This window comes from Phascolarctos cinereus, unplaced genomic scaffold (assembly GCF_003287225.1).
Source record: "Phascolarctos cinereus isolate Bilbo 61053 unplaced genomic scaffold, phaCin_HiC Scaffold_5;HRSCAF=322, whole genome shotgun sequence".
Classification (NCBI taxonomy): Eukaryota; Metazoa; Chordata; class Mammalia; order Diprotodontia; family Phascolarctidae; genus Phascolarctos; species Phascolarctos cinereus.
In genome coordinates, this window is record NW_027555958.1 from 448,898,481 (window position 1) to 448,958,890 (window position 60,410).

At 45.9% G+C, this 60,410-nt stretch overlaps 1 protein-coding gene across 8 annotated transcripts; it reads right to left on the reverse strand.

Moving 5' to 3' along the window:
* Window positions 1-920: 920 nt before the first annotated feature.
* Window positions 921-48,273, reverse strand: STIL (STIL centriolar assembly protein). 8 transcript variants are annotated; one of them, XM_020987682.2, is made up of 17 exons: window positions 48,021-48,273; window positions 45,667-45,724; window positions 41,609-41,686; window positions 39,919-40,031; window positions 37,249-37,436; window positions 35,260-35,507; window positions 32,267-32,350; window positions 29,871-29,957; window positions 27,542-27,692; window positions 23,753-23,862; window positions 22,755-22,872; window positions 21,068-22,072; window positions 17,936-18,098; window positions 15,832-16,063; window positions 7,905-8,127; window positions 6,876-7,129; window positions 921-2,458 (listed from the first exon to the last, which is right to left on the reverse strand). In XM_020987682.2, exons 2-17 carry the CDS (start codon window positions 45,708-45,710, stop codon window positions 1,654-1,656), a joined length of 3,903 nt encoding a protein of 1,300 aa, XP_020843341.1. In that variant the 5' UTR covers window positions 45,711-45,724; window positions 48,021-48,273; the 3' UTR covers window positions 921-1,653. The 8 variants fall into 8 exon arrangements, with proteins under 8 accessions (XP_020843341.1, XP_020843340.1, XP_020843339.1 ...); XM_020987681.2 differs by having other exon boundaries at window positions 22,767-22,872; window positions 41,609-41,716; XM_020987680.2 differs by having other exon boundaries at window positions 41,609-41,716.
* Between the last annotated feature and the right edge of the window lie 12,137 nt (window positions 48,274-60,410).

Genomic DNA, 60,410 nt, shown 5'->3' on the forward strand with positions numbered 1-60,410 from the left:
CAGCAGAAACATTCTTTGATCCAAAACTTAGCCCACTTATTTGCATGATCACCAGTCAATGTAGGGTTTGGGGGGACATGCTGGTTTTTAGTGCAATGTTTTGGGGGGCTCCTAAACCCCCAAATCTCTTGGATCTGACAGCCACAGGCCAGTGGGAGTTAGCCTTGGAAGGTCGGAGGTTCTGTTTTCAGTGGTCAAGCTCAGCACAAAAGGCTGAAAGGGCTTTTGTTCCATTAGATAGGACTGCCAGGTCGTTTGTTTTTTCACCAAACTCTTCCACGGCATTTCCGAATCCCGCACAGCACACATGGAGCCCACACTCGTGAAACAGGACACAGGTTTGTTTCAGGACTGAGACTAAGCAGAAGAGACTCCAAGAAGCGTGGCCAGCTCCATTCCTTTAGAGACAGAGATTCCCAGCAGGCCCTTCTCATGAAGATTGCTAAGAAGTGAACTCAAACAAAACCCTCTCCCACTGAACTATAGTGTAAGAAGGTGGAGGAGGTGGAGAGCACTGGTACCGCCATCGTCTCAAGCATGGGGAAGGATGCTCAGCTTTAATGGGCCCTCGTCTGCCACCTGGACCAACAAAAGCCATGTTCCTTGGAAAGGAGTCTTCATCATGGACTTCATCAACTGTTCATTGCCAAAACACAGCCCTCAAATTGGAAGCTAATAGGGACCTGCGGGTTATGTCGCTTTTATTTGTTTGTTCATTTATTCATTTTAGGGGGAGGAGGGGAAAACTATTCCCTCCAGGGCACGCTGAATACCAAACTTCATGAAGACACAGGGACGTTTTCTTTTTAACTCAAGAGCAGAAAACATCTCAAGAGAAATCAGGCTTTTTCATGAACCAATTCAAAAATGCCAAATGTTCCTTAAACCAATTTGAAGGATGTTATTTCCCAACAAAGAGATTTATAAGGCCGTTCTAGCAGACGATCTAGGCAGACAGCCTGCACATTTTTATTAAATTCAAACACTTGAAAAATTCACTCGCAAGTTTACAAAGCACACGCGGCACAAATGAGTTGCTCTGGAGTAGTCAGAGCAACACCCTGAAGAGACGTAGTCACACAGGCCTCAGCCGAGCAGGATCCCCTCCTTGTTTAACAAACACATCTTAATTAAGAGGACAGACAGAAAGAAGGGCCTTAAATCAAGTGTATTTTCAGAAGAAAAAAGAGAAGCCGAATTCCCCAGCTCTAGAAGAGTTAATCCTGCTCCTCCTTCCAAGGCCGAGATACCTTCATTTCATGATGCTTTCAAAGTAACTCAGGGCATCCGCAGAGATGGGAGCTAGCTGAGACCGAATCAACTTTAATGCAAGTTGATAGTAAACAACCTTTACTAAGACGGTGGATAAAATGACTTTCCTTCCCCAGACCTCCAGCTGCAGCATCATCATTCTGCTGACTGCAGAGGGGTCCTCCTTGAGAGCCCATGCTCTGTCCCCAACAGAGCCATTTCCTGGACATTCAGGTCACCACCCTAGCCCTCTTCCCTTGGCCACTGCAGAGATGGCTTTGAGAAGGTTCTGGAATAACCTCAACTACCCGATTCAGTGGCCCACCTCACTCTCTCCAAGGACCAAGCCTTCAGCCCAGCCCCCTGCCCTCATCCAAAAAAGCTTAGCAGCTACTTAAATACCTAAAATAATTTGGGCAGCTGCCTGAGACGCCTGACATCTAAGAACGTACCCACAGAATTCATGCTATTCATGTCTCTGAGAGTATCAGAAGGCTGCAAACTTTCAGGAAATACCTGAACGTCCCTTTGATTTTCCTTCTCAGGATGCTGAGTAAACTCAGCCCTGCCAGTCAGTAACTTGACTGAGGGGTTTTTCTTCAGGTCTTTCAGGAGGAAGGCCGAGGACTCGTCCTTGGCTGACGATGTAACCCTTGGTGGGGCCCCTTCATTTGTGATGTCTCTTAACACAGGCACCCCAGGCTTTGGCAGCCAGTGTCCGCCCACCAGCTCTGGGTTGTAGCATTTCAAATCCAGAATTTCACAGCCTCGTCCAGGGCCATCGTTCTGACAGCTAAACTGCTCGGGGCCGGAAGCTAAGGTCGGTGAATGTTCACTCTCTGTGACTTCTGTCGCATTCGGAACCTCTTCCTCATCCTCACTACTGTCACTGCTTTGCATCAGCCCATACCTCTTCATATATTTTCTGGTTGCCAATGACATGTTTGGTGAGATCAAACTAAGCCCCACCATGTTGTTGTCTGTGTTGATATGAAGAAGGCTGAAGGACGAGTCAGGAAGATTTTGGTTTGCACGACTGAAGGAAAGCTGTGACAGCTGATTTTCATTTAAATACTTGAGAGCAATGGCGTTGGCCTCCATGCTCAGATCCACACCGCTGGGGCTTAAGCCACTCATGCCGACGTTAGTAAAGGACATATAGTTTAATCCGGAGATGACCGCTTCAGGACTGATGCATGCCAATACACTGAAAGACAGAAGAACAAGACGTTATTCAGTTTGTGGCTCGTGCCTAACAGTAACGAGAACATGTGGGATGCACATCTCGCCCAAACAGTTATTGAAACCTCACTTCGTGTGTGCACTGTGCAGTGGGCAGGCTGTCCCTGAAATGTCCAGGTCTTTAACACTGCCTGGACAGACAGGGTAGAGACTCAGCTCACTTTCTCAGACATTCAAGTCAGGTCAATTCTCCATTCTGAAATACAGTCCGGAGACCACAGGGGTAAGTGGACCCACCAGTGGCTCCAGGTGAACCCTCCCCACCTGCTCAGGGAGTTCCCCTCCCCCCGCTAACACAGGTCAGCCCAAAGGTAGCAGGGCAGTGGCCTGCCAACAGTAGCCATCTTCTCTCCTCCTTCAGTCCCTAGGGTAAAGCTGCTTCCACCAGAGGGAGCTGGTGACATGCTCTCAAGGCAGCCACCAAAGATGCCACCTGAGCTCCTCCTCCTCTATTGACAGTCACTAAGATTATTTAGTGAGGGTAGGAATTAAACTTTATATTAACTGTGTGTGAATTAGACAATTCAGTAATCCATGATTTCCATAGGACAGGGACCGCCTCTACCTGACGGATCCTACCAGACTAGATTTGTGGGCTGGGGGAGCTCAGGGTTAAGGATGACAGCCAGGCTGCAAACCTGAGTGACTGGATGGTGATGCCCTCAGCAGATCAGAGTGCTGAGAAAGAGGGGAGGCCTTAGGAGTGAGAAAGGGAGGAGAGCTAGAAGATGGTGATGTAATGGCACGATCAGACAGCACCTTGGGCCTGCATGTGAATTCAATTCACCTGGCCCAGAGCCTTCTCTCTGGTGCAGGGGTGATTTGTAAAAACGCTTTTTTAAATAAAATAACTGTATTTGAAAAATTAAGTTTTTATGACTAAGCAATTTTTCTATAGGGCAGCTAGGTGGCGCAATGGATAGAGTGCTGGCCTTAGAATCAGGAAGACACATCTTCCTGAGTTCAAACCTGGCCTGAGATACTTACTAGCTGTGTGACCCTGTTCGCCTCAGTGTCCTCATCTGTCAAATGAGCTGGGGAAGGAAAGAGCCAACCACTCCAGTATCTTTGCCAAAGACAACCAGCCTGTCGCCCGTGTCACAGGGATCTTTACCTTTAAATACACCTTCTGTCTATTTCCCGGTTGACAGTCACACATATAATCAAAACTTTTAACTCAAAACATTGCATGAAGAGAACTGAGATCTGAATATTCTAAGTGCTTCCTATTTTGTGGAATCAATAAGGGGATCCTACATTAAATTCTGGATCTATGTAAATCTGTGAAGGAGTCAATATCACTTTCAAATACCCTGCAAGTTCCATTGTAAACACAGATAGAGCTGTTTTCTGTCCAGGGGGTGGGGTGGGCGTCATTACTCAGAAAGCCAAACAGATCAGTCCCACTCTATATCAAAGCATGAGAACACCAGGACAATTCCAATGGAAAACAATGCAGGTGACCCTCCTTACCTCTCCCTGAAAGCCGTGAGAACAGATGAATGTGCCAGAACCCCAGCCACAACCACTAGCTCTGAATCCCTCTCTAGACCGTGGAAGCCCAAGGTGGGCTTCAGAATAAGATGCCTACAGAGAAGATGCTCCAGGACAGCTGCCCCTGAAGGCAATGACGCAGATGGGCCTTCCTCACTGGCCACGTCTGAACCCCAGGCTTCCTTGCTGCTCATCTTAACTGGCCACTTTGTCCTCTTTTTACCAAGTGGGAAGCCTCATAGTAACTAAAGCAAGGGAGAAGCTAAATGTGCATGTTTATTTAAAAAATTATATTTTCCCATTTATTAAACAAAAAATGAGAAAGACAAATTACCACCACATAAAGTAGGAACTCACTCAGCAAAGAGTTGTTAGTTAAAAGGACCTTGCTTAGGCTTTAGGCCTGCCCTCTGTCCACAGGGAGCCATTAATGCCATCACTTCCCTGGGACCACAGGGACCGAAGCCCAAACAAGGTCCCACCTGCTAACAGCTCTTTGCTGAGTGAGATCCTCCTCTCTGTGGTGGTGAGAGGCCAGGAAGGGAAGGAGACAAAACCACGTGAAGCCATGGTCCTCAGCCTTGAGGGGTCACAGATCTGCTTGGGGGGATGGGAGGGGAGAGAAGATCCACAGGAGCCTGGGACTTAGAAGTGTCTTCAATGGCTCCACAAGCCAAGAACCTGTTTCTTCCCATGAGCCATCAGAACCCCATGTCTCTATTTCCTCCTGCCACTGCTGGGATATCTGTGCCCCTCTCCTCTTTCTCACTGCCAAAATCTCAGGAATCCGAATTCCTAAATGGCCCAAGTTGGATGGGACTCATGAGGCCTCTAGTCCAACCAGTACTGGACACCAAGAACCTTCCTGCAGCATCTCTGACAAGCGGTCATCCAGCCTCCAGGGAAGGAAAATCTGCTACTTGCTTCTGGGGCAGCCTGCTCCATTACTGGATGACTGTTCTACCTAGGAAGCTTTTCAGCAGGGTGCGTCATGGAGGAGTGCATCCCTGTATGTCCCCCATACAGAATTTGGAACAAGCTTCCCCCCAAAATGCCACCCATGGTTAGTCTCTCAGGTAGTGTCAGTACTAGAGTTCATGGGCATGTTCTTCACCTCCCTCCTTCCTTCTGCCACCTAGAACTCCTCTCTTCCTTTTTAAGATGCAGCCGAGGCACCACTTTGTGCATGAAGCCTCTCCCAAGCCCCCCAAAATGCCCTCTGTGACTAGTTTGTATAGGTCGGTACTTATTCACTTTAGGTTTATGATACATATTTTATCTCTATAAAATATATATAAGAAAGAGATTATTTCATTCTTTTTTTTTTTTTTTTGGTGAGGCAATTGGGGTTAAGCGACTTGCCCAGAGTCACACAGCTAGTGAGCATTACGTGTCTGAGGCCGGATTTGAACTCAGGTCCTCCTGACTCCAGGGCCAGTGCTCTATCCACTGCACCACCGAGCTGCTCCCATTTCATTCTTTATATTCGTATCTCCAATGTCTGGCACAGAGTGGGAGCTTAATAAATGCTTACTGATGGATCAACCAGTCAATTGAATTACAAAAAATGTGTTAAGCACTTGCTATGTACCATAGTGATCCTAGAGACACAAGACACAGAGACTAGTTAAGCTGGAGGAAGGGAGAGATTCTGGGAATCCATCAAATCTGTATTGTTTTGATAGGGAAATGTGTTCTGAGTTACAGGATGAAAACCGGCATCAGAACGGACAGGACCCTCAGCAATCACCGAGGCCAAAGAGAAACAACAGATCAACGCGTGGAACACAACTTCGTTGTACATCAGGGCCAATTCAAAGTCAATCAAAGTCAGTTGGTCATTATTACTACGTGCCAGAAACAGTCTTAAGTCCTAGGGATACGAGGAAAGGCAAAAAAACACCCCAACCAAACCCCCAAAACCAGTCCCTGCCCTCAAGGGTCTCCTGCTCTGATGGGAGAAGACGACACAAGTTATACACAGACTGGAGAGGGGTGGGCCCCAACAGCTGGGGAAGGCCTCAGGAGGAGAAGGTGGTGAGGACAGCATTCCAGGCCCTGAGGGCTAAAGAAAGCCCAGGGAGGAAGGGCAGACTGTGGTCTCGAGGCAGCTGGGAAGTCGTCTGGGGGGGTGAGGGACCCGAGTGGAGCCCTGAAGGCAGAGGATCACGTGCTTCGAGTAAAGACAATTGTAGCCAAACGGAAATGAAAAGTAAGCTTCTCACACACATAAAATCCACTGAATTCAAACCACTCTGACACCCGGCTCGCCGCCTTTCAGATGTGCTGTGAACCGCCTGCCAGCCTCTATCCCATCACAGGGTAATTTACTGTCACAAGGTGGAAAATCTCACTTCAAAATACAGGAAACCACACCCTGAATGTATTCAAACCTCCATTTTCACTTCCTTGAGAAAGTAATGAAAGCCATTTTTGATAGTACTGAAAGGTTCTCTAGGAATTTCCATCTCCATTTCCTGCTCTGCATTTCGGTCAGAATAAAATGGAAGCTGTGAAGAAATGGGATCCTCCCAACAGGGCATCTGCGAGGTCTTGTTATGATTTGTTTTCTCCTCCCCAAGAGGCAAGACTGCCCCTCCAGCAAGTAGAAGGGTTTTGGAAACGATGGCTAGGTGATTACCGAAATGAAGGCCACGTTCCACCCCTGTAACTCATCACAGGCCAGTCTACAAAATGCTGCTGCTCCATCTTCTCAGTGAGAAGCCCATAAAGAAGCCGCTCCACTTCAGCCTCAGCTAGGGCTCTTGGCTATAAAGTCCGATCACTGTATCACGATACCCCCAATAAAAGACAAACTGGTTATTCCGCCACGAGACTGCCATGCCATGGACATGTACCTATTTATCTGGGAGATACAGAAAGATTACCTGGCTTGGTCCACTTTATGTGAATTTTTCTTCATTTTACTTGGGGAGTCAATTTTTACGCCAAGGTTTCTCAGCTGTTTAACGGTGGCATGAAGGACGCTGTCCTTATCCGTCTGGCTGGGATCAGGCCTTTTGGTTTTTCCATTACCCCCATTCTGGGTCCCAGGGCCACCATGGTTGGGAATTGCTGCTACTTTTGTGGACGTGGGCTCGGTGTCTTTGGAACAAGTATTTAACAGGTGGTTTACCTGACCCTAATGTGAAAACAGAAGATTCAAATCTCAAAAAAACTGATCTCAAAAGTGTTGTCAGAAAAAAAGCAAAGAAAAAACCAACTCACTCACTCACTCACCGGCCCACTCACTTGTCGGCCAGGCTGAGAGAACAAGGCAGGGGCCCAAAGTGCTGTAGAGCAGAAGCCCTGGGCAGCCCCCAGCCATGAGCTGAAGCCTGTGCCCTCTCCGCCCATGTCCGCCAGACCCGTAGAACACCCAAACAGCATTTGGTGACATAGTAACTGACCCAGCATTTATCTTCCTCCAATCTTAAAGTAAAGGCAAAAAGTGCGCCCTTAGCTCCCAGGGAAGCCAGCATTGTCCATCCCATCTCAGCACTGAGATGGCTAGAGAAGTAGAGTCAAGAAGACCCAGCAAGCAAGTTATAGATGAGCGAGTTCTCCCTGGATCTGAATTTTGTTTAACTGGGTTCAGACTTATTAAAAGCCGAACTAACATTTTAGAAACAAGCCTGTGTTTCCAAGTGACATGGTCCTGATAACTAATATGCTTACTCACTGAGGAACTCACTGAGCCTGGCTGCCCGGTGCATATTATAGGCAAAGTGTAAATGGCATCTGTGACCCTCATCACCCCTGGATTGCCAGAGAAAGGCAGGATGCTGGTGCCAGACAAGCCTCCAAACTGCTGCTGCAGCCAATGTGCGGCCAGAACCTAGGGAAGCCTGTTCTCTATTCCATGACAAACAAGCGTCTACCGTCCCAAACAGGATGGAATTCAAGACTGTGCTCACCAGTAAATCCTGGTAAAACTTCTGATCGTCCAATAGAGAAGGCGGCAAGGGCTCCCTCACTTGGGTTGACTCGGCTTGGGGTTCACCCACTGCCACTGCTGAGGATTGGCTGTCAGCCTCCTCTGTGGGTGCTGGAGGTAAGGTTCCGCTAACACCTTCTCCCAACGTGGGATTTGGAAGAAACACTGGTACCTCTGGCTCCTTCCTTACTGCTGGGGAAACACTGAAAAGAAAGCCCCAAGCCCAGGGTCAGCGAGTCAGTGGTCTCCAGCCCCTTAAACACAGCCCCACATCACAACCCGAGGCAGCTGTTCTGGAGCTGAGGACACCCTGAGATGCTCAGGGAGGGCTCTGAGGGGCTACCTGTCCTGCTCCCTAGTTTTGTAGGGCTCTGCTAGGAGTCTTTATCTGCCGTGGGCATATGTGCCCCTAGTAAATACTAGACAAAGTCATTCATTGGGGAACACAATTGGAAAAAACACCCAGGCCATCTACCTGAAGGGATAAAAGATCTTATGACCCTGGACTTAATTCTGCCACTGCCTGTCTTGATGAAGATATCCAACAGGCACCAAGCTATTTTCCCCACCCCCTACCTCGGAGTCAAAGTCTGCCCAAGTGCTTAGCTAATAGCTCCATCCCTCACAATCACATCAGCTGCTTTTCACATCCCAGCCCCAAAAAGCAGAACAAGCAGAACACAGCCCTACCCCAAGTTCTTTCTTCCAAAAGGAAAGGAGATGGAGCCTGCCCATTGCTAAGACCTCCAAGATAAACGAATGACGCAGCGGACAAAAGGCAACGAGCACCATCCCAGCTTTTGGGGGGATCTGAGTAGGAGAGGGAGGAATCATCCGATGGCAACAGCGTTTGAAGAAAGTGCACTGGACTGGAGGGGAGACCACAAGTTCTGTGAGAAACCCTGGGCAGCTCGGTGGTGCAGGAGATAGAGGCTGGCCTTGAATCAGGAAGACCTGAGTTCAAATCCTGTCTCAGACACACTGGCTAAGTGACCCTGGGCAAGTTACTTTACCTTTACTTCTGTCTCAGTTTCCTCATCCTAAATTCATTCTGAATTTAGAGCTGGGAAGGATCCTAGAGATTGCCCAGTTTATCATTTTTCAGATGAAGAAATTAGAGCTATCTATAGTCATATAAAAGAATGCTCTAAGCCACTATTGATTAGAGAAATGCAAATTAAAACAACCCTGAGGTACCACATCACACCTATCAGATTGGTTAACATGACAAAACAGGAAAAGTGATAACTGTTGGAGATATGAGAAAATTGGAACCCTAATGCATTGTTGGTGGAGTTGTGAAATGATCCAATAATTCTGGAGAGCAATTTAGAACTATGCCCAAAGGGCTATAAAACTGTACACACTTTGACCCAGCAATACCACTTCTAGGTCTGTAGAGGAAAAGGACCCACATGCACAAAAATATTTATAGCAGCTCTTTTTGTGGTGGCCAAGAACTGGAAAAGTGAGAGGATGCCCATCAACTGGGGAATGGCTGAACAAGTTGTGATATAGGAATGTAACGGAATACTATTATGCTGTAAGAAATGATGAGCAGGCAGACTTCGGAAAAACCTGGAAAGACTTGTATGGTCTGATGCTGAGTGAAGTGAGCAGAACCAGGAGAACGTTGTGTGACAAATAACTTTGACAGACTTAAGTCTTCTCAGATAATTCCAAAAGGTCCCTAATGGAAAATACTATCCACATCCAGAAAAAAAACTAAAGAACCCGAATGCAGATCGAAGCATACTATTTTTTTTCTTTCTTCTTTTTTTGGTTTCTTCTTTCTCATGATTTTTCCCTTTGATTCTAATTCTTCTTTATAACATGATTAATGTGGAAATATGTTTTTTTAAAGAAAGGATTGCCTCGTTTACCTGCCCTGCCCCACACTACCCCAAGTTAAGCTGGGTCTCAGTTTCCCCATCTGGTCCTGGGCCTCTAAGATCATGTTCTTTTCAGACTTCTGAAAGCCCAAGTTTGAAAGTCTCATTCCCCTGTTCCAAAGCCTTCACTGGCTTCCTATTATCTACAGGAGAAAAGTCCTTAGCTTGGCACTTCAGGTCCTCCTTAATCTGGCTCAGTCTCTCTTTCACTCCATCTCCTTCCTTTCTATCTCCTTCCTTTCCCACAGCCCTCCCAGGTCTTCTGCCCCTCCCCAACCCTATCAGGACTTTCCTGCCACCAACCCTTCCCAGCCTCATGGGAGGGAGCCTAGAGCTGCAGCTCCATTCCAACCCTCAAGCCCATCCCAAGATTTGTGGGCCGGGTGCCGCCATCCCCCACTACCACGTAGACGAGCTATTCACTCCATTCTGGTGAACTATAATCCCTCCATTAAGATGGAGGACTTCTAGGCCTTATTAGCTGCCCTGTTATGGTAGCTTTACAATCTGGAAATGCACTGCAACCTCCAGGCCTGAGCACTGTGCCTTCTGTTCAGGACTCCTGGCCTCTGCCTCCTTCCCTGCCCTTTGCCTTTAGGACACAGGTCTTTCTATCCACCTTATAACTGAACCCTCCTCTACATAACATAGCCAAGTGCCACCAATAGGCAGATGGGCAGAGGAGCCTGGGAGAGGCAGCACCCCCTGATTCCACCCCAGGCCTCACAGCCAGCCTGTAGAGAAGGAGCCACTCATTCCATGAACCATCAACAACCTGCCACCCACAAGGCAGCCAAGGTAACCCAGCTGATGCAACAAGGGGTCTGAGGGGAAGACAGGAGGCAGCATGTGTCTGGCAAGTCAAACTACCAGCACCATGACCACCATCTCCCCTCAGAGCTTGACAGAGGAAGACCACGGGCCTTGGGAACAGCAGTACACAGATTCAGGGGCCTCGAGTCAGAAAGACTTGAGCTCCGATCCAGCCTCAGCAACTCACTAGCTGGGTGACCCTGGGCCAGCCATGTAAATGATATCCACCTCAGTTTCCTCAACTGTAAAATGGGGATAATAATAGCATCTACCTCCCAGGGTTGTTGTGAGGATCATATGAGATATTTGTAAAGCACATAGTAGGCACTTAAAACATGTTTGTTTCTTTCCCCTTCCCCTCGGCATATAGAAAACATTTAATGATAAATGTTTCATTCATTCATTCACCCTTTCATCATCTCAGCCTCTTCTGCCTCTGGCCATTCAATCAAGCTATCCCTCAACTCCTGGAAGAAAATCTCCAGACATTCCCACTACTAAAATCTCAGCTCAGCTGCCATGTGTACAATGTAGCCTTCCCAGACCTCCCCCTTCCCCTCCCCCAGGTGACCCCTGCCTCCTTAGACTACCCTAGGGCACTCTGGATTTTGCCTGAGCCCCCATCACATCCTACTTGGTATGTCCCAGCCTCCCATTAAACCGTCAGCTCTCAGAAGTGGCTGTGGTTTTTCATCTCTGTGTCTCTAGTACTGAGCCCAGTGCCCTGGCCTAGGAATTTGTACACTGAATTGGCCCAAAGGACCTGAAAGACAGTGACCCACTAAGAAATACTTATATACAGGACTAGCTCAAAAAGATTCTAAAGGCCGAAAATGAAAACAAGGCTCCAGAAGGGTTTTGCTAAAGTTTAGGATTCACACTATCACTTATTTTTCCCTTCTGTTGAGTTTTGTTTCCTCTTTCTGATGGTTCCTCCTATTGGTTTTAATTTTTACTTACAACTTCACTAATGTGAAAATATGTTTAATGGGTATGTAAATGTAAAGCCTATATCAGATTGTGCACCGTCTTGGGGAGGGTGGGGGAGAGGAAGGGGGAGAAAAATGTTCAACTCAAAAGCATATGGAAGTGATTGTTGATAAATCAAAATAAATTAATAAAATTTTAAAAAAATAAAATAATAAAGTTAAGGATTCACAGATTCATAATGGGGCAGAGAAAAGGGAAATTGGCTTATTCCAATAACTCTGGCATTTGTCTGGCAAACTTCCCCTAGTACCACTGTCAGGCCAAAGAGCAGGCTGGCTGGACCACTGGTCTGACCAAAAGTAGAAGCTTTTATTTTCTGAAATCTATCACATACCCTGAAATCTTATTATCAAAGAGATGTAGGCTCAGCATATTTAAAACTCAGTGGCCAAAATACCACTTTCCCCACAAGGTGGCAGTGTAGCATAGTGGAAACACTAGTGGATTTGGAGTTAATGGATTTTGGGTTCAAACCCTGGCTCGTTCAGTCAGTCAGTCCACAAACTTATTTATAAGCACCTCCTGTGTGCCGGCCCCTGCCGCCACAGAGCTCCCCAAGCCGGCAGGCCCAGATCTGCACCAGCAAGCTGCAGATTGCCCTGACAAGGACATGACCACCAAGGGGAAGGCAGGAGGCAGAGACGGGGAGCACACGGCAGACCCAGGCTCAGCCAGAGGGAATGCTCAGAGCTGAGACGGGGAGGGTCTTATTCAGAGAACATCTGGGAGGCCCACGTCCCTGGATGAAGAGGACGTGCTGCACAGTCAGGTGGCTCATGAAGGGCTGTGCAGGCCAGCCAGGGCATTTCCTCTTTGCTCCGGTTATATGACTTTGGATGAGGCACTTTACTTCTGAGCCTCAGTTTCCTCATCTGTAAAATGACGGGATTGGACTAAGTGACCTATGGTTCTTTCCAGGTCCACAGTCTACGATCCTCTAATTTACACACTTAACTTTCCCACAGTTCTGTCCCACGATGTAAATTTCCGATCCGTAAGCATCAAAGAACATGAAGAAACTAGAAACTAGGCAGAGCCTACAGCAATGAGGGGGGGACCCAGATTTACACAGCAATCAGCAGAGGCACAATCCCAGCCCGTGAATCAAAAAGCAAGCTCAAATAACCTCGATGCTACCTGGGAAGAACTGCATTATGACTACCAACATCAGCAGCATGGAGACTTCTTGAAAACACAGCTTTCTTTCTAATCTTTTTGTTGTTTGTTTTAGGCAATTGGGGTTAAATGACTTGCCCAGGGTCACACAGCTAGTAAGTGTCAAGTGTTTGGTCTGAGGCCGCATTTGAACTCAGCATCTCCTGACTTCAGGGCCAGTGCTCTATCTACTGCGCCACCTAGCTGCCCCTCTTTCTAATCTCAAAAGCCTGACTGGGAGCCTGGGGATCAGACATCACGGGGAGGTAACTGACACTTCCAAGTCCACGTGAAACAAACTGACCAATGACTAAGTCACCGACCACAGGCTGAGCAGGAGGGCACACGGAAGCATGAATGGGGACTGGTGAATCCCAGGCTCCCCTCCAAACCATCGGCAGCGATGGTGCATCAGGAGTGGGATTTCTGGCTCGTCCCCCATGACGAGACAAGGGCAAGAAGCCCCCTGAACACCCCAGTACAGACCGGCCAGCCGCTTCGCAGAATGTGGTAACAAAACACCCTCGGGACGTACAAAATGCACATTTCGATGTACAACTCTGCAGACAAAAGCCAAAGTTGGACAAGACAGAAGAAAAGAGCTGGAAAATGAAAACATTTGAAGCCTCCAGAGAATTTGAGATAAAAAAATTCAAAAGGTGATTCCAACTATGGCAAATATTAGTCCATTTGTCAAAGCGAGGCTTCTAAAGGAAAACGAGAAAGAAAAAGTCTCCAAACACCACGGTGCACACTTCTCTACCCGGACGACGCAATCAATAACCAATCACGCTCGGAGGCCCTGGGCTGGAGAAACGCACAGCGCAGAGCCTGCTTTCACACCAAGAGGGCAGAGGCTGCACAATAAGCCGCCGGAGGGACACTGGGAGCTCACACATCCCGGTGTCATCTGTGTATACACAGCAGGGGCGGCCGCAGGCGGGCCTGCTTCCCCGAGGACCCTCACGACACATGGGGGTGACACAGGGCACACGGTGAGGCTCCCCATCAGTGCACTGTGCTTGGGGAAGATGAGACTTATATCACATGTGCTACGAGAAATCAATACAGATGATTGATTGCTACTAAGAAGTAATTAACTGCATTCTATTAATGGGACTACAGAGCAGATTTCTAAAGTTAAAAAACACATATACACAGAATCCAAATTGAAGAGTATGAGTTGACTTAGCTCCTTTTGGAAAAAAGTCTACAGCTTATAGGATCAAATTAGGTAAGATAAATAAGGCCAATGTGAACTCTCTCTCCTGTCCCTCCACACACACATCGTATGCCAAATAAGGAGACACTGGGATCTGCCTGGAATTGCTCCTTGCTGAAAGGAGGCATGTCTCGGCAGAGGGCCATGAAATGATTAAGCTGCATTCCCCAGTTACCCAGTGTGGTATGTACATCTAATTGCTACAAGCAAGCATCCTCTAAAAAATGGTTTGCTTATCTGTAGGGAGTCTACTACAGGGTCACATGAAAAGAACAAAAGCCCCCAACCCCCATCTCTCAGTCCTGCCCCTGGGTCCCGTGGGCTGCAGGTTGGTGGAGGAGGGCAGGCAGCAGTGGGGAGCAGGACAGAGGCCCAGGGCTCTGGTCCTGGAGGCTCTGCTACTTGCTATCCCTGGGACTCAGTTTCACCATTTGTAAAATGAGGGGCTGGCCTCTATGGCCTCAGAGTAAGGCAGACCAGCAGAGTTCCTGTGCTTCAGCAGGGCACTCGTTTGAAGGAAGACATATAAATCTTTTCTTTTGGGCAACCCACCCAATTATCTCATACAAAGACTAGCCCTTGCAGTATAAGACACAAGTGACAGTGTTTTTGACCTGGTGTCAAAGGGAACTAAACCAGGCTAATTAAGCCTTGATAGGTTTCCCCTCCCCTCCAGAGCACCTCCTTAAATCACCTCCCCTCACCCTCACTGAGTGACCAGAATTAATACATGTAGTGTTTAATTTGTAAAACCATCTGGTTTCTTCTCATACAAATAGTTTCCTCCACTAATGCTCCCCAAGGTTGTGCCATCATAGGAACATAAGCCCTGGCACATCCCCCCCAAGAGGAAAGGCTAAAGGCTGCTCGGGGGCCAGAAGGTGTGCTGGAGGCTGCATCCTGTGGAGGCAGGGGGCAAAGGTCTCCAGCACCAGAACCTTTTGAGGTTCACCTTGGCAGCTTCTCTTTCCAGGAAGCCTTCTGACCCTAATCCCATCCCAGGCCAAAGCGAAGGCTTCCTCCCCACATGTCTAGAGACCTCGGCTATCCCCACGCACAGCAGTGCAGTGGACAGAGCGCTGGGCTGGAGTCACAAAGTCAAGGATTGGAATCCCGCCCCCAGGACATACTAACCATGTGATCGTGGACAACCTACCTAACCTCAGTGAGCCTCAGCTTCCTCATCTACAAAATGGGGATAATACCTACGGACTCTACCTTCCAGAGTGGCTGGATCACGACACGATGCATTTACAGAGCTTTGCCAACTTTAAAATGCCATTTAATATTAGATATTATTATGACCATCCCTACACATCTCTGTGTACACCCTACCTCCCCAAGGGCCAAAGATGGTGTCATTTCTCATTTGTTTGGTTTTTTTGGTTTGTTTATTTGGCTAGGCAATGCAGTTAAGTGACTTGCCCAAGGTCATACAGCTAGTGAAGTGCTATGTGTCTGAGGCTAGATTTGAACTCAAGTCCTCCTGAATCCAGGATCGGTGTTCTATCCACTGCAGCACCTAGCTGCCCCCTTCTCATTTATTTTAACAGTTCATATTTGGGCCACGTTATGAGTTTCCTCACAACAATGCTATGAGGCTGTCTTACAGATAAGGAAACTGAGACATTCAATAAAGGTAAAGTAAGTCAGCCATGGTCCCAGGGTGAGTGTCGTAACTGAGGTTTCTTTCTGCTCTCTTGCCAGAGCCCAGCCTCGTGGGCCCTGCCTTTGGCCGGCACTGACTGAAGAAGGCTATTCAAACACCAAAGGAAGGATTAGAAATAGAGGTACTAATTGGAAAGGCAAACAAACATGTTTCACCAGGGCCTCACCTGCAGAAAGCTGAGGATGGACTCATTTCCTCTTCGACAACACGGCTGCTCTCATCAAAACTTGGAATATCAACTGCTTTCAATGAAGACGCAATACTTGTGTGATCTGTCACCTCATTATTGACATCCACAGACAAATGGATGTCTCCACTGGACAGCTTGGAGTCTTCCTGTCTCAGTGAAGCTGAAGGCTCTGGATTCTCACTCGGTGAGTCCCAAAACAAGCTGGCCCCTGGCAACACAAGACAAGGACAGTGCCGGGAAAGTGGCTCTGAAAAGCTGCCCTTGATGCAGCGTCTTTATGATGCAATCACACTGAGTCCATAGAAAGTATGCCAGGGCAAAGAGATACCTTCAGGACGTCTCGTTAAGTCTCTGTTTTAATGTGATGATCACACCTCGCTGCTGGCTCATGGCATCCTACATGGCATGCTTTATTAAAGAGGAGAACGCTGCCCTCGTTAGAAGGTGAGCTCTGGGAGGACAGAGCTCATTTCTTTTTTTGTCTCTGGCCTAAAGGAGGTGCCTGAGGGAAGCTGGCTGACCCAGGCTTATATAGGGCAGGGGGCAGAGGAGTCTCAGGTGGAACGGAGGAGGGGAGAGAAGTGAGGGACGCCGCAGAGGATTCACCAAGCCTCCACAACTGCCAGGGTGTGAGAGGGCAGCGAGAGGGGAGATCCAAGCCGAGCCCAAGGTCCTGGGGGAGCTGTGGTGCCCCAAGAGAAATAAGACAATCAGGAGGAAAGCCACCATCCCTAAAGCGCAGCCTCAGATCCAGGGAGTGCGAGATGACTGGGCCAAGTAGGCCGAGGAGGAGTGGGAGGAAAGGCCTTGGGGCTCCCAGGGCAGGCCCAGTTTAGACGCTGCACCAAAGCAGTGAGCACAGCCAGCGCAGAGAAAGAAGGCATCAAAGAAGGGAAAGTGGAGCAGAGAGGACTGGGGACAGACCCTTAGAGGACATTCCTGTGATGGGGCTAAGAAGAGAAGGAACCAAAAATGGAGAAAGCAATAAGAGGGTCGAGGCAAGAGAAAAGGAAGGATGAGCCAGGTGGGAGGGATGGGTGGTCAGCGCTGTCAAACACACAGACCATCTCCTCTTTTCTCCCTAGAGGCCTCTAAGACACATCCAGGTAAGGACTGTCACCCTCTTACTTAAGACTTCTTCCCAGCCCTCTCCTCTTCTCCTTTCCTGCCTTCCCTCTCCTATGTCCAATTTATCCTGTCTATAGCTGCTTGGGCAGCTAGGTGGTGCTACAGTCAATGGAGCTCCAGGCTTGGAGTCAGGAAGACCTGAGTTCAAATATGGCCCCAGATACTTACTAATTGTGTGACCCTAGGCAAGTCACTTAACCCTGTTGGCCTCAGTTTCCTTAGCCATAAATGAGCTGGAGAAGGAAATGGTAAAGTACTCCAGTATCTTTGCCAAGAAAAAGGTCATGAAGAGTCAGAATTGAAACGACTGAATACCAACAATACCTAGTTTATCCATAGCTAGTTGCATTTTACCTCCCCCATTAGACCGTGAGCTTCCTGGGAACAGGGACTGCCTTTTCCTTTTTATCCTCAGCATTTAGAACAGGGCCTGGCACACTGTGGGTGGCTAATAAATGTTTACTGACTGACTGACTTGCTGGGGATGTTGGAAAAGGGAATTCCTGTACATATATAGGTTGGACATGAGATATTTCTTCTAACACTGAAATTCTATGATTCAGAGTGACCTAAGAGGAAGGTATTATCACCAGCCCTGGAGCTTTGGCAGTGGGGATGATGACCTGGGGCAGAGTCAGGCACACCTGGAGTGCTAGGCAGAGAGGCCTTGCAGTCAACAAGCATTGATTAAGCGCCTACTATTACACTGAGGCTGAAGAAAGAAGGATGATGCTTTAATCTGACCATGAGGTCTAAACTGCCTGTAGAAATTGTAAAGTGGACAATAAAAGGTTTGCTCAGACAAAACCACTCAATGAATCAGTAGCCCTGAGTACAAATCCTGACCTGATTCTTTCTGATCCTAGTTTTACTTCATACCTGGAAATCTCAGCACAGTACGTTGTGCAAACATCTCAGAAGAATTCTCCCAAGCCACAAAATGAGCAGTTACCTGTGCTCACGGCGATGCTCACACTTTTCCTCAGGTGCAGGCCAGAAGATGCCTGGGCCTCCATTGAAACAAATTCCACCTGTTGCTCGGCCTGCCTGGTGCCATCAGAACCGGCTGCCGTGGGGCCGGGGTGAGGAGATTGTGCTTCTAACAAACGCTGTATCTGTACCAAGCAAGAAACAGATGGATTAACTGGGGAGCAAGAAGGTTCCCTGAGCTTGATGACTGAAGAAAGCTGAAGCTCTGAGCACTTCTCAGAGATGGGCCCAGCCCATCCCCAGAGGGACCTACCAGCAGACATATCCATTCACCACGAGCTCCTTCTACTCCAATGAGCTGTCTCTCAATTCAACACAGTACTACGAATTTATCCTTATTTTTTATTAAGACCCCAACTCTTTCCCCCTAGAATAAATTCAAGTGCCAGAGAATATAATCATGCTGGGGTTCTAGGGAGAGGCTGGAATGACCAACAATTTAATATTTGTTCTTATTTAACCCAAAAGGGCCCAGTGGAAAGAGTTGCCTCAGAGGCAGAAAGACGTGGGTCCCAGTCCCGCACCTGTGCCATACTAACTCTCAGGACCTCAGCCAGTCACCAGCTGCAGAGAGGATGCCCATCTACTCTGTGGCAAGGTCCTGATGGACAGGTCCCTGACTAAGATGGTCCAGGAAAAAAAAATTCACCCACAAAGAAACATCTCCTATTCCTTGATACTATCAGCATGTATCCAGATACACTTACATCGGGTGACAGGTTCTAAAGATAGAAGGGATCCTAGAGCACGTCTAGCCCAATGCCTGGATTCTAGAGGCAGAAATGGACTGAGCAGCAGCTTGCCAAGGCTCATCCCAACAAGGCGTTGGGATTAGAACCTGGGTCATCCAACTCGAAACCCAACGTGTTTTTGCTTTTTATTTAATTTTTTTGCTTTTCGGTGAGGCAATTAGGGTTAAGTGACTTGCCCAGGGTCATACAGCTAGTGCGTGGCAAGTGTCTGAGGCTGGATTTGAACCCAGGTCCTCCTGACTCCAAGGCTGGAACTCTATCCACTGAGCCACCTAGCTGCCCCTAAGCCCAACATTCTGCCTCCTACAAATACTCTGGCATATAGCGGCCACAGTCAATACAGTTTAACAAACATGTATTAAGTGCCTACTGTATGCCAAGTCATTGTACTCTGTGCCAGGAAAACAAAGAGGGGCCTGCCCTCAAGGAGCTTACATTCTGCTAGAGGAATAAAACCGCATACACAAGTAAATACAAAGTCACTTCACGACAGAGAGTGCTGCTAACTGGGGGATCTTTGGCAGCCTCTTCCCCCCGCCCAAGCTGCCCATCTCCTTTGGCAACATCTTGATATCTGCTTAAGTTCCTCTCTGCATTGCCAGGAAAAAGGGATCCCACGGGGCAGGTGGGGAGAGAGCCCATCCCAGACGGAGGGGGCCCGTGGGCAAAGAGCCCGAGGCAGACAGCAGAAGAGCTGGCGGCACCACCGTGGGCCAAGTCATGAGCATTTCTGCACAGACAAGGCTGGTTAATAAAGACTTTGGTTGCGGAAAGAAGACCATCTCATATGAAGACTTTTTAGATTTGGTAAGACTTTTGTTTTGTTTTAATGACTTTAATGGATTGCTATGCTGATTCATCCTATTACATATATATTTTTAAAAGTTATCAGCCGATTTCTCTTTCCCAAGGTCCATCATCACTGCGCACCTTACTAATGGGAGCTGGCACATATAAATCTTTAAATAAGATTTCTTCTATCATTGTTTTCCTCTGGACTTCCACCAAAACCCGCCCCTGGGAGGAAAACATCACACGTGTGCTGCAACGTCCAGTTTGGGCAGACTGCGGATGCCATCGGGTCCACCACCTCCCTCTCCAAGCACGCTGCCAAGGGGGCATCCAGGAGCTTCTCACCAGGACACAAGCACCCATGGCAGAGGTTAACAGGGCACATTCCACTTTCAAAGACTGTCATCATAAGCAAGATTTTTCAGGATATCAAGCCCACACCCACCACTTTGTTAATTCCCATTGAAATGAGGCATTTGTGAAGTGCTTAGCGCAGCGCCTGGTACACAGTAGGCACTTAATAAATGCTTGTTCCCTTCCTTTCTATCCCTTACTCCTGGTCGTGTCCTCAGGGGCTGGCAGACCTAATCCAATTCCTCTTCCATATGGCAGCCCTTCAAATACCAGACAGGAAAGAAAGCTCGACATGTGTCTTTGGCCCTGCCAGTGTTCCCTACCAGGAAGGGTGACCTTCAGAAATCTGGCCTGCCCATCCCGAAAAACTCAATCCGCCCACCACCAGGACTCCCCACGGTGCAGAACTGCCCAACCGGGGGCACCTGAGTCAACTCTGCCCTCTCTCCAGGCAGCCCTAGACCAGGCTCCAATCCATCCGGCTATCCCTACAAGGGCAGCGCTTGTGCAGCTTGGGCACATCACACTCTGCCCTGCTACCGCCTGTATACCCCTTCCCTCCCTTCCACCTCCTGCTCAGGGAACAATAAACAAGCAAAATGACTATTACTACTGGCAAGGGCATGGTGGCCTACTGCCCTAAGGCTCCTCCTGCAATACCCAGGGCCAACGAGCCGAAGCTCCCTCAGATGGCCACCACCCCTCGAGGTGTTGTATCACCATAAGACAATGGAAGTTCCCAACGGGCAGGCACTCTGGCATTTATGTCCCCAGCACTGAGTAGGGCGGCCTTTTAAAAAGGCTGAAACACTTAAAGACAGGTATCGTGTCTCCCCAGGTCTTCCCTTCTCACTGGCAAAATATTCCCAGTTCTTTCAACCCATCCCCATGAAACAGAGGCCCAAGAACCCTGACCACCCCAGTTTCCCTCTTCTGAACACTTTGTAGCTTATCAATGCTCTTCCTAACACGAGGTGCCCAGAACGAGAAGGACAACGTATTTCAAAAAGAGCTCATGTTTAGCTAGAGTATTCAAAACTTGAAACAAATCTTAAACATTTTTCCTTTAATTCCCCCAACTCTTTTAAGCAAAGCCAAAGAGTTTGCTTATCCCTTAAAAACAAAAACACAGGGACCAGAGGACAACGTGCATTCATTTTCTAGAGAGGTTAATTAGAAAATAATGGCACACCAACCTGAGCCTGAAGTAACTTCAACTGTCGGTCTTGCTCTTTAAGGAACCGATAGGCATCTGGAGATAACCCCATCATGCCATCATCAGCTTGCATCTTGGGTGTGGACATGCACATTGGGCAAGGCTGTGGATTGCTGGAGTAGGAGGCAAGTCTCCCCACAGGTGATAAGTCTAAAGTGCTACAATTTCCCATGCTCCCTTGCTGTCTCTGGATCATAGGGCTGCCTGAAGAATTTATTGGGTTATGGCATATAGCTGGGCAGGCATTCGGATGAAATGGATAGGAACCATCCTGAAAAGCATTAGCCTGGATTTCCTGAAAGGGCCCGTGTTTACGTATCCCCGACCAAACGTTCATTCGACCACATTGCAGATGTCCATGATGTTGACAGCAGCTGCAAATGTTAGTGGGACAGTAAGATGGAGCTGGGGGAGCAGGCCCCTGATGTTCGGTGGGCTTGCCAAGATTCTGGGGTGAAAGAACAAATCTGTGGGGGAGCCATTGCGGCGAAGGAGAGGCCTGCCTGGAATCCAGTGCGGAACATGGCACAGGAAGGGCCCCTCGCCAAGTGTCTCCATCCGAGGAAGTGTTACGGTTTTCAGAGGACTGTTTTGGTTTCTGCACTGATGCCTCTGGAGACAACGGTTTGGGGAGCCCTGAGGGAGAAGGTGGAGATGAGCAAAGTGTCCCTGAAGGACTGTTGGTCGGGGGGCCAGCTCGCCTGTTGGGAGGTGATTGCTTTTCTCTGAGTGGTTTTGAAATAGGGGCTCCCAGGCCTGCCTGACTTGGGAGCCGCCCCAAACGAGGCTCCTCAGCTTCATGAATGGGGCTCTGTTTCTCATCACAGTGCTGAGGATATGAGCTCATCTGTCCTGGATGCTGCAGCAATGAAGGGCTGGTTTTGCAATGGGCCATTTTCTTTTCACTGGGTTGTGGGCTTGAGTCTATAAAGCTACTATCCAAAACCAGAGAGAGCTCAGGAACTGAAGGATGGATGGTAGATGCCTGCAAATAAAAAGGGGAAAAGGGGTAGGTGTCAGGGGAATGGAGACAGAATTAATCACTTTTTTAAGGACCCATCACCTTACTCGGACAATCAGCAGCTAAGCACAAAAATCCCAGTGAGCACATCTTCAAGGGGCTGCAGGTTGGCATGGTCTAAATGAATAGCCTTGCACTGCCTGCCCTCCCTCAGGACAGGGTCACCGGGCACCAGGCCCACCTCCATCAGACAGTGGCCACCAGAGTGATGCTGTACAGAAGGCAGAAACAAAACCAGCCTCTCACTGGAGTAATTTAATCTAAATCCCATGTCAGCATCGATTGCCCACGCCCCATCACCTTCTCCAAAGAGAACCTGTCCCACCTCTCTAACTTGACCAGCTTCCATTCTGTAGTTCTTTTAAGGGTTCCTCAAAGAACCACATGACATAGTGCCAGTATTACCATTCCCATTTTATAGATGAGGAAACTGTGGACCACAGAGGCTAAGTGACCTGTCCAAGGTCACACAAACAGAAGCCCTGCTTCCAAGGGGAATGGCAGTGATGACGAGATAGGGAGGTGCAGGGGACATGCTTTTGCCCTTACGAAGACCTGGACTCTTCTTTAATGCCCTCTGGGCACTTGACTGCCCAGCAAGGACAGCTCCATGTGGAAGCCCAATCCCAGGTCCTGGCTGGAATACCTTCTGACTCACTGGGTGAGGATTAGGGACCGGTCTTGGGGACAAATCTTCATCTTCCACACCAGAATCATGGTCGCTTACAGAGAGCTGCTGCCCCGGAGACAACTTCTGGGAAGCCCTGATGGTAGAAGGAGATTAAAAAGAACAGTCAGCCATCCATGGGCATATTCTGGTCTCAAATCAAATAAGGAACAAGAAATCCTCTCCCATGACTGCTCATTGGAAGTAGCAGGAGAGTACTAAGGACCAGGTGTAGGTTATAGTCACAGAACTGGGAAAGAGCCTTACTAGACCTTCCAGAACCTGCTAAAGAAGTCAAGTCAGCAAGTATTGATTAAGCACCTACTATATGCCAGAGACTGCTAGGTACATACAAAGGCAAAAGACACTCCCTTAACTTCCTAGTCAAACAGAAAGAATATTATGTAATACCCCCCCCAAAAAAAAATGTAGTGGAAAGAACCTGGAACTTGAACTGAGACTGAGATGAACTCGGGTTCAAATCCCAGCTCTAACTCTTACTGACTGCATGATCCTGGGCAAGTCACTTAACCTGTTTGTGCCTCACTTTCCCTATCTGTAAAACAGAGGCATGAATTGATACACACATGTCTTCTGTCAGGAAAGTGCTTTGTACACTTGAAAGCACTGGAGGAATGGGGACTGCTAAAGAGATTCTAGCCAAGACATATCATGTGTCTTCTGGTCAGCAAGGTACACTCTGAAGCAGCTTTCTCAGTCCTCCAGCATCTGCTAAATGTCTGTGGGCCAGGGCTGAGGACCAGACACAAAGACACAAGTGTCTACCCTCAGGGAACTTACATTCTGTCAAGAGAAACCTACAGACTTACAAAGGTATAGACGAAATAGTCATTAAACAGCTACAAGGTGATGGGGGCATTTCATCAGAAATGTTTACAGGAAAGACTGGGAATTTGGGGTTTTAATCTTTCATTATAAAGTTTCAATATCATGGTAACCAAAAAACCATCCCTTACCTTTTCATGGCATGATTCCTGGAGACTTGGTTAAAGAATGTTGCTTCTGCAGATGGGTTTTCTGAGCTCAGTTCAAACTGGAGAGAGCTCTTCTGTGAAGGCTCAACATTCTGGAATGGACAAGTCAGAAATGCTGTCAGGCCCACAGCTCCTCGAATTATTGGCTTTCTGGCTGGCACACAAATGACCGACGGAGCATTCCCTTCCACAAATAGGATACAAAGAGACAAGTGTTCCTGCTTCACTGCCACCCTCGAGTCCCAGGCTTGGTCTGAACCTGCCCCCCAGAAATAACAGAATAGAGACAGACAGACAGACAGAGACAGAGCAACAGAGACAGAAAGAGGGACAGAGACCGAGCAGAGGAGAAAAGGGAGGAGGGAGAAGGAACTGAACCAACTTGAGTAAGCACAACCATTTCTTTTCTTGATCTGCTTATTCTGAGAGGGAAAACCCCCCCATATATAATCCAACTCATTAAAATGACAATTGATCTGCATAATTCTACAGCTACCCGTCAGTAAGTACAAGATTAAGCAAAACACACGTAAATGACAAGTAGCTTCAAACTAGAAATGAGTCACCAACGTGAACACAAACTGGCCTGTGACCCACAACTCAAACGTATGCCCATAACTTGACCAACAAGGAGACTCCAAATTTCTTCCTGCAAGGTCTATGAGGTGACATCAGGGAAACCCACAGAGAAGTCTCTTCACAGAGATCTCCAGGTACCATGTCAGGCACACACGTAAACAAATCTATAAAGGCCACTTCTCAGAGGAGGCTCTGCCAGCTGTGGGGCTCACGGGACACCTCCTACGTAGAAAGGGCGATGCTCAAGACGGGCTCTGAAAGAGGATAGGCATGACTTGTAGGAGGTGAGCAGGAAACACATTCCAGACATGGCAGAGGTCTGCCTGAGCAAAGGGCAAGAAGAGGGATGTCATGGGGGAGGAACAGAAGTGGGCCACCTCGGCCAGATCACAGAGTGCACACACAGAGTGTTGGGCCAGAAGTAACACGGAGAAGGCTGGAAAGGTGGGTGGCAGGGAGCCAGGTTGTGAAGGGCTTTACATGCTTGGTGAAAAGTTTGTATTTCATCCTAGAGGTAACAGGAGGTCACTGTTTACCGAGCAAGGCAGTGACATGGTCTGACCTGTGCTTTGGCAAATGGAGGAAAGACTGGGGATAAGGAGACTAACCGGGAGTTGTATACAAAAGTCCAGGCAAGAATACAAGGATGTGAACTTGGGTGGAAGCTATAGATAGGGGGCATGTGTGTGTGTGTGTGTGTGTGTGTGTGTGTGTGTGTGTGTGTGTGTGTGTGTATGTGTGTGTGTTGAGAGAATGGGACAGCGATGAGAGGCTGGGGCAAATGTACTTTCAATAATATTTGGCACCCAACTGAACACATCAGGTGAGGGAGAGTGAGAGAAATCCAGACTGAATGGAGGTTTTGAGCCTCAAAGATAGTAGCAGCCTTGATAGAAATAGGCAGCTCAGTGGAGGGGTGGATTTTGGAGGAAAGTTAATGAGTTTTGTTTTGGACCAGCTGAGTTTCAGGTACCCATGGAACATTCAGTGTGAAAGCTCCATCAGACAGATGGTGATACAGGCCTGGAGATCACACGAGATCATACAGAGATCTAGAAGTCATGGGCACAGAGATGATAATTAGACCCATGGGAGCAAATAAGGTCCCCAAGAGACTGGAGAGAGGGAAGGCCCAGGACAGAAACTTGGGGTAAGGCATGGGATATGAGTGGTGAGCCAGCAAAGAAGCCTGGAAAGGGTTGGTCGGACAGAGATCTCTGTCACAAAAACCCGGAGAGGAGATTTCCTTCAGAGAGAGGGTGGTCAACAGTGCTGAAGGCTGCAGAAAGGTCAAGGAAGAGGCCGTTGGATCTGTAAATTAAGAGATCACTGGTAACTCTGGAAATGGCAGTTTCAGCTGAGTGATGGATGAGGGCAGAAGTGAGATTACAAAGGGTTAGAGCGTGTGTGCATGTATGTGTGTACATGCATGCACACTCTGTGCACTGAGTGCATGCATGTATTGTTGCATGCCTCTGTGTGTGGGGAGGCACATGCACATGTGTGTTTGCACATTCTGTATCTTCACGTTGCCTTCTAGTTCTGTGAATTCTTAAAATACAGTGTCCAGGCTTTTTTAAAGCCACAGTTTGCAGGAAGCTCAATGATTTGAAAGTCTTCTCCTTGACATGTTTCCCAGGTCATGGTCTTTGCTAACAGGTAGCTGATATTTCATTCAACCTTTTCGATCTTCAGATCTTGCTGGAATATCTCTTGCTGTTTCCTGGAGTCGCTGATCTCTGGGTGACCTGGTCTAGTTTTCCAGGAGTCCATAACTTGGGTAAAGTTCAGCACTCTCCCTCCTACGCAGCTCTAGCGCTCTCCTTCAGAGTTTCTATGTCATGTCTTTCTCTTGCTTCATTTCATCTAGGGATCCATGTGGTTTTTGCAGAACATCGACACCTTCCTTCGAGTCTCTACACGCGGTTTTTACGCAGTTATCCTCTCCTGCTTTGAAGATGCCCCAATTTTCAATAATTCTTTACACCAGACAGTGCTTGCTTGGATTTATTCTTCTCGCCAGCTTTAGTTGTGGACCTAGAGCTTTGTGCCGTGGCCAGGCTCTGTCCCTGGTACACTTTTGGGTGGGGCATCAACCCTTTCACCTCCTCGGGTTAGGCCCCACTGGGATCTTTGAGATTCCAAACCCTGGCTTTTTAGAGGGCAGGGCCCTCTACAGCATCTTAAGACAGTGTCGGCTCTCGCCATGTCTGCAATGGTAGCTGCTACTTCCCAGTAGTTCTGTTACTGGTTTACATCCCCTCTGAGGCTCTTTCAGCACAGCCCTCACTCTGGCTGCTCCTGGACCACAGAGCTCTGGGCCTTCCCTGGTGATGATGGGACCCCAAGGGGTCTGCATCTGGCCTGCACTGGCACTGAATTTGCTAATTGCCCTTTTCTTATTTCCCATGGATTGCTTGCTGACTTTCTGTGCAGTGTTGGGGTCCAAGAAGCCACTTGCTACATCCTCTCACTGGTCTGGGGGCCAATTCCAGGTTTTTGCTAAATTAGGGATGAGGAAGATGGGCAGCTTTCCTCTGGACTGGCAGCTGCTGCCAAGTGATCCACCACTCTGAGCTATTCTTCTATGCATGCTCTAACTACACACTGCTTTGGTCTGCGCGGGTTTACATTATGCAAAGTAATACACTGACCCAAGTGAAAAAAATTCACAACTCCTTCAATTTGATAGGAAATATTCCAACACTGTCAAAGCAGCAGAAGGGCAGGGCAGTAACAGAGGCTGCCACAGACATACACGTGCTGTTGGCCTGTTTTTTAGAAAAGCCAAGCCAAGGGTCTACAGAGAGCAGCCTCAGTGATGCTCTTTGCTCTGGCCTCAGTCATCCACCTGAAGAGCTATTCAGTCTATTGTAAGTGGACAGCCTTAGCAATAATGCAATGAGTCCTGGGTGGCCAACTGTATTGATTTAATACCAAAGATATTTCTAAAAGGTCAAAATATCAGGTTTATGTTGCTAAACTGCTACCATAAATACCAAGTGACACGGTGATCCTGGGCAAGTCACTTAACCCTGTTTCCCTCAGTCTGCTCATCTGGAAAATGAGCTGGAGAAGGAAATGGCAAAGCACTCCAGAATCTCTGCCAAGAAAACCCCACATGGGATCACAAAGAGTCAGACAGGACTGAACCAACTGGACACAACAATGATAAGTAACCAAACCACTTACTTTGAAAAGATGTAGGGTTTCCTTGTTGGTTAGTAACTGAAAGTGGAGGTCACTTCCCTGGCTGCTTTGGAGAACGCACTCATAAAATTCTGGCTGTTTGTGTGTTAGGGAGTAGAGAATGATGACAAAACTCCCAGACTCGGAAAAAACCCTACAAATAACAAGCCACAAAGGAGAATTAATTAGGTATGCTTAAGGTGTGCTTTAAAAACTTCCAAAGAAGTTACCAATTTAACAAGAAGACTGATTGAATGCTGTCCTTAATTAAAGCTCAAGGTGGATTTTTGTAGACTTATTACACTCTTCATGATTAATTCACTGGATATCAGTTCACGAATAATTAATTATTCAACCAACATTATTCGACAGACCTTTTAAAATATGTTAAATAACAGCAACTTTAAAATAAAATATAAACAATAAATAAATAGCAAACTTAAAATTGTTCTAAATGCCCAGTCTGAAGCTTGCCTTTTTAGGCCCAGTGAGCATCTATGGACATACCCACTCACACCCATACCACACCTAAATACCCTATACCCTAAGAAAACTACCCATAATTGTAATATTTTTCATCCTAATAAGAAATATGGTTTGTGATAATGATGATGATGGTGAAGAAAGATGATGAAGAAAAGACCATTCATGTAACTAATTACAAATTCTTTTGAATCTCTTTATTTCAGTCACAAAGTGATTGAAAAAACATAAAAATTACTTTTCAAGCCTCTCGGAGGCCCAGCTCCTTCATCTGTAAAATGAGAGCGATCCAGTTATTTCTGAGGTCTTTCACAGCTCCCAAATGCCGTGAACTGACCCACCAAAGATCCCTCTGGCACACTGGGCTAAGCAGTTTAGGGAGCCTTTGCTTACACTGACCCTAATTCTGGCTCTGCAACTTTGCCCATGGTCCAGGGGCCCCCGTCCAGTCTCCTTCCCTCGACAATGAAGACTGCTATCCCATTCTGACCTGGGTCTTTGCCGCTCCAGGCTAAACATCCTTTGTTGCCTCATCAGGTCTTTGCTACAGCACGGTATGCACTTCTCTTGTGGCCTTCTCCAGGCTTCTTGAAAAGCGAGGCCTGGCCCTGCATACCCCACCCAGCTGGACCAGACCAGGACAGAAGATGAAGGGACTGACATCCCCTTGTTCTGAGAGCTCCAGCTCTCTCCAACTGTCCTAAGACCATGGGAGCCTGAGGGTTGTCTTGATGGGTCAATTACTTAGAATCAATCTCTTAGTCCACTAAATTCCCCAAGTTTTTTTCACACAGTTACTGGTAAAGTATTTTAACTCAGGACATCCACCTATGGCCCCTGTGCTACATAACAGAATATATATGAGGCAAATTCAAATTGGTGGCATTAAAATCAATGTATGGTCCTAGCAACCGACTAACTGCATTTCAAAGACTATCTGGCTCTAGCTCGGAGTGGGGAGGGAGAGAGAAAGACAGTTTAGAACTTAAAATGTAACAAAAAAATAAATTTAATTTTAAAAAAAATAAATGAATTCAAGGTGTTAGACATGGCAAACACTGAATAACATCTCTCTCTCTCACATACACACACACACACACACACACACACACACACACAAACCCAAAACTGATAGGGAAACAACTCATTCCTGATGTGGGATTCACTCCTGACTCACTTATCTGCACAGTTACACTGTTAACTTGTTGGAGCAAAGATAAAAACTGAGAGAAAATTAGAAGACTAAAAACAAGAAAAAGATTTTGCACACAACTAAAACAAGTATATCCGGAACAATTTAAATAAGTTATTGGTGCCAAAAATTAGAAAATGAATGAAAGAAAGGACACAGATGTTGAGAATAATAATTTCATGTGGAAGTTTAATCAGTGAAAGCCAATGGTCCAGAACAAGGAGACTACATCTAAAAAGTGACCAGTCAGCCCACAAGGCTATGTGCCAGCATGCATCAAAGGCATGCTTGAGGATGGTCTGAGAAGGGAACTGGCAGAATTTTGTAAATGACCTTCTACAGCAGACCACGGCTTTCCATCCCACAACTGCAGGAAGGATGTGGCACCCCTGGTTCCAAAACATAAGCCAAAACTTTAGTTCTGAGTAGATCAATAACATCTTTGCTAATTTTCTTTAACCTGCTAGTAACATGTTGGATTGAAGAACACAAGGTATGATTTCTCAGAACTCTGGGCACCAGTTTTGGATAAAGGAAGTGAGCCGGGCCCTGTTCAGGTACAGGGTGGAACAGACCATTTGAGGTCATTTCTAACACAAATATTGTCTATGAACATTTGGTAATTAAAGACAGATCGCAGGGAAAAACCTCACTTACCTTTCCTGAACTGCAGCACTGAACACATAGCGCAGGCAATACGCCCACACCCGGGGGCTATAGATGTGAGTGATACCAGACAGCCAACTGCAAAAGAGAAAAGGTCAAAAAAGAATTCCCATGAGGCACGGGAAACATTATTATGCCAAAAGGATGCGCGAAGCACTGTGCTAGGCACCCAGGGACACATCAGCTACAGTCCCCTCACCCTCATGGCAGATATCTCACACTCACTCACACACACACACACACACACACACAAAATACAAAAGAGAATGCAATACATAACAATAATAAAAAGCACACTGCAGAGGTGAATGGACTCCACATCTGGCGGCCTCACCCCTCTGGCTGCCTGGGGATGAATTATTCAGTCACAGCCATTCTCAAATGCCCCATGTATAGACGGAATACCCCAAGCCACAAAACCACTGACGCTGAAGCAGTGAAAACCCAACAGGTCCTCAACACAAGGAAGTACTGGAACCCCATTCTGATGATGAAAACAGGGGGAGGGGCAGAGGGAGGATGCAGGGGGCCTATGGATGGAGCCACTCCCACCAACTGGAAAAAGATCAAGGATCAGAGGGGGAAGAAACTGCTGAACTAGAGAAATGGGATTTGACCAGTCCAGATTCAGGTTTGATGTTGTGAATGAGTTTTTATCTAAACGAGATAAATGCAGGCATCGATAACCTGGAGCCGTCGCAGGGGCTGCCAGAGGGTGCAGGTGTACACAGTCCCCACCTGCACCCCACCCCAAACCTCTTCCCAGGCCTACCTCAATCACTCCGCTCATCCCTTTGCCCCCCACCCTCCATCTGCTGACTCAAACCGCCCAAATCCTTCAGGGCAAAGATTGAGGTCCAGCTGTCATATGACATCCCACAGTAACTGCCCCTTGAGCCAGAGGTGCTCAAGGTATCGTTACCCATGGCATGGCAACAGTCAGTCACGTTTCTACAGTGCATTAAGGCACACAAAAGGCACGTCTCATCACAGCCCCACGAGGCCTGCGGTACCAGGGTTATCCCCACTCAGAGGCTGCGGGCAGACAGGCCCAGGGGGCGCTGGTGGTACAACCACCACTCTGCAAGGCCCTTTGGAAATGCTCCCCAAGTGGCTAAGCTGTGCACCCCCTCAGTGAGATCATCACAGTTCTGCTTATTGTAACTAAGGGCAGTCATCTGCTCGGGGAAGGGCTAACAGGTTATGGTCTATGAAGGAGCTGGCATGATTCCGATCAGTTCAATGACCCACTATAACTCAGGTCTGCCAGTGGCTGGAAGGGGCAGAAGGACAAATACACCATCATACGCAGCCAACGTAGGAACCTGTTCTGTTTGATGATACTTACTTGTTACGCAGGAAGACTTTGGGGGGAGGAGGGGAGTTATGGAGAGAAGAAAAAAGCAACAGTTGGGGCAGCTAGGTGGTGCAGTGGATAGAGCACCAGCCCCGGAGTCAGGAGGACCTGAGTTCAAATCCAGCCTCAGACACATTACACTTACTAGCTGTGTGACCCTGGGCAAGTCACTTAACCCCATTGCCTAGCCAAAAAAAAGAAAAAGAAAAAAGCAATAGTGATAGCCCTCCAAAATAAAAAAGAAGAAAAGTGAAAAAAGCATCATTGAAATTTCTTAAACTACAGAGAAGGGAACAGAAAGATGTTCAGAAGGGAACGCAGACAAGCAGGGTAGTGTCAGAACTACAACGTAAAATTTAACATATACTTTCAAAAACCCCAACTTGTACATAATAGAGATTCAAAATTTCATATACGATCCTCTTTTTCTGTTCTTTCTTGTCTGGAAATGCTCATGTTTGTTGATGTTTGTCAAGTGCCTAATATTTTTAAAAGAATATTTTAAAAAGAGAGGAGTATCACAGACTTAGAAACGATGTCTTTGAGAAAGGATGTGGTTGGGTCAGAATTTGAACCCACATCTTTTGACTCCAGGCCCTACACTCTCCTTCCACTGACACTATGGTTGCCTTCCCTATTTCTCTTTTCATTTTCCTCTTGAACTAGATAATAAATCAATTCAAAAGCACAGACTGTGTCTTGTATACTCCTCTATGTCCCTCACAGGATCTGACAAGATGCCCTGCAACATGAGTACTCAATAAAACTTTACTGAATGAACACATTCCCATGAGAACTGCCCCAACCCAGAGTGCAAAATCCAGGATAATTAAAGTGACCCTTGATAGAATTCTCTCTCTGGGTTTGGCAGGTGATCCAAATGCTAACTAAAACCTTTTGGTAAACTGTTGCTATTTGTTTCCTTTTAAATCAGTCAGGAACACTTCTTAAACCACTATTTGCTGCAAGTACATCTGCTTTTTATATATGCTTTGGCAAAAACACTTTCCATAAACACTGTAACACTTACATCCCAACTAATGGCAGAGAATAAACCTTGGGGTCTGATTCAAGCAACAGCAACAGCTTGCGTGTTTCATCCATTGTAAGATACCTGAAAGTGAAGAACAGGTATTTCATTTTTAACTGGAAACTACTATGACATATGTACTTTTATCCATAAAGATGCTTTACCTACTAGAGAAACAAACTGTAGACAAGAAAGGAGAGTATAAAATAGCCACTATCAGTACGGAGCCATGTAAGCAGGTCAGAGTCCAGACACTTGTATTCTAAAATCTCTGATCCCTTCAGGTGGCAGTTGTCAAATCTTATGTGCTCTTGACTACGGCTCCTTGGTATTGGAATTCTTTCTTTCTAGCTGCTTCCAGCATTTTTTTCTTTGATCTCTCTCAGCTCTGCTTCCAATGGGCCTTCTCACCCTAGAATATCATTCAATCTCTGCAGCCCTTTTCCTCACTGGAGAGTTCCTCCTGGGGCCTTCGTTTGGGAAGGGGCCCAGGCCAGCTAGCCTTTACTCCTTTCCAGGCTCTGCTTCTGACTCTCTGGTCTTCGCCACCATGTCCCTGCATGGGAGCCTTTTCTTTCCGCTGTTCTAGGGAATTTCCATTTTGGGGTTCCTTTCGGGAGTTTATCAGTCGGTTCTCCTTATTTTTACTTTGCCCTAAGCAATTTCCTCTTACGATTTGTTGAAAATATGATGTCCAGGTTTTAATTTTGGTCATGACTGTCAGGAAACCTAAGTATTATCATAACATATAATTATTATATATCAGGCAAACTAATAAATTATTTCTCCTTGATCTGTTTTCTAGGTTTTGTTTTTTTAAATATCAGATAGCTACATTTTCTTCACTTTTTCTGTCTTTTAACCTTTTTTAAATACTTTTTTTTGTCTTGTGGAATCATTAACTTCTGTTTGGGCTATCCTACTTATCAAGGCAGCTGGATGATTTAGTGGATAGAGAACTAGGCCTAAAGTCAGGAAGATCTCAGTTCAGATTCTGTGACCCTGTCTCTGCCTCAGTTTCCTCAGCTGTAAAACAAGGATAATAATAACACATGCCTCACAGATTTGTTCTGAGAATTCAATGAGAGAACATTTTTAAAAGCTTAACAGAAAGCCTGGCACATGGTAAGCACTTTATATGCTTATTCCCCTACCTTACCTTTAAGAAGTTCATTGCTTAGGTATGGTTTTGCACTTTTTGTGCTACGCTCTTAATTTTTCCCAGCATTTCCTTCATAACCCTCATTCCTATTCCTATTCTTTCCTTTAACACTCTTATTTCATTCATAAAATCAATTTTCAATTCTTTTTCTTAAAACTCTTGTTTCGGGGCAGCTAGGTGGCACAGTGAATAGAGCATACAGCCTCAGACCAAACACTTGACACTTACTAGCTGTGTGACCCTGGCCAAGTTATTTAACCCCAATTGCCTAAAAAAAAAAAGAAAACTCTTGTTTCATTTCTTACAGAAATTTTACTTGAACTTGCATCCAAGCGGTGTTTTTCTTTAAGTCTTTGCTTTTAGACATTTTGGAGTCATTCAGTTCTTCTAAATTTTTATCACAGACAACACAATCATTATAATAGTGAAATATATGTGGAAAAGTAGGGACACTGATACATTATTGGTGGAGCTCTGAATTGGTTCAACCATTCTGGATAACAATTTGGAACTATGCCCACAGGGCTATAAAACTGTGCACACTCTTTGATCCAGCAATAGCACTACTAGGCTTGTATCTCAAAGAGAGCACAGAAAAAGAAGGATCCACTGTTTCACTAGCAGCTTCTTCAACTCGCCATTTTTCTTTTTTTGCCAGCTTTACCAATACAACCGATGTGAAGCTGAACTCCAGAGAGGCTTTAATTTGCATTTTTCTAATTTCCAGGGATTTTTTCGTAGCTATTGAAGGCTTGGATTTCTTCCACAGAAATTTGCCTGTTATCTCTTAGACCATTTAAAAACTAGGTAATGGCTCTTATTCTTATACATTTGAATCAGTTTGTTATATATCATGGAAATGAGACCTTATTCATATTTTCCCCCAGTGACCTTCCTCTATTTGGTTTCCTAACAAATCAGATTAACATGGTTTAGAAATCCAGGTATGATGGATAAGCCAAATTGATGAGGTTGGGAATCAGAGGGCTTGGGTTTGAATCTCCACTCAACTCCCCACATAATGCTGTGTGGGCCGGTCCCTTCCCCTATGTTGGGGGAAGCTTCTTCCTCTGTAAAGAGTGGAAGGGTTCCATGAGGAAAAGGAAGGAACAAGATGATCTCTTCCCAATTCTAGTCCTGGATCTCAAGGAATAGCAACATAGCCCCAGTGTTTATTCATGGCATACAAATCACCTGTGATTCACTCACTTCCATAAAAAGATACAAGCAGATGGTGTTCTCCTCATCACCATCCTTGGTTGGCTATCTAGTTCAGCAATGTAAAGCCCCAACATCAAAGCCATCATGGATGGGTGGCCTAAGCAGATTAGGGCCTGGGCTGGTTTTATTCAGAGGCAGGCAAAGAGCCCAGAAACCTTTACAAATGTGCCAGTCTAGCCCAATTACCTCTGAATATACCAACCAAGAGCAGGGCACCTAGGCTTAGCAGCAGCAGAACTCTTTGGGTGCTAAGGGCCAGACTAATGAACTCAGGGGTCCTTCTAGCTCTGTAGTCTATTCATCCACCTCCTACCCTCCCTCTCCCGGAGGGGCCGCCAGCATCCTCTTCTAAGCTTCCTTTAAGTCTACGATTTTCAGAATATAAGTGGTGTCTACTTAGAAGCAAATTTAACATACTTTTACCACTCTCTGACTTTTCTTGGAGGAAAAATGAAATACACGGATGCTAAAAAGCACCAAACTCAGGACAAATTGAGGCAATTTCCCTTCACCTCCTTTCAGAGTTGCCTGCACTACAGGAAAACTGTCCCAGTTATTTGGGTAGCCTGTCGCAATGCAAACATTTCAGCTGAACAGACTTATTACTCACCCCCACTTACAGGTCCCCTGAATTTGAGCAATGTTCATGTGACTGTTCAAGTTTCTTGCCAGAGCTGTTGGAATGATGGGGAGAGGCTTCACAGGCGTACATCGAAAAGAATTGGCAGGAGCCACTGCTGCCCAGTGGAAGTCAAACTGCAAATTGTCCAGGTGCTCCCTGGAGGTGACTCTTGCTCTCAAGGGGAGCAGCTTGCAGAGGTCCGGAGAATCTTTGCCGCATAAATGGTGCTGCAGAGCCTAGGAGAAAACACACCACCGTCAACATCCACCCCAACGGCTCGGCACACTTAGGAGCTGCTCTCCCCTTGGCTTTCAGCACAGTCAGGAAACACCGAGGGATCTGGGCCCACCACCTCTCAACTCTCTGTCATTTCTGCCACATGACCAGGAGAGGAGGGACAGAAAACACTGCAGTATACACGACCATCTCCTGTGCTGCAGCCACCAGCAGGACATCTCCCCCTAGATAGTCTATCTTCACCTAGAAACTAACCAAACGGCCTCATTCAGCAGAGAATGGCCCCACTGTGTGTCCTCTGGACTAGGCAGGCCACACCTGGAGAATCAGGTTTAGTCATGGACACCACATTTGAAGTACGACCAACATGTTGGAAGGCATCCAGAAAACGGACGGCCTGGATGAGGAAGGGTCTGGGGATAGTCCAACAGCCTTTTCAAGTGGGTGAGGGGCACTCAAGCAGAACATATGTAAGACTTGCTCTGTATGGCTCCTGAAGGCAAAAGTAGGGTCTATGGATACAAGTTGAAAGGAAGCCAATTTTGGGTCAACGCAATAAATGATTTACTACCTAGTGAGGCAGAGGGCTCTTACTGGTCAGGGACGCTGCTGGGGATCCTTCCTGACACAGCACTGGAGGTTGGACTTGGCCTCTAGGCCCCATTCACCACCTCCCACATCCCCCTTCTTGACAAAAGAAATCCCATCCCCGGAGAGTTAGTTCCATCCCACTCATTAACTGAGTGTATTTATCAAGCTGGGACACAGACAAAAGCAAAGCAGGCCTGGCCCTCAACAAGCTTTCACTCTTTGGGGGAGGGAGGAATACAAATACAAACAGACCCAGCAAGCACAGACAGCGTGACTTCCATGAGGAAGGGCAGGAGCTCTTGCACTGTTACTAAGTTACCAAAGACTGAGAACACACACATTTTAAAAGGCAAATTCTTAACTCCATTTGAGTTCTCCTCAGATGCCACACTGGGGCAAATCCAACCTAGCCACCAAAGCTTTGGGGAGGGCTCCAAGAGAGGCCATTTCTGTGATCCCAGGGGCCATCTCCCTAAGGGGAGAGGCTCGTCACCAAGACTGGGGTGAAACCACGTATCTTTTCAGCCATAGTAACTCACAAAGACCATATGCTAAGTGGGAGAAGGGCTGCCATCTGCATCGGGGAAGGAGAAGCAACACTAGTGAAATCCTAGGCCTCATCTTAAGTCGAGCATGAAGGTTCTTGCTAGCAAGGACAAGGTCGAGCTACAAAAAGAGCAGCTCTGTGTGCTAGAGAGGACACACGGCCAACTGTAAATGCCTCAGAGACCTCCCTGGCCTTCCGGGTGTGCATGGTGAGCGCCGACAAGGAAAGCCCTGGTTGTTTGAAATGGGATACCAGCCACCCAGCTGCCAATATCTCCAGTTCTCTCCTCAAAGGATCAAGCTCCCATGTTACTGTTCAGGCTTCAGAGAGCCATGCTAAGTACTGGACTTCCTTCCCCTTACCTGCAAGAGTGCTCTAGAAATGATTTTTAGGACATAGTTTTTCAAAGCTCTGCAACTATCAGGTATCTCTGTTTCTTTCCCAATGAAAATTGATAATTCATTTGCTGGAAAATTACTTAAGAAACGTCATTGTAAGTAGAACCAGAGAGGACTTTGGCAGAGAGCTTGTTTTCCGTCCAGTTTCTGTTCTGGTCCTTTCTCTCTTAATTGAAATTGATCACGTCATGAAGGGCAGCTCACCTTGAAGATGGAGCTAAAGTCTTCAGCATCATGGACGATCACATCTGTGGGGCAAAGTCCCTCCGTGTTAACTGTACATGGAATCACAAAGTCTCCAGGCAGAGGAGCAGTGGGGACTTTTCTGAGGCAGCCAGGTACTTCTCGACCAGGATCAAAGCGGTCTACTTTCAGCTTTACACCGTCCTCACCTAAAGAATCCAAATGTAAATATGCAAAATATTTGTTTCAGTGATAATCCATGGAACTACCATCTCATCAACACGCATTTATTAAGCCCCTACTAAGTACAGGGAACCATCCTGAGTGCTGAGGATAAAAAGAAACAGAAACAGTCCCTGCCCTCGAGGAGCTCCCAGGCCAATGGGGGAAGACACCATGCAACTGATTACACACAAAAAGAATGAAGGTATGTGGAAGGTAATGTTGGAGGGAAGGCACCAGCGGCTGGGGGGTGCTCTTTCAGAAGGTGGGATCTTAGCTAAAACTGGAATAAGCCAGGAGACAGAAATGAGGAAGAACACTTCAGGTATGGGGTTCAGCCAAGGAGCCAGGAGACAAGGAGTTGGGAGATGTAACGTGTTCAAGGGACAGCAAAAAGTCCAGCGCTGGTGGATTTACAGAATACTGAGGAAGGGTGTAAGGTGTAAGAACCCTGGAAGGGCAGGGTGTTGTTATGTCCTCACATCATGTCCTGTCGTGTCATGTTTTAAAACCTAGACAGAAGATTTTCTGTTGGATCCAAAAGGTAACAGGGAGTCCCCAGAGTTAACTGAGCAGGGTGATTTAGGAAGGTCATGTTGGCGGCCAAATGAAGGACTGACTGGAATGTGGTGGGGCTTGAGGCAGGCGACCAGCAGGGGGCTGCTGCCCTACCCTGGGCAGGAGACGCTGAGGGGCTGCACACATGAAACAGTGGGAAGGTGGAAATGAAGGCCCTGGTATGGTAGGAGTGGGTATGAGAAGGTAAGGATTAGGACACTGAGAGTGGGAGCCTGGGTGACTGAGAGGATGGACACCCCGAACAGTGAAAGGAAAGTCTGGGGCAAAGTCTACTTTGGACATGTTGTGTTGGAGATATCTAGGGGTCATCCATTTTGAGATGTTCAGTAGTACTGATGCAATAACGAGATTCAGCAGAGAGGTTAGGCCTGGATACAACAATCTGGGCCTCAACAGCACTGAGAATGCCGAATCCTTGAGAGCTGAGAAGATCCCCAAGCAAGATACTCTAGAGTAAATAGGGAAGGCTAAAGACCGACCCCTGGGGTTTGTGAGGGTAGTTCGGGTGAAGACCCAAAAAAGCAGACTGAGAAGAAGAGGTCAGTAAGGACCTCTGGGAGGAGGAGAACCTGCTGAGAGAAGCCTCGCAAAAACCTTGAGAGAAGAAAATACGCAGAAGATCATCAATAGTTTTAAAGGCTGCAGAGAGGTCAGTAAGGAGAAAGATTGAGAAAGGGCTATTAGATTTGGCAATTAACTGCGGAAACAGCTGTTTCATTTGAAACATGAGGTCAGAAGCTAGACTGCAGAGGGTTTTTTTTAAAGACTAGAATATTTATTAAAAATGGACAATTTTAATGTTCAAAATTTCATATGAGAAAGGGGGAGAGGGAAAGTAGAGTCGCCCAGTGCAGACGGCCTTCTCCAGAAAGGAGAAATATGGGACAACAGCTAGTGGGGAAGACAGAGCAGGTAAGGGCTTTCTGAGGACAGGGGAGACGAGGGCATGTTTGTAGACAGCAGGAAAACAGCCGTGGGCAGGGAGAGACTGAAAATAAGTGAGTATGCAGATGAGAGAAGGGGCAATCTCCTGGAAAAATCAGGATGAAATGGGTATCTCGCAAATGAGTATCTGGAGAGAAGCATGCTTTGGCAAGGAGAAGGCCACTTCAGACAAAACAGAGATGAAGACAAAAGCAGGAAAGGCATGTGAGTGATGAGAGGAGGAGGAGAAACAAGGGAGCTCACAGCAAACAGCTTCCTCTTGTCAGTGAAATGGGAGGCTGGGGAGGGAACCCCTGGGAGGCGACGTGCAAAAGGATTCCTCACCACAGTAAGGGTCTGGTGAGATTACGGACCAGAAATCGTAGTGGACCAGTCAGCACGGGTCCATGATTTTTTTGATCCCAGCAGTAAATCATAAGAGCCAAGGCAGCAGATGGCAATCCCCGTTTGGGACTCCTGGGAGGAAGACAGCAGAGCTGGACTGTTTCATCCAGTCCAAGGTGATCAAGATGGGGAAGGGAGAAGAGTACACCCAGAGCAGAGGAGATGACCTGGGAAAGGCCCGAGGGGTGGGAGGCATGGAGCCCTAGAGAGGGTGAGGACAGGGTTAGGGGTCACAAGGCACAGGGGAGACTACAATGGTCAAAGATGAGGATCAGAGCTCAGCCTCAGAATTCATGAACTTGGAAATGGAGCAGTTGCCCATGATGGTGAATTCAAGGGCACAACCATCTCTGTGGGAGCTGAGGGGGATGGAAAGTGGGTCATGAGGAATGGGAAAGTGGAAAAGCTGAGAAGTTAGCATGTTTGAGGGGGTATCACTAGGAATGCTGAGAACAAGACATGGGAGGATGGGAGGGAGTGGACTGATGCCGAGCTCAAATCAGAATGAATCTTCACCAACACCCATCAAAGACACCAGTCATAGGCCAAAATGCTGGTTACCTTCGTCTATTAAGAGAGTCCCAAGCAAAAAACACGACAAATTTGGGTCATTCTGCTTAGCATGACGATAAGCAAGCCGAAGGGCCTTCTCAGTCACCACAAGCTTCGGTTTCCTGTAAAATATTGAGATGCATCTGCCATCTTGATCTTTAGGTTTTGAATGAGAGCTGTTATGTTCACTTCACAATTAGAAACGTATCTGCAGGCATTATTAAGCCTAGATCTCCCCATGGGAGAAAAACCCTTGCTTGACCCAGCTGCCCGCATTAGCTCATGGTCTTACTTCTCTGTTGCCATTATTACTGAGAATCTTCCCTTAAAGACCAAACATGGCACCGTGGCCAAATCCAACCATTATCTCCACTGTCGTTGACCTCCCTACTCCATCTCATGCTATGACCAGCAACACAACAGACGTGACCTTGAGTTTTCTCCTCCCACTCTTTCTCATGTGGCTTTCACTATCCTTTCTGTGCTGATGATTTTCTAACCTCCACTTCCTGTCCCAAATCTCAAACAACCTAGTGCGTCCCTCCGCTTGGAAAGCTCACCTTGGTTCAACATATCAAACCAAACACACACACACACACACACACAAAGGGGTGGTGGGTAGCTAGGTGATGGTAGAGCACCAGCCACAGAATCAGGAGGACCTGAGTTCAAATACGGCTTCAGACAATGGACATTTACTAGCTGTGTGACCTTAGGCAAGTCACTTGAACCCGAACTGCCTCACCAAAAAAAAATAATAATAAGACCCCTCCCCTCTCACCCTGTTCTGGACCACTCAGACTCAAAATCTGTGTCATCTAGAGGCATCTCTTGGCTTCATTCCCCTCTGATACCTGTTCTCTGTTACCTTCTTCGCCATCCCGCATTGTCTCCACTCTGGGGCAGGTCTGATCACTACATGACTCCAACTATCACCTGGCCAGTTTCCTGCCACCCTCCAGTCCATCCTGCCTATCAATTCCAGATCTGACTAACCTCCCTGACATTGCTCACTCATCACAGCCCTGCTCAAATCTTCCAGTGTCTCTCCATTTCATAAATTCATTTCCCAAATCTAAGCTCCTCAGCCTGGCACACCCCTCCAGCTCTTACGTGGGCTTCCACCTGGCCCAACCAAGCACACTCCCCCTCCCTTCCACTGCCCCCGGCTCACCCCAGGCTTAGACTGTTCCACTTGTCAGAAATGCCCTCGCCTTCCTCTGGGCCTATCCCCCGAAGACCTCATTAAAAGCCTATCAACTCTAAATCTCTCCCTTGAGGCCCTCACAGAGGCTCCTCTTTTCAGAAAGCCCACATCCTGCACAACCACACTGAACCGGTGACTAGCAGCTGTCACCTCCTGGTCGCCTTTCATCTTCTCTCCTTCCCTAGCTTGAGTTCCTTGAGGGTAGGAAGCATGTGCTGTGCTCTGAGAGGCTCCACAGTGCCCAACGCAGTGCTAAAAACCTAGCTGCGGCCTGAGAGACTGGAGCCAAGCAGCAGGGCCAACAGGAGAGCTGAGGAGGTTTCCTAGAGGGGAAGACGATGGAATTCATGGAAAGTGAGCTGCCAACTTTGAAAACAGAGAAGGCGAGGAACATAAAAGCAGCGGCCAGAGTCTGTGCCAGTTTGTGAAGGCCTCTTTATCCCACTTTGCTCCCAATTACATTAAAGAGAAACAAAGGATAACATTTCATACCTGTAGTAACTGAGATGCAAATACTTGACATCTCCCATTGGGGTTGGATCCCAAAGCAAGCTCTTTGATGGAGGAAAGCTGAAAGGTACCATTTTGTTTGAAGTAATCCTTTTAATCAAAGTACAAATAAATGTAGATTTGGTTAAGACATGCTTATCTTTTTAACTGTCTCTTTAATCTAAAGCCAAGAAAAATGAATAGAAGAAATGTACTGGAATTCTTGATCTAAAGCAAGGACTAATTCTCAGATCACTAAGATAAGAGTTGATTAAACTATTTAAGTCCCTTGAAGTACAGAGGGTTTGTAGTAGGCAGCTGTGGATAAAGCACTAGGCCCAGAGTTATGAGTTCAAATCCAGCCTCAGACATTTAATAGCTTCGTAACCCTGGGCAAACCATTTAACCTGTCTGCCTCGGTTTCCTCAACTGTAAAAGGGCAATAATAACAGCACCTCCCTCCCAGGGTTGTTGTGAGGCTCAAATGAGATAATATTTGTAGGTGCCTGACACAGTGGGCTCCTGATAGATGTCTATTCCTTTCCCTTCCTATGTTTCTCTTCCCTAATAAGTGTTATTAAATAATGACAGGCCTGAATCCCTTGAGAAACTCCTTCTCCCATCAGCCTCCCAGGAGGTGCAGAGGAGCACGGTGGGAGAAGGCCCCCCAGGGCCGATCCCATGGTGCGAAGCCCACGAAGAGCTCTCCCAGCAGGACTTTGGATGTAGTCATTTTGTTTGACTTAAGGAAAAAAACTCTAACATATTAAAACAGGCAGAACCCCCAAGGAGAAAAACAGAGAAGAAAGACAACTACTCTGGACCAAGCCTCACGCTTGAGGCGTTCACACTTTTTGGTAGAAGGGTCTTTTGCTAGCCTCCGTATGTGCACCGATGAGGCTCTGCCTGAAGGACATTCTCCCACAGAACTCCTAAAAAAGTCCCTTGACAAAAACCACACCACTCAGAGTTCAGGTGAGATGAAACTTCAGCTGTATGGGTGGCATCACAAGGCAGTAAGAGGGCAACGGGTGAAAACAAGGAAAACCATAAGCAAGCTCTTCCATCTCCACTTTCAACACTGCGACATCAATCCATAGAAAGTTCTAGGTTTCCTAATTCTCCTGTATCTCTCTCTGGTTCTTTTGCAGGGAGGCTTTCATGGGATTCCTAGCTGCAATCACAGAACACAGCCATGGCAGGAAGATCAGAATCGATCCGGTTAGGCCCAAACCTGCTCTAACACACCTGGGAGGCTATCAAGGGACAGCATCTTAAGGCTCATCTGGCCCAGTTCCCTTGTTCTACAAATTAGCTGCTTGTGTTGGGTATAAATTAGGCTGCACAAAGATGCCCTTCCAAGAAACATCTAATTAGGGCTTTAATGAGGAAGGTGGAAGTTGAGGGGAAGAGAGGAAAACTGATCAGCCTTCTGGGGTCTTGTTTCAGCAACCTTACACCAACAACATCTGGCACAGAGAGAATCTGAAGACAGAAACCAGCGGATTAAGCTGGTCCCCAACTATTCCCACATACTGAGAAAATCAAGAGACAGGTGGCATGCCCCGCCCTCCTCTCCCATCCCACTGAAGGCTAACAGCAGAGTCCAGAAGGCCAGAGACATCTCAGGCATCCCAGGGAGCCAAAGCTGGACTCAGGTCAAGAAATTCTCAGAAAGAGGAGAGGGAAAAAAAAATTCCTATCTGTCTATGTACAGAAATACGTGTGTTTTATGAACAGCAGGGATTGAGCTATGTATTACAAGACATTATTCAGATTTTTTGAAGTGACAAGAACAATTTGTCTGTATTTCCTTGACTTTCTCTTGGTCTAAATGGATAGAGATAGAGGCCACACCAACCCAAGAAACAAACCCCTACAGAAAAAGAAAGACTGAGCCAATCTCATTCCCACCACCAGAGTACTTTCCCAAGAGACAGAGAAAAAACCCCATCCCTGCCTAGATCCAGAGAGAGCTTTCAAAAAGAAACCTTCCTAGACAAAGATATCCTCTTCCTTTCACCACTGACTTAAAGATACAAGTCCCGGAAATATAAGGTCCCAAGAGACAGAACTCTCCCTGAGAACAGACATAACTTATTCCATGCTGTGGTTCCCAAACCTTTATTTCCCCAAAACTCCTCTCCCTTTAGGGTGGGTCCAAAGAGATTTCTTGCCTGTTTCCACAAATCTGACCTTCCCCTTCACATTGCAGTCAGGGGGGCATCTAACTTCTCCCAAGATGTATATTTCTGTGTCTTTGGTTAAAATGTAATGTGGAAGGTCCATGGAAAGGTCCATCAACAGGGCATATGAGGCTTGGCAAACCACATTGTGCCCTTCGCATCCCCACCAAAGGAATCTCTCTCTTTAAGGAGACCCATCAGGGATGGTCCCCGCAACACTTCTTCCTCTCCTCTCCACCTAATATTCAGTCTCTCCCTTCCTCCTGGCTCATTCCTGGTTGTCTACAAAGATGTCCAGGTCTCCCTCACCCTAACAAAATCCTCACTTGACTCTACCATTCCTTGAGCCATCATTCCATACTTCCCTTTCTGAACCAAATTCCTAGAAAAACTGTCTCCTCCCGTTGCCTCCAATTCTGTTTTTCTCACTTACTTCCTACTTCATTAATCAAGTGAAACTGCTCTCACTAAAGGCACCACTGTCCTCTTAAATGGCAAATCCAATGGCCTTTCCTAGACCATCACCCTTCTCTATCTTTCTGTAGCATCTCACACTCCTGACCACCCTGGCAGTCTAGAAGCTCTCCTCTCTGGTTAATGGCACAGATCTCCCTTGGTTCTCCTACCTATTGAACCACTCCCTCTCAGTCTCCTCCTAGAGTGCCCCTAACTGTGGATGTATGGGGTGTTCAGGAAGGACTAGCCCCTCTGGTGTAGCCTCATCCATCTACCTTTGGTGTCCACCTTTACCCAACTCTCACCTGTGGCTCCAAGAAGCTGTAGCATGGCCAGTGGCCACATCCCAGTAAAACCATCTCTGAAGACAGGATAGCCAATGGGCCTGAAACCCATCGGTGAGTTGGGGGGCTGTCTACTCCAAGCGTGTGAAGACTTTCCCTGGCAGAATGAGTGAATGAGAACAGTTTGTTCCAATCGCCAGGAAGGCGGTTGAAGCGGACACTGTCCAGCACTTAACGCCTGGTCAGACATCAAAGACACCAAGGTCACCCACTGCATCCCAGGCCATCGACAGCTGCCCTGACTTTTGTCCCACCACTGGACTTCCATGACTGGCAGAGAGTGAGGCTGATGACTTTGTGCAGCTCTGCCTCACTTCAATCCAATTCATGAGCAAGTCAAGACATCATGTCATTGGTCCTCTTCTAAATGAAGGACAAACAACAACTGTGGATATAACGCCAGGTCTTCCTGGCCTTCCCCTCTATCTTCTAATCTCATCAGTTCCTATGGATTTCATATTCAGATGACTTCCAGATCTACATAGCTTGCTTTGTCTCTCTCTTGAACTCCTATCCCATAAGCTGGTAAACATCCCAAGAAGAGAAACCAAGATGGTAATCCCCCAACCAACTCCCCATGCCCAGTGCAGCAAACACAAGGAAATTACAGGCAGGCTCTAGGAATGTCCCATGGTATGAGTTGGCCCAAACCCCAGTCCCAACTCTGAAAACACAAGAAACTTTCCCAACTGAAAAGTAAGGCCAAGACATCCTGTTTACCCGTGTTACTTGACCTAGTACTAAAAATGCTAGTGATGGTAATAAGATAAGAGTGAAAAAATGAAAGGCATAAAGATAGGCTGGCAAAGAGGAAACCACACGACCCTTATTGGAAGATGGCTCCATGGTTTACTTCCAAAACCCCAGAAAGGTCCAAGTGAATTAACTGACAAACTTGATAGCTTTTGTAAAGTAGCAAGACACAAAACGAATCCAAAAATCAACAGTTCTTACATAGAGCAATAACAAAATTCAGGAGAACAGAAAAGGAAGCATCACTCAAGATCATGACCAAAGGATCACAATACCTGGGGGCAACACGTACAGGGAGCACCACTGTACCATGTAAACATACCTGGGATTCATCTGGTGCCCTGGAGGGGCATACACAGCCTCCATGACAGGTCTGACCACTAAGAAAAAACACAAAAATGAAGAAATGGGAGAAGCTACTTTAAAACACATTTTCATTAATGTACCTTAACATGTATTCTTCCCTCACTCATGAAATCATTATTTTGTTATGTAGCAAAGAATTTTTTTAAAAAAAAAATCAGTAGAATCAACCAATGAATCCCCTAAAGTTAACAATACACAGCATTCTACCCCACAGAACAACCCTTTCTTCAAAGGAGTGGGGAGAGGTTCCTTCTCATATGGGAGACACTATTTAAACTCTAAAGAGAATTAGGAGCCGTGATGTTCCTTTTGAAGGTGTGATTAAAATGACACATTTACAGAAGCTCATTTTCTACCCATACTTTATAAAATCATCTCAGAAACAGGAGCTTTCACGTGCTTTATATAGGACTTTTGAGATTTACAAAGCACTTTTCTCACAACAAATCAGTGAGGTGGAGAGTGCATGTGTTAACTCCTTTTTATAGGGCAAACCCACAAGACAAGAAGAATCCCATACCGTGAAAATGTCAGGAACTAACAATACCAAGTTAAATACTCGAATATTAATGAACATTCAGAGTTCCAGCCCCCAACCAACTCAACTCTGCATGCCCAATGCAGCGAGGACAAGGATATTTGCAGGCTGAACTCAGGCATACCCCATGGCACGAGTGGGCCCAAACCCCTCTGCCTCTCAGGACAAACTCCTTTTCATATTCTTAACAGGCATCAAATGCTCATTAGTGATTGACAGGAGAAGTGCACAAAGAATCGGAGCCATTGCTCTGACAACAGTGTCAGACAAGTCACTTGCTGTCCTCCGTTAAAATAGAGATAAGTAATACTCCTGGAAGGGGACTGGGATGCAGGTGCTATCATTACTAATCATTACTACTAGCACTGGAGTCTGCTCAGGTGGTGAGCTTCCAAAGGGCAATGAAGAAGGCTATGGATGATCTACATTAAGGTGCTAAACAACTACCTGCCCCCACGGAGGAAGACCACACGGCCAAAGGCAACGTGTGCTGCTGGAGGAAGTCATCTCCTGACTGTTTCTTACAGCAGTTTGGTCCCTGAAACCTCCTGAGCAGGGCATGACACCGTCAGACCTGAGCTTTAGGAATGTCACTTTGGTAGCTCAGGGGGAAGATGGGAGATGGGGCCCAGGGGGGAGGTGCTGAGGGTCTGAACCAGGGTGGTGGCCGAGGGAGTAAAGAGATAGAGAGAAATATCGTTGAGGTAGAATTAATATGACTTGGTAACTGTCTAGATGTGTGGGATGAGTGAAGAGTCAAGGATGGCTCTGAAGTTGAGTGTGGGCAGACTGGAAGGATGGGAGTGCCCTGGACAGCATCCCAGGAAAGCTCAGAAGAGGAGTGTGTCTGGGGAGAAAGAGAATGAACTCTGTTTGAGACAGGATGAGTTTGGGATGGATAAAGGAAACCTGGGGGGGGGGGATGTCCACCAGGCAGTTGGTGATGTAGCAGAGAAGAGAGAAAAAAGGGCTTGATACAGAGATCTATGAATCATCCACACAGATCATAACTGAACTCACTCAGTGGGAGAAATATGGAAAGTACCATCAGGCCCCTTCCTCCCACCCCCCACTTCCCTGCAGGCCTTATATGCCTGGTTCAGACCCACAAGATTATCACCTACCCTACCAGTGGAGAGACCCCAGGACTCTTCTCTCACCCAGTGACCTACCTCATCAGCTGTCAGAGCAAGCCCCCACTTCACTAACCTGCTAATTGTTTTCCCTCCAAGTCTTTCCCCACTCTAGTCCACCCTCCACTCCCCTGTCAAAGCTCAAGTCTGACCATATCATCCCCCCTACTCAATAAATTCCAGAGACTCCTCTTCAGTTCCAGGATCAAATAAATACAAAATCCTCTATTTGACGTTCTGAGCCTTTCAAGCCTGCCTCCCTCCCCCAACCCCAGTCTTCTTACACTCTGTCTCCTGTGCTGAGACACAGGCCACGTTGCTCAAGATCCCAACTCCGCGCCTTTGCCCTGGCCGTGCCCCATGCCTGAAGGGCTCTCCTTCCTCATCTCTGCCAGAAGCTTCCCTGGATTTCCTCCGAGATGACGGCCCATCTGCGCTGCACGGACCAGGCTGCCGGCCTGCTGTCTCAGGCCCACCCCCCACTGAGACGGGGCGCCCCCAGAGGGCAGGAGCCCCACCTGGTATCCCCAGCGCAGCGCCCAGGGCCTGGTACACAGAAAGCGCCTAAAAAGTGCAGGGTAGCGGGTCGAGTCAAGGACCCAAGCAGCCCATCCTTTCCCCGGGGCCGTCCCCGCCTACCTCCGAGATGGGCGCCTCCGGCTAGCCGCCAGCTGCTCCGCTCCGTGCCTCGGTTTCCCCCTTTGTCTGCAGGGCCCCTCCTCCCGGCGCCCCCGGGCCCGCCCGGCAGCTGCTGGATCACCTAGCGGCGGCTGGAGCCCCAGCTTCGACCCGTTGGTTCGGCGGGAACCGAAGCGGCAAAGCCAGGCCAAGCCGGGCGGGAGCGGACACAGCCAGGAGCCCCTCCTGACACTGACATGGCGTCGGCGGCGTAGGGAGCGGCCCCGAGCAGGCCGACCAATCGGCGCTAGAGACCGTCCCACCCCCTGGCCAATCGAAAGCCGTAGCTGCGACCGCTCGGCCCGCGCGCCCAGCTGGAGCCCTTCTCTCCCCACCCAGCCCCGCCCCCTTGGCTGTCTCTCCAGCGAAGTCCCGCCCCCCGCGCGCAGAGGCTTTTTAAACTTTCGGCTTTTGCCAACGGTCGGGACCGCCTTGCGCGTGCGCAGAAGCGGGTCGAGGGGAGGAAAAGCAAAGGAAGCCGGAAGTCCAAGCCAGCTTGGGTGTTGCCTGGGAAACGGCGTCTGAGTTCTGGACAGACCCAACATTCCAAAGCAGGGCGGGTAATCTTCGGCGCAGGCGCAGTCTATTCCCGAGAGCGGGAAGTCTGCATTCCCAGATTTCCTTACATTGAATGACTCCAGTACTTTATCATATCCCGGTAAAATTAACAAAGCACTTCACTTTGTCTATTCTGGTCCTTTCCCTACCTCTTCATTTAAAAAATGCTTGAAATGATGCGCTAGAGAGGAGCGAGAGGAACTGGTGGAAATGGGCAAATAAATTCATTCATTCATTCATTCATTCATTTATTCATCCATCCAGCAAGCATAGTTTAAAGCCCCTACTGCATGCAAAATAGGCAGCTAGGTGGCTCAGTGGATAGGGCGCTGGGGCTTGGAAACAGGAAAAAAGATTCATCTTCCTGAGTTCAAAAATCTCCCACTAACTAGCTGAAGAAGAGGGAACCAAGTAAATCTTAGAGCCATTATATTTCCCCCAACCTTAAAACAAACTAATTGTAGTAACAAGTTGTTACAAATTGAGGGCTCATCTGCAATAAGTTTTTCCTTACCTCTATTTTGTAGTTTAAATGTTGTGCTAAAATTTTAAATTACTATAACAGTGTTACACATAGTTAACTGTAACCAGAAGTTATCCTGCAAGGTTCAAAGGTTAACAGTGAAAATTAAAGGTAGGAGGTCCTCAGTCTCTGGCCAACCTGATATTGGAACTTTGTGATGTCAAACAACACTCTCAATGCAACCTGAGCCTGGTTAAAATGTAATCAGAAAATATATTTGACAAAATAAATAAAAATGCAATAAAACATAGATAACATTACATTTTAAAACTAAGTTAATATGTGGCTAATAGTTAATAGAATCCTCATGGAGAGCTCCCCATTTCTATTTGACTTTGATATCATTGATCTAGTAGACATTCTTTCTGGACTACACATTTAATAATTCTTGTTGACTGATTGATTGAGTCATGATTCTGACTGCCCTCCTCTGGACGACTAGATTATCAATGTTCTCCCAGAAATAAATACATTATGTCCAGATGAGTTCCGACAAGTATAGAATGCAATGGGACTATCCCTTGCCTATTATTGGAAGGCATGTCTTTTTTCTGAATCACTACTTTGGATTTCAAACTCTCCCCATTGACTAGATATTGATCCTCTGAAAGGACTTGTTTGGAATAGCAGTTGAAGTTCTACCTTATACCCATCAGATAGGCAACAATAAAAAATGTAGCACAGCTTCTACTCAGACTGGAGGAAGGAGGAATAACCCTGGGCTGTGCTACTTATGCAAAAGGAGACCTGACTCCTAACTGATGGAGAAAATGCTGAGCACAATGCTTGTCATATGGACTTGTCATATGGAATTTACTTAAACTGGGGTTCCAGACACTCTTTAGGGGAGACACCTGGAAAAAGGAATTCCAGGAAAGCTGTGGAGACAGAAGGGGAACTTTAGGAATGGCAGACATGCATGTCCCTAGACTTGCTTGAAATTCTAGAGCCTGCTAAAAATGCAACTCTTCTGAATGAGATCAATCCTTCTCTCTCCTTGGTTAAGCTGAGATTTTTCTCACTTTCAGCTGAAAGCTCATTCACTTGGATGTACTTTTTTTTTTTAACATTCTAACATAAACTCTCCAATTTCTATCTGCTGTTTTGCTTGAATGAGTTTACACGCAGTTCATTATTTGAAATGGTCTTTTGTGTAAGCAGCATTTGATAGGAAGGGAGTGAACTTGAAAAGGTAAGCTAAGGGCTACCCTACTACCTTATGAGTGACCAAGGAAGTGCCTTTTATGTTTTTTCTTCAGTTTTCAAACATTCATTTTTCCCCTTCCATTTCCCCCTACCTACTGGAAGGCAAGAAGGAAGGAAGGCAGGAAGAAAGGAAAGAAGGTAAGAAGGAAGGAAAAAGGAAAAAGGAAGGAAAACAACTCCAGTATCATATAAGCATATTCAAGCAAAGCATATTCCCAGACTGTTCCAGAAGTACTATTCTTTTTCTTCATATTTGTCCATCATTTCTCTGGTAAGCAGCATTCTTTGTCATCAGTCCTTCAAATCATGGCTGATTACTCAGTTCTTGAGTCTTTTAAAATTGTTCATATATATTGTGTTGATGTTACAGGATAGATTCTTCTTCTGGTTCTTCTTACTTTACCCTGCACAAGTTCATTTAAGTCTTTCCATGTATCTTTCCTCATTTCCTACAGCACAGTAGTATTCCATCATGTGCATAGACCACAACTTGTTCAGTCATTCTCCAGTTGATGGGCATCCCTTTAATTTCCAGAGTTTTTTTTTCCACTACAGAAAGAGTTGCTCTCTCTCTCTCTCTCTCTCTCTCTCTCTCTCTCTCTCTCCATATATATATATATATATATATATATATATATATATATATATATAATCTTTTCCTCTTTCTTTAATTTCTTTGGAGTATAGCCCTAATAGTGGTAAAGCTGAGTCAAAGGGCATTCACTGTTTAGTAATTTTCTGTGCATGATTCCAAATTGCTTTCCAGAGTGGTTGGACTCATTCACAGCTCCAAAAACAGTGGATCAATATTTATGTTTTCCCACAGCGCCTCCTACACTTTGTCATTTCCTTTCCTCCCTCCTTCCCTTCCTCCCTCTCTCTTTTTCTTTCTATCTTTCTTTTTTGCCATCTTTGACAAATAGTTTTAATTTACATTTCCCTAATTATTAGTCTGCATTTTTTTTCATATAGTTTTAGATTGCCTATATTTCTTCCCTTCAGAATTATCTGGTATATCCTTAAACCATTTATTAACTGAGGAATGGTTCTTATTCTCACGGATTTGAATAGATTCTTCATCTTAGAAATGAGGCCTTTATCAGAGAAACCTACTGCAAAAATGTTTTCCCAGTTGTTCCCTTTCTAATCATAGCTCTATTGGATTTGTTTGTGCAAAAACTTTTAAATTTTAATCAAAATTATCCATTTTCATTTTCTATGATCCTTTCTGTCTCTTGTTTGATCATTAAATCTTCCCCTATCCATAGATCTGGTAGGTAATTTCTTCCTTGTTTCTCTAATTTATGATGTGACTTTCTAGATTTAGGTCATTCATCCATTTGGAAGTTATCTCAGTATAAGGTTTGAGGTATTAGTCTAAATCTAATTTTTCTCCCTATGGTTAACCCAATTTTTCCTGCAGTTTTTATCAAATAGTGAGTTCTTAACACAGCATCTGGAGGTTTTGTGTTTATCAAACACTAGGCTACCAGGATAATTTCCTTCTGTATGTTATATACTGAATTTATTCCACTGGTCAATCTTTTTCTTGTAAAACAAGAACCAAATTGTTTTGAGAATTGCTACTTCGTAGTATAATCTGAGATCTGATACTGCTAGGCCCCCTTCATTCCTACTATTATTTTTTTTTTCTTTGAGATTCTTGACCTTTTGCATCTTTAAAGGAATTTTGTTATTTATTCTTCTAGTTCTATAAAATAATCCTTGGTAGTTTAATTGGTGTGGCACTGAATTAGTCAATTAGATTAGGTATTATTGTCATTTTTATTATATTGAGCAATTAATATTTCTCCAATTATTGAGGTCTGTCTTTGTGCTGAACTTATTGTACCTTTAGAGTAGACCAGATATGGGAGGGAGTGGCTGACAGATGTAATTCTAGCCCAGTCCTCCTCTTCACTGAAGAAGAGATTGTTTCCTTGTGGCTGACCTGAAATGTCCCACTTAGCCTGCTGGCAGCGTAGGAATGGTTTTTGGTCCTCTCACTCTCCACAGAGATGGGCAATCATTAGATAATACCCATCTATGGCACCCTTGGGCAACACCTATTTATTGAGACAACGCACATATGAGCCTATGTGTGGACACATACCATATACAAAAATGGAGAATAAAGGTTGTTGTAAACAGAAGCTACAGTAAACACATACATTAATGCACCGTTGATGGAGAGTTACTGCTGAGAGTTGGGAATTTGTTTTCTTTGACTATAAATATTTGTTACAAAGATTGGGGTTTGTTTTCTTTCCTCGTTTTGGGTTGAGGAGGGAGAGGTGGGCTTGGGATACAGTTCCCTTCCTCCTGACCTCCAAAACAGAGAAGAGAATGATAAGCAAGTACTATATCTTTTAAAGTTACATGTTGAATTTCTGTGTATTTTTTTTAAAAACAGGTTAACATAATAGAAATTCACAGTTCCATGTACAATCCTTTTCTTCTGTTCCACAACATATATGGAAATGTTTGTTTTATTTAGTGCTAAAATTCAGAATTGGAAAAAAAAAAGGAAGAAAGAAAAGTAATGGAAAGCAATTTGGAACTATGTATCCCAAAATCACTAAAGTGCGTATCCTTTAATCCAGGTAACTCTCCGTTTTTCATCAACAACTCTGCTGGGTTTAGACTCCATGGAACCTTAGGTCTCCTTCAGGATAAGCCGATCATCTGAAATGAAATCACTATACTATTTGACTCTTTTTTTTTTTTTTTGACACTCTACACCTTCAGTTGCCTCTCCTCTGATTGGAGGGCTGGAGGGTGGAGCAATTAAACTCTATCTAAAGACTTCCTCTTTATTGAGGGCTCAGAACTTTCCAAATAACTCTACATTTTCAATCAGCAACTCTGGTTTTGACTCAAAGAAGTATTATCCAGCCCTGCCCCACCCCACGCCTTAATATGAATTATATGACTTAAATAAATTAATACAGAGTAAAATGAGCAGAACCAGCCTTAACAATGTATACCATAACAACAACATTAAGGTGTTTTTTTTATTATGAACTTTGACATCAAATATGTGTCTTCTATGGATATGACAATTCTATATACATAAAACAGAGGGGATTGTACATAAAACAGTGAATCTATATTATGTTTTCCATCTAAAAGATATAGTGAACTCAACATGCAAATTTCAAGTCTGTTCTGCTTGTCTGATTCTTTCTGAACTTTTCTCTAATATGCATTTTTAAAATGCTTCATTGATGACCCTATTTTTTTTCCTTTTCGGTTTTTTTTTTTATCGGCTATCCCAATCTCTAGTTCTTCTGTTCCTCTTATCCCACCCCCAGTTGAGAGGGGGAAAAAAGAATCCTTCAAACAAATATGGTCAAGCAAGACAAATTTCCACACTGATCAAGCAGCATAAGACATATTTTTGAATATAACCAATGTGAGAATCTGTTTTACTTGACTATGCATTTTTGTTACAAATATGTTTTATTTTGTTTTGTTTTTTCATTTGGGGAGAGGAGAGATCAGATAGAAAGGTGGGCTTGGGATAGAGCCCCTACCCTTACCAAAAAAAAAAAATGGAGAAGAGAAAAATGGTCAGAAGGAATAACAGAAAAGAAGATCAGCTTTGAAAGTTAAATGTTGAATTTATTATATACCTTTAAAGAAAACTGAAATCTAATTTGTAATTTAATGTATAATCCCTTTCTGTTTTAAAATGTACAAGGAAAAAGCCATCTATAGTCATATGAAAAAATGCTCTAAATCATTATTGATTAGAGAAATGCAAATCAAAACAACTCTGAGGCACTACATCACACTTATCAGATTGGCCAACATGACAAAACAGAAAAATGATAAATGTTGGAGAAGATGTGGGAAAATTGGAACATTAATACATTGTTGGTGGAGTTGTGAAATGATCCAACCATTTTGGAGAACAATTTGGAACTATGCCCAAAGGGCTACAAAAATGTGCATACCCTTTGATCCAGCAATAGCACTTCTAGGGCTGTATCCCAAAGAGATCAAACAAATGGGAAAAGGACCCACATGTACAAAAATATTCATAGCAGCTCTTTTTGTGGTGGCAAAGAATTGGAAATTGAGAGGATGCCCATTAATTGGGGAATGGCTGAGCAAGTCGTGGTATATGAATGTAATGGAATACTATTGTGCTGTAAGAAATGATGAACAGGCTGAGTTCAGAAAAACCTGGAAAGACTTATATGGTCTGATGCTGAGTGAAGTGAGCAGAACCAAGAGGACTTTGTACACAATAACAGCCACATTATGCAATGATTAATATTGTTAAACTGAACCCTTCTCAGCATTACAAGGATCTAAGACATCTCCAGAGGCCTTGGGATGGAAAATGCTGTCCACATCCAAAGAAAGAACTATGGAAGTCAAATTGCTATCACTTATTTTTACCTTCTGTTGAGTTTTGTCTCATCTTTCTGATGGTTCCTCGTATTGGTTTTCATTTTTACTTACAACTTCACTAATGTGAAAATATGTTTAATAGGAATGTAAATGTAAAGCCTATATCAGATTGTGCCCCGTCTTGGGGAGGGTGGGGGGGAAGGAAGGGGGAGAAAAATTTTCAACTCAAAAGCATATGGAAGTGATTGTTGATAAATCAAAATAAATTAATAAAATTTTAAAAAATAAAATGTACAAGGAAAGGGGCAGCTAGGTGGCACAGGGGACAGAGCACCGGCCCTGGAGTCAGGAAGACCTGAGTTCAAATCTGACCTCAGACACATAACACTCATTAGCTGTGTGCCCCTGGGCAAGTCACTTAACCCCATTGCCTAGCTTAAAAAAAAAAGAAATTAAATTAAAATGTACAAGGAAATGCTAATTTCATTTAATATTTGTTAAGTTTAGAACAAAAAATATTAAATGAAAATTTCAAAAAGAAGGAGAAGAAAGCAGGTTCCCAATAGGAGTAAGCTAAAACACTCAAACTGTGTTCCCTGGCCTTCTAGGTTTGGGTTTGGCCTATGGACTGGTAGTGGGGCTGCCTTGGTCAGGCAGGAGTCCAGGCACACGGCCCATGCCATTGCCCAGTGAGTAGGGGCACATGTCAAAACAAGACTACTTGTATAAACACACAGACTGCATGAGATTAATGAGCCAAGACACGACAGAGACAAGTTAGGAGACAGAGGTTACCAGCTCTCTGGGAACCACAAAGAATGTTCTGGGGCATTGTGCCCACGTTCACCCTGGTATTGGGGTAAGCTCTGCCCTTCATCAACAGAATCAGAGCAATAATGTCTCCGGGTGTTAAAGAAGTGTGAGATTTTCCATTTAGCACTAATCACCTTCCTCTTAGCCACAGCCTGAGGTTTGAGACCTTCCCAGCTTAGTGTCAGCTACAAATCCGATAGAGATGCCATTTATGCCTTTTCCAAATCATTGCTAAATAATGTTCAGGAGAGAAGAACATGGGACCTCTAGCAAGGCAAGCCCACAGAGAATTCGCTGTCTGGGGCTGGTAGGAAACACTCTCCTGGGGTCTCAGCTTTAGTGACATCATACCAGATGGAGGCTCATTTACTCACCTAGGTCATTTCCCTTTGTTCTCCTCCGCACACTTTGTCAATTTCTAATCACAATGATTTGCTTAGGGACCAGGGTCTCTCTTGTTCTCCAACTCCTGAAGGGTCTTTGTCACCAGTTCTAGGCTCAGATATAATGACTACAAGTCTTAATGTCTCTTTTTCCCTCTGTCACCTGAGAAGAGTGACTTCCACTTAGGGAACCCTCAGTTCAGGAGGGTGTGACCATCAGCAAATGTCAGATTCCTCATACACAAAATGGGGATAATGGTATTTCTATTACCTCCCCCAGACTTTGCAAACCTTCCATTGCCATAGAAATATGACCTCTTATTAATTATGATTATTGTAGGACTTGGCATCATTTTTAAATCAGTGTGAAAGTGTTAGTGTATGTGTGTAGCTGTGCCAGCAGGGGGAGGTGTGCATATCTCTAAGGTAGAAAGAATTCCTGGGTGGAGGGTGTGGCCATCTCTATCCTTCCCCACAACCTTTGGAATTATGCCTCGTCTTGTTCTGTCTACTAAATAAGGCCTTATCTAGGGTAGTGGGCATTGCAGCTGAAGGCTGATATGTCCAACCAGACAAGAAAAATATGGAGCCCAGGGCACGAAAACCCAAGTGCCCCCAAAGCCTGGTCTTGTTCTGAAGGGAGTGGGTGGGGCCGTGATGCAAACACAAGGAACCGTATCCAGGCAACATTCAGTTTTGTGGCCTTTAGACACACAAGACAATGTCCACATTTGTGATGCAGCAGATAATAGCGTCGGAGAACCTGGATACAAGTCCCTTCAATGTCCCTGTGCCCTGAGTGACCTTAAACGAATGATTTTCCTTCTCAGTTTTCTCATTTAGATTGGGCACGGGGAGAGATTTTTTAAAAAAAATTAGACAGGGCTCTTGGCCTCAGGGATCTTACATTCTGTTGGGGATTATCAGACAGCAACATCACGCCACAATACAAAAGGGAGCACAGGGGGTGTATGAGGGCAGTACTGGGCCACTGAGGCAAGTCAGTTCACTTGTGACAGCTCTGTATGGAAATTTTCCCTATCGAGGTGGCCCCAAGTACAAACAAGGTGCTATTCAGGTTTCAAGAAGGAAAGGATTTGAAAAGCATCCAGGTTCAAGTCATGTCAGCTGGCTGAGGCACTAGATTCCCCACTTGGAAAGAGTCCAAGCGCCCTTTGCCTTCAGTGCCAGGGCTATCTCCTTGACAAATTTCTAACCTCGCCCTGATAGCTGAGTCTATATCTATCCCTAGGCTCGGCACAGCACTAGATTCTTTTTTTTTCCTTTTTGGTGAGTCAATCAGGATTAAGTGACTTCTCCAGGGTCACGTAGCTAGTTAAGTGTCAAGTGTCTGAAGCCAGATTTGAACTCAGATTTGAATTTAAGGCTGGACCTCTATCCACTGTACCACCCAGCTGCCCCTCAGCACTAGATTCTTCAAGAAATTTTCCTTTTTTCCTGGTGCTGTGTCCATAAGTGGCTGCCTAAGTCTGTCATCTTCCTTCTCTTTCCCTTCTTTCCCAGTCCCTACATTCCCTGTAGACCACCAGAGTGTGTTTCTAGGGCATATTTACAAGAGGAAAGAGTACATATAAATTTTAAGCTATGGGTATGAGGAAAAAGGTACTTGAAAGGGTGAATAAAAGAAATTGACCTAGTGCTGAGTGAGGGGAGGTGGTCTTTAAACTTCCTAAGGAGTTCTATACTACATACTACCCATACTAGTAATATTTTCTCCTATTTCTGGAACATTTTTAGGCTTACGAAACCCTTTTCTCACAATCTTCTGAGGTAACTCATATAAGAATTGCTATAGTCATTTTATAGATGAAGAAACTCAATTTCTGAAGAGTTGAGGTACTTAGCCATAGAAGCCACCTAATAAATATGTTAAATTGAAATGAATTGCCCAGCTTCTATAATTAATAAGTGGTAGAGCTGGGACTGAAATTCAAGTCTTCTGGCTCCCAGTCCAAAGTGGTTTTGGAGTTATATTGCCTCTCCACTTTTTCCTCTGTCCAGGTGCCCCCTCCCCTCCAGGCCTACCTAACTCATCACCATATACTCTGGGCTCACTCATGACTCCCTAATGAAAACTGAGCCTCCAAACCTCTCCCAACCATGTGGACTAAGTTCATTTACCTCCTCTGGAAATCCCTGAAGACCTGAGTTGAATGGTTATTTCCCCTTTCTCTAAATGTGACTCCTCTGCTGGATGAATCTTTTGTTATCTCAGCTGGCTTGAGTCCAGGAGGCTGTTCCTTGCTCCTTGGACATCGATGCTGGGCTGGCTGCAAAACCCACCATGGACCCAGCTCTCAGACTCTAGGACATTAGGGGGCTTGCTCTTTTGACCTTTTAAAACTCCAAAGGTCTTAGTTTCAAACTCACCTAAATGAAAGAAAAAAGCCAAAGGCAAAGAATTGAGTTCCATAGGGAGAGGGCCAAGGTCTCTCCTCTTATCCCAGTGTCTCTTACCAGATGTTGAGAGCCAGGGAAGAATCAATGAAGAGAAGGTGGGGACACATCTCCAGTTATGCCTATGCAGCCACAGCTAAACAAAGAGGTTGCTATTTGCCAGATGTTTGACAGACCAAAACCAGTTCCAGGAGGTTTGGGCAGGATCCAAATCTCTTTTAGATGCTTTCATTTCATGTCACCATGACGTGTCTCCCCAAAGCAGATTTCCAAGCCTCCTCCATGGGTAACTGCATCAGCAGCCCTCTGTGCCTGCTTCCAAGCACTGGGCTCAAGAGGCCAGTCCCCATTATATCAGATCTTGTCCTTTGATTTTTTTTCTATTTACTAGGAACTTACTTAACTTGATATATCAATCAAGAACATAACAATTCATAATGAAAAACATAAGTAAACACACAAATAGCAGCAACAACTTAGCAGGGGCTCCCTCTTAATCCCTTTCTGGTGACTATATTTGCATATTCACATATATGACAAAGGAAACATGGCAGAGTGACTAGATGTCTGGGCTTGGAGTCAGGAGAAGCTGGGTTCAAATCCTGCCTCTGCCACTTTACTAGCTGTGCAGTTCTGGGCAAGTCTCATAAGTCTCTGTAAGCCTCAGTTTCCTCATTTGGAAAATGGGGATTCTAACCGTTAGGGCACCCACTTCACAGAGCTGTTGTGAGGCTCAAATAAGATAATGTCCATAAAGTGCTCTGCAAACTTTAAGGGCCTTTAGAGATGTCAGTGATCACTATAGACTTGTCGTTGGCATGTACACCACTATTCTAGACCTTTTTTCTGCCTTGCATTATTGTGTGTGTGTGTGTGTGTGTGTGTGTGTGTGTGTTTGGGGGGGTCTTTCCATACTTAAGCTGGGATCTTGGGATCTTAGATCTAGAGCTGGAAGGGGCCTCAACTCCTGCATTTTACAGCTGAGGAAACTGAGGCCCGGGGGGTTAAATGACTTGGGATCTGATAGGATCATAGAGCCAGAGAAGGAAAGGACCTCAGAGCCTGTCCATTTTACAGATGAGGAGGTTAAGTAAGTTACCCAAAGTCATAGTGTTGACCTTAGGTCCTCTGGCTCCAGGGCAAGCGGATTTTCTACTATTTACATTTCTCACTACCATTATCTTTAATTATAGTAAATAACAATAACATTCATTGCAAAACCTCCAGAAACCAGAATGTTCCTGGTTCCTCCCTTCATCAACACAGAGCACTACCCCTCCCTGCCTTTGTAGAGACTATGATAGTGTAATGCAGAACATTAGTTTGCCATTTAGGTAGTAGGGCCCTTTAAGCCATGGAAAGCAAAAGTTGGTGCTTAATCTTGCCCCAGAATTCCTAAATCTAAACAACAGTGAAATGTACTCTTGCATAGCTCAGCACAGCCTGTACCTCCAAGGCAAATGGATAAGAAAGCTTGCAATATAATTGCTTTAGATAATTAGGTTTATACCAGAGACCAGGACACCTGGTCTGGTTTGTGTGATCTCTGACCTGTAATGATGAGGTCCTCGGGTGCTTGTGCTTGTGCTTGGGCCCCAATTTCTCCCTAGTCTCAGAAACACTGTCTCTGACAACCACTCCCCAGCCCAAGGACACTGTGCCTAGCAGTTATTCATGCATGGGCCTCAGCATGACCCTTCTCTCTCTCCCTGGTACAGCTACACAGAGCTGGGCTGCTCAGGCCCCAGCCCTCAGATCATGTCTCTGGAAGCCTCCCAATTCCTTAGTAAGTTCCTGTGTTGTGAGAAAGCTTTCCCTTGTTGCAGAGCATTCTCTCATCAAGACAGAGGGAAAGGGGTGTCTTTGGCCAGCCCAAGGACTCTTCCTCCTGCCAGACTCCAAAGATCCATCCCCCTCCCCGTCCGGTATACTCCCTGTACTTTCCCATCCATAGCCCCCAAAGACACCTGCACCTTTGGATTACCTCATTAGTGTTCCTGGCATTTCTTTCCCATGCTTTTTTCCATATAAACCCTAGCTCGACCCCTGATCGGGGCTGCTTGATTGGGATGTGCATAGCCCTGGCAG

Bases quoted from the DNA above. Each gene is read 5' to 3' on its own strand.
- STIL (XM_020987680.2), bottom strand. From the start codon at position 45,710: ATGGAGGCTGTGTATGCCCCTCCAGGGCACCAGATGAATCCCAG. The intron at 27,693-29,870 runs GTAAGTGAGGTT...TGTTATTTGTAG, and splicing joins AGTGCTGCAGTTCAGGAAAG to GGTTTTTTCCGAGTCTGGGA. The intron at 16,064-17,935 runs GTAACTGCTCAT...TTGTGTTGCCAG, and splicing joins GAGCATCGCCGTGAGCACAG to GGGCCAGCTTGTTTTGGGAC.